Below are 72,089 nucleotides of genomic sequence, written 5' to 3'. Positions count from 1 at the left end.
AATACCTTAAATGGCTACAGGCTTTATATGATTCTTAGCTATGCGGGGCTAACTTCGCTTAGCTTTCCAATTTCTCTTGGAACACGGCAAGGGTGTCCACTTTCACCCTTGCTTTTCGCGCTATCTTTGGAACCCTTTCTAATAGCTTTACAAGCTCACCCCAAAATTATTCCTTTTACATATGGCCAGACTATGCTAAAAATTACGGCATATGCCGATGATATAGCGGTTTATTCCTCTAATGCATCTGAAGCTTTATTGGGCATTATCGATGAGGCTAATAAATTCTGGTCTGTGTCCGGCTATAAACTTAACACGCATAAGACACAGGTTATCTTGAACTACAAACCGCCTACTCCGATCTTAGGTACTTCTCAAATAGCTACTTATCTTGGCATTAAAATCTCTTCTAATATTAATGATATAGTTACTTTGAATTATGATGATCTTCTTAAAGAAACAGCTATAACACTAAAAAGATGGCATAAGGTACCTCTTAATATCATAGGTCGAATTAACTTAATTAAAAATAACATACTACCCAAATTTCTATATTTATTTAGGTCCATACCTCTTTATGTAAATAATTCCTATTTTGAGCGATTGGATGGGATTCTTAGCAGATACATTTGGGGATATAAAAGGGCTCGTAGGTCAATTAACCTACTTAAATTACCCTGTGACAAAGGCGGTCTCAATTGCCCTGATTTTAGATTATACTTTTTCTCAGCTTTTCTTAGTCGTCTTCGTAGCCTGTTTATTCGCAATAAGAATACATATTTTTGTTATCAACTATCGTTAGGTGAGGATTCTAATATGTTCTTAGCCAAAATGAACGATCCAAACTACTTTAAACGAGTTAAATTTAAGACTTCTAAAGACAGTTACAAAATTTGGCAACTGATTTTGACTAAATGCAACACGACGATATATCATCCTCAATTATCTTTATGGGTAAACCCAGGTCTCCCAGGAATATTCCACGATGGGTCATTTAAAATCTGGGAAAAAGCTGGAATTAGAACACTTGGTGACTTATATGGCAATGATGGTCTTTTGACTTTCGAGACTCTTAGCAAACTTTACAAACTGCCTGAAACATCACGCTTTAAATATATACAGATTCATGACTTTCTTATTCGCAAAAAGAAGCTTTTGAATATCTCTGATTCTGATATCTGGGAATGTCTCTATTCCAGCAAGGATAGGTCATGTATTAGCGTTGGATACGGTGTCTTAATCCTATATAAACCTGATGATTGTGGGAAAATAGCAGCGAAATGGAGCTCTCGACTAGGCTTAAATATCACAGCTAATCAAATCTCTACATCTATCTGTAACACAAACCGTATAATTCACTCTTCCAGCTTGAGGTTACAGTATTATAGAACTATCTGTCAGCTATATTATACTCCTGAAAGACTTTTTAAGTGGTATAGTAATAGTACTGACATCCAGCGGACTAGCTGCCCTAAGTGTGACCTTTCTGCTGCAAGTTTAGAACATATGCTGTTCACTTGTCCTAGACTTGTGGAATTCTGGACTAAGGTTAAACAAGGAATGGCTTCGATTTTGTCTAGACCAGTAATACTTAACTTAACTAATGTACTGCTTGGTATCCAGAATTACAATAATACACCAGTAGATCCACATTCAGATCTCTTCAATATCCTAATTGGTTGTGCTCGACTGACTCTAGCTCGAACTTGGACCGTAAGTAACTCACCAAAAGTGATGGACTGGTGGATTTTGGTTAAAGAAATATATATCATGGAATCCTCTCTAGCTAAAATCAGAGGAGCAAAATCCTTACAGAAGCTAGAAATTATCTGGGGCTCCTCATTTATCTGAACTCCTCTGAAAGGTGTATATATATACATATATCTATATTATTTTTGGGCTTTACTTTCTGCTGCTGTCTGCTGTACCTGCTATCTGAATTAAAATGAACTAAAATGATCTTTCCATTTTTGAAATCTACTTTGATACTTATACTTATGTCCTGCAAGTCACATTGTATGAATATGTATAACAATTTATTATTTATTTATTTATTTTTTTCTCTGTTGTGTTCTTTTTTTTGTACTTCTAAATGTATTGTTGATTTGACCTCTTATCCTGATCTCAATAAAAAATTTAAAAAAAAAAAAAAAGAAACCCATGGTTTTTTCAGTGAATTTGTATGGTTTTTTAAATGCTAATTCTTACCTATAACATATGTGATTCCCATAGTTTTTTTATTGATTTTGTATGATTTTTTTATTATAAATTCTTATATTAAATGTGTTTTTTAGAAAAAAAAAAACAAGTTTTTTTTTATCTTTCTATTCTCTTAAAATACTATGTTTTTTAAAAAACAAATCTGCAATATATCAATTTTTCTCTTTTTTTTTTTTACCAAACAGGTAAAATATATTAGTATAACATAGAAAATATATATTTTTTTTTTTTTTTTTTTTTTAGTGCGCGTACGGTAAGCGTACGGTAAGCGTACGGTTTACGCAATGTTCGTAATTTATCTACTCTGTTTGCGTATAGTTACGCAATTTGCGTAGCCGTGCGTACTGCGTGTGGGGCGCGTAGGCGTGTACGCTACACGCGCACGTTACGCGGAAGTGTTGTAGAGTGACTGTTTTGCGCATGCGCGCGAGCGCGTGTCTTTTTTACGCGCATGCGTACTTTTACCGTAAGCGCACCGTAAGCGTAACGTACGCGCACGGTGGGTCATGTGATCATGAAACACAACTTTTGATTGGTTGAAACTGCTTTCAGTTCTAGAACTCTCCTACACCACACCCATTCCCCTCATTTCTGCTTGTGATCCCTTAGGAGAAGGAGCTGACTTGTCTTTGTGATACGATGGCAGAACAGCACTCTTCTACTGAGAGTGAGGCTAGCAGCACCACCATCAGGCAGAGAAGGAGGAAACAGAAGAGCTCTTTCATATGGGAGTATTTCAGTTTTCCAGAGGGTGAGAAAAAAGTCAATGCTGCCTTGGTGACTTGCAAGCTGTGCCAGCGTGTACTTTCGCGAGGTAATCCCAACAAGAAGTATTCCTTCGGGAATCACACTATGTTGAGACACCTTCACGATGTACACCCTAGGACACATGCTAGACATACTAGGGGCAACCCTTCAGCAAGTCAACCAAGCACATCCACAGCAGCTCAGCCGAGTTCTTCTTCGGAAACTCCGCAGAGCCCTTCATCTGTGGGGGCAGATTCACCTTTTTCTGTTCCTCTGGAAACGAACCCTCGGTTTGGTAGGGTTACTATGTGGTGTTCATTTTGCCATGGTCTAATTATTCATAGGGAGACCAGTCTTCCCCTCATTAACAACAAAATAGACCAGCACATATGTCCAACCAGCTAATGTTCCCATACTTCCTTTCCTCTGTCCCTGCATGAACACAACGGCTCTTTTAAGAGCCAACCTTACCTCTCAACTTTTTTTTTATTTTTTCATTAAATCTTTTTTTTTTTTATACCGTACGCGTACGGTAAGCGTATTTTTTTTTTTTTTTTTAAAACACTAAAAATCAATTACCACATCTCAAGATCCTTGAGGAATTAATAACTAAATACTAAAAATCTTTTTGAGTTAAACTGGAAGAAAGGGACCATCTAATTTCTCACTTACCTGACCCACCCAACAATTTAATTTTTAATTAAAATGTAATTGAAATTACTTGAAAAAATGGTTGTTTTTTTTTGAAAATTTTCTTTCACAATCTGAAAAAAAAGAAAAAAGTATTAATATTTAATAAATCAATATATAACACAGTACACGTATTTACATATTTTTCCCAAAAAATGTTTTGCCTTTTTTTTGCTGTTTTCAGAATATATTGCATTTCACTATAAACTGTGAAAGCAATTGCATTCATCATTTAACAGCGGGCAAAAAAAAAATAACAATCTCAAAGATTGTTTTAAAAAAGCCCACAATCTCTTTTTACTTAAACATAACATTATAGAAATGCATAATATTCTAAAAAAATATCATCTAATATCAATAATTATTTCTTTAAAATACCGTCTGACAATTTTGTTTCAGAAGTATAATCACAAAAATATTATATCTCAAATAACTCCACAATACATCTGGTTCCATTTCCTTTAGGCCAAATAGTAATTTTAACGTTCTTTTTTGATTAAATTTCCAATGGTAATCCAATAAAATTCTAAAGTTTAAATTGTACAGATCTTACCGATTCTCTCTAACATTTTGGTTTCCGAAAGATTAATTAATAATTAAATAAGTCCACAATACAATTGTTTACCTTTCCTCATGGCCAAATAGTAATTTTAAAAATCTTTTTTGAATAAATTTCCAATGGCAATCCAATAACATTCCAAAATTTAAATTGTGCAGATGTTACCAATTTTGTCTAAATTTTTGGTTTTCGAAAGTTTCATTAAAAATTTAAAAAGTCCACATTACAATTGGTTACCTTTCCATTAGGCCAAATGATAATTTGAAAAATCATTTTTTTTGAAAATTCCAATGATAATCCAATAAAATGGAAAAATTGTTTTGTACAGATCTTGCCAAGTCTCTCTAAAATTTTGGTTTCAGGAAGATTAGATAGGAATTTGCTAAATCAAAAGGCAAACGTTGCTTGAAAATCAATTGGGAATCATTACACACTGTCCAGCCTTTTTCACATTTAAGATAAACTGTGTAATGTCCAGAAGTAACAGTAGGTCCTTCATGGAAAATTATTGCAACTGTTACAAAAGTTTTTCCTGAAATTGATAATTGCTGTCCTGTAAACTTCTTTATTAAAGTATCCAATTTTGAACCATCAGCTCTACATCGTTGCATCATTAAAATTACATACTGTCCGTATTCCTTTAAAATTAACGTTGAAAACATTTCAGATTGACACTCACCGCATTCCATGTTATGATTAGCATCTTTAACTAATTTAGCAAAAGTGACTGTTTTACTTTCTGGCAATGTTAAATAAATAAACCTTTCAGAATCAACATTAGAGCCACATGTATTGTAACAGTTTTCACAACTATGTTCCCATTTATAAGAGACACCAAACATATTTTCAATGGGAACCCCTTCTTCTTCCAGTACCTGAAGAAAAAACATCAAGAATTCCTGTGCGTCTTGCTGTACATTTTGAGAAAACTGTGTTCGTCCTGAACATACATCTAAAAGTTTTCTAATTTCAGTAGCACTTTCTATTTGAGTTTTATCATTACTCAGCTTTTGAAAAAGGAGACTCAACTCAGAACAGAATCTTTTTCTCTGATTTACTATTATCTGCTCTTGCACACTTTCAAGATAAAATACAACATTCAGCACTACATTAGCGTAGCAGTTGACACCAGAGCTATTTTCAAAATGACATCCTACAACCTCTTCTTCATTTTCCTTTTTCTTTTTGCTTGCAATTACATCACTCCTCTTTTTTTTCCTCCTCTCTACATCTTCATTACAGATATTCTCATTTCTCCTTTTACGAGAAACTGCACGTTTTCTCTAACACAGGATACTGACCTAAATGAGGAGCATAGGTTCTTCTTAATCTATTGTACTCCTTTACACAATTTGTATCAGCACTAACTTTTGAGTCATCAAAGTCTATCATGAATAAACCAGATAATGTTTTCACTCGTGACAAAGCTACATAAGCCATACCTTCTTTGAACACAGTTGAACCAATGTTTACAAATGCACAATCTACAGTCAATCCTTGAGACTTGTGAATAGTTACAGCATATGCTAGAGAAAACGGAAACTGCTTCCTACGTACATATAAGTCTTTCACAAGCATGAAACGAACTGAACAACGACAAATGTCTTTAACTTCTTCTATCTGATCAAATTTTATTTTTAAACATTCAATTCCATCTTTTTTTCGATAATTAATAAAACCCACAACTCTTCCCATAGCTCCATTAACTAAACCTTTTTCAACATCCAAATTTCTCATTAAAAATACTCTACAGTTCATGCAAACATATAGATTTTTTTCTAATCCAGCTGTTTTGGAAATGTTCTTCTCTAGTGAATCCAATTTATTTTTCAGTGTGCCTGTTAATGTGATAGTAATTCTTCCATCCTCAATTTTGTCCACTGCTTCCAATTTCCTGATATCTTCCTTTTCCAATTTTAAAAGCTCCTCATTGAATATTGAGCATTCACGTAGAGTTGGCATTAAGCAGATGACACTTTTCTTTTCTGCAATGTTCTTGTATATCTTCTCTGCAACTATTTCTTCCTTTGGAAATAAATTATGTAGCAGCCGACTCTGTAATGCTTTTTTGCCAACTTCTGTGAGTAGTCCAATTCTGATATCTTTCAGAATACTTCCATATTCTTCATCGTTTGTTTGCCTCATATTAGTAGTAAGTTCCTTGTACTCAAAGAAGGACCAAATATTTGCATTACCAATGCTTCCCAATGACTTCTTTGTGTATTCATGTGTCACAGTATTAAACACTGGTTGTCCTTTAACTGGAGTAAGCTGTAGAAGATCCCCAAAAACTATGACATGTTTTCCACCAAATAACACGTCATAGTCTGTCTTTAGAATTTGCTGCATTCTTAAATGCACAAAGGCAAGCATTAAGTTTGATACCATGCTCACCTCATCAATAATGAGAACTTGCATCTTCTTCAATACTCTTGAAACTTCCAAGCATGCTTCTCCAGTTAGCTTGTTGTATTGTATTTTGTTCTCATGCTCCACTGGTAACATTAGCAAACGATGTAAGGTGATTCCTTTTATGTTATATGCTGCTAACCCAGTTGGAGCAGTAACCACACAAGACAAAGTAGAATCCGTTTTTTGCTGTAGGTAGCTTCTGATGACTTTTATTAGGAAACTTTTTCCAGTTCCAGCTTGTCCGCTTACATACATCCTGATTGGATGAAATGATGTGCATGAGCACTCTTTTTTTCATGTAGAAATCCGTGATCAATTTTGTTTCTGATCTCTTCATAAATTTGTTGCTGCTCTTCATTCAGTTGTCTTTCCAAATTTTGTAAGTCTATAAATTCTTCTTGAGCTTGATTCATAGCCGTTTCCACTTCATTCATGGCTATTGATGCTTCATTTTCAACGATTGGTTGTCCTAGGGGATCCTGACTGAGTGTTCCTGATCTTTGGCTGTCTTGAGAACTGTCTCTAGCTACTTCAGCTGCAATTGTAGTTTCCTGTTCAATTTCTTCATTTAACATTTGCAGATAAGTTGAGAATGTACTGCATTGTATGCTGTCTTTGCAAGCATTAAAAGAATCTTCATAGCTTTGAAATTCTCCCAGTAGTTCATCCTCTGTACGCCATGGTTTAAACAGCTGTAAAAGAGCCAAGTAGTAAAATTCCTTTTTGTCAGTAGTGTCGCAACTCAGCTTCCTGTGATTTATCAAACTTCCTTTTGTTTGCTTCACCAAACATCCTTCCTCACCAATGACTTTATATTTTCCATTGTTGATGTCTTCTGCGGCTTTCCGTGAATAAATGTAGTTCTGCAGCACTTCATAGAGACACATGTTCTCCAGATGATGACTTCTTTTGGGTTAATATGTGTCCAACATGTTTGATTTCAAAATATCTGTACTTTCTGGGTCATTCTCGGCCAAATATTCAATTTCTCCAACAGATTTCAGTACCCGATTTCTCATTGCTGCAAGGCCTAAACTTGCCCAAATTATTCTTCTTGATTTCGAGTAGAGACTTGCAGAAGATAACCTATCTGAACATTCGTAGGATCCAATTTCTCGATGCGATAACATCTTTAAACTGAAACTGTACAGCTTCTTACTGACAATCTTCTCGTGAGAAATCTCTTCCCACATTTCTTTCAATTCAGTTTTTTCAGATTTAGTAATGTAAGACGTTACATATCGAGCAACAGCAATGGAATTGTCAGCTACATACTGTATATCCATGTTAGCATTCCACATGGATAAAATGACTGGGTTGTAGTCATTTATATTTTTTGATTCTTCTTTTCTTTTTAGGTTGTAGGTATTCTTAGGTGATTTTCTTGTGATAGTATGTCTCACAGATGACATAAAACTGTTTACTCTTCCATTTGAAAGAACAGGTCTAGGAAATCCAAATCGACATTTAGTGTAGTATTTATCTTTGCTCTTGTATTTCCGTCGACAGTATTTTCCACACCGATGACTTTGGAAACGTAAAACTTGCTCCTTTAACTTTTTCTCTTCTGTGCTTTTTGGTATAGCACATGTTGCATATTCTTCAATGTAAGATAACACTGCTTCATCAGCATCTGTTCCAAACTTTGGGGCATCCTTGATCCACAACAGCATATGAATATGAGGAGCACCTCTTGCCTGGTACTCTTTCCTCCAAAAGAAATCCACTACTTCTCCAAGAGGTGGATTTTTTTTTATTGCAGATGAAGGACATCATAGCCTCAAATCTATGATTGAAATATCTGCAAACATTAACCGGATCCAATGAGCACAGTTCTCCTGCTGTCTTGTATTCGATGTTTTTAATGTTTGAATTTGCCTCTCGTAGAAAATCCAGTAAATCATCCCAAGCGTACTCAGCACAGCTTAGGGTAAGGAACCATGTTGGTGTTCCTAAATTTCGTAACATGCATTTTAATTCACCATGGCGTCGGTACCAATATTCATTTGTCCCACGCTGACAAGCCATCAGATTGATCAGTTGTGTTTCCAAATGATCATCTCGGTGCTGCACTTTCTCCATAAAATCCTTAGCAGACACATTTTGTAAATGTACTCCACTTTTTAAAATGTGATTTACTGCATAAGATAGTGCAGACAAGTTGCTTTCAAATAAAAGATGGAACAAATAAGGAATACTTTGTCGAAATCTGGGATCTTCTGCATATAGTCTTGTAGTCCGATACTCAGAAGCTGGAATCTGTTCTGGACGTTCATCGTATCGTCCTCCTTTTCCTTTAGGAAACAGCTGGGGAAAACATCGAGCTTCCAAGCTCTCTTCCCATACACTCACGGGAGTTCCTTTTGCTTTCTTCATCTGAAAGAGATCAATATTGTCTCCCATAACTTCTTTTGAATGAAGAGGATGTATGCTAAAATGTTCATAAATTTCTTCTTCCTTTGACTTGTCCACTTTTTCAATTTGTCCAGTTGGTGTTTCTGTGTCTTCTTGTAAATCTTCTTCTTCTTCTTCTATATAAATTGATTCATACCATTTGTTATTCCTTTTCAAATACAAATTTGCTCTTTGTACTTTCCGTACATCTACCAGCTCCTGCCAAATCTTCTTATTCTTTGTAGGTACACCATTAACCAGAATAACTAATGGTTCAGTTTCCAAAGTATCTGCATCAATAGTTTCCATATTTTTTTTCAAATCCAAGGGCAAATACACCACTCTACCTTTTAAACCTCTCAGTAAATCTGAAGGAGGTAATTTACCAGTTTTGGGCTCCATACGTACTATGGTCTGGAACGGATGAACACATTGAATAAGTATAGACTCATATGTATTTAATTCAGAAAGTTCGGCAGGAATAACATCCAATTCTAAATTATTATGTACAGCTCTGGTTGGCATTCTATTTTCCTCTAACTTGTTGTAACAGTATTTACAAATACGCTGATCTTCACCCAATTCAAAACAATTTTCAAGAAATATATATGTGGCAAAATCCTTCCACTTATAATTATCTTCATTTTCACTCTTTCTGTAGAGATCAACATTCCTAGTTTGTTTTTTATAATGAGTTCTGCGGCAACAAATACAAGTTATATTTGGTCTTTCATTAGAGATTATTGCAAATTTTGTTATGTGATCATTAAATGTTTTACTTACAGAGGGTTCTACATTCTCTTCCACTTCTTCCTCATTTACTGTGTCCTTTTCTGCACTGTCTTGTTCAGGACCAAAGTAACAAAACTGAATTTCATCAATAACCTTCTCTACATCTGATACCGATCCACGGAACAGAGCCCTATTCAATTCATCTAACTTTATTGCTGGACTTTTAGCAAAATACAACCGTCTCACAAACTTTCTCATTTCAGTATGATGAACAGCCAGCATCCTAAAATGATGAAAAACACTATTACACACTTTTCTAGATAGAACAAACCAGTATTCTCTCTCACTCTGCATGGATATAGACTTTGAAGCACCTTAATCTTCTGTTTTACACTTTTTTTACTATATTCTCTTAGAAACTCACGAAATTTATCAATAGATTCCTGGCGCACAGTGCAAATACTACTACAATTCCAAGTGTACACTGGGGCTTTAGGACGTCTCCCCATAGCCTCATCCGCCATCACTTGTACCTCATCTCTTGGAACCATTATCTCCTTCTCCATTATGCAACCATTTTTCACTTCATAAGCACGACCTCTGGTGTCAACTGCATGCAGCAAACTATTACTTTGAAAATAACTCTCTTCATTAAAAAAAGGTTCACTACTTGAACTATGCATCCATTCTCCTAAAAACACTTTACAAAAGTTTGTTCTTTTCACTACTCTTTTCCTTTTGCTTTGTGATTTCAGTACATTAACCATTTTATCTAATGTACGCATCCTATTCAAAATTAAAATGAATAGTTTCCTTTTTAATTCTAATGCCTTTGCTGCAATGGCTTCAATTTCTTTTTTTCTCTTATAATATTTTGCCTTTTTCTTATATTTCTTCACATCCTTTATCAAATTGGACTTCACTCTTCTCTGAAACATTTTTCTACGTATCTCTTTAAACGCTGTTTTTCTGTTTAAGTTAATCTTTATTGTTGCAGAAGGTATATTTGCATTAACTAAATTCTCAATTTTTTCCTGTTCTTTTCTATTGAAAACATTCTTTCCAGTACAGACATTTTGTACATTTTTCCTTTTTTTGAAGATGTTCTTTAAAAAATCTTTTGTCTGCTTACCAGAAGACTTTCTCTTTTTCCCAACATGAGCATCTCCAACTAACTTAGGTCCTCCAGTTGTTTTCAAATATAGTTTTTTTTTGTGGTTTTTCCTTAGTCTGGATTTTGTAGGCATCTTAAATTTTGTTCACTGCTCTTCAGCAATACCTGAAAAAAACTAAAAAAAAATTCCTTTTTTATATTTAAATATATTACTACATTTTTTATGATCTTTTCAAATCTTAAAATACTAAGTACCCCTTTCCTAGAAGTGAAAACCACAATAACACCTTCACAAATTAAATATCTAAAACAATTCCTGTGTGCACACAGAGTCATGCTTTGAAATTAGGCAGAAAACGAAATTTCTTTGCCAATTGGAAAGCACACTTTCTACTACTTTTTTGGCAAGTGATAAGTACTTTTACAGTCTGACACATTTTGAATCCACTTTTCAGATTCTGATAAAAGCACATGTCCAAACTGCTTTTTGAGACCAGCACCATGTGTAACCTGGGTGACTGACTACACTCCAGCAAGGGCAACCAGCCTTAGTGATGCTGAATGTATTTGCATTACTAAGTGCAACCTCAAACCCAACTCGGTTGTGAATACTGTGCATGATTCCACAGGATAAGCAGCTGGGTGTGTGCTAAGAGTCTGCTTCTGCATAAAAAAATAGCTCCCCCTTTCCATCTAATGCAAATGTAAAATCACCAGAGCAATACCAAACAGCTTTCTGAGACCAGCAACATCTGTAACCTGGGTGACTGACTACACTCCAGCAAGGGCAACCAGCCTTACTGATGCTCAATGTATTTGCATTACTGACTGCAACCTCAAACCCTAAAAGTATTCCTCATTTATACCACTACACCTTAATTTATGGTGAAAACATAGTCCATATTATTTTACATGTTTGTATTTGCATTACTAAGTGCAACCTCAAACCCCACTCGGTTGTGAATACTGTGCATAATTCCACATGATAAGCTGTTGGGTGTGTGCTAAGAGTCTGCTTCTGCATAAAAAAATAGCTCCCCCTTTCCTACTAATGCAACTGTAAAATTACCAGAGTAGTACGCAATAAATCTCTGCCTGTAATTCCTCTTTGCACACAGAGTCATGTTTTCATATTAGTCTGAAAACGAAATTTCTATGCCAATTTGAAACCACACTTACTACTCTTTTTTTTGGCAAGTGATAAACACTTTTACAGTCTGACACATTTTAAATCCACTTTTCAGATTCTTAAAAAAGCACATGTCCAAACTGCTTTTTCAGACCAGCAACATGTGTAACCTGGGTGACTGAGTACACTCCAGCAAGGGCAACCAGCCTTAGTGATGCTGAATGTATTTGCATTACTGACTGCAACCTCAAACCCCACTCGGTTGTGAATACTGTGCATGTTTCCACAGGATAAACAGCTGGTGTGTGCTAAGAGTCTGCTTCTGCACAAAAAAAATAGCTCCCCCTTTCTATCTAATGCAAATGTAAAATCACCAGAGCAATACGCAATAAATCTCTGCCTGTAATTCCTCTTTGCACACAGAGTCATGTTTACATATTAGTCATAAAACGAAATTTCTTTGCCAATTTGAAAGCACACTTACTACTCTTTTTTTTGGCAAGTGATAAGTACTTTTACAGTCTGACACATTATGAATCCACTTTTTAGATTCTTAAAAAAGCACATGTCCAAACAACATTTTCAGACCAGCAACATGTGTAACCTGGGTGACTGAGTACACTCCAGCAAGGGCAACCAGCCTTATTGATGCTGAATGTATTTGCATTACTGACTGAAACCTCAAACCCCACTCGGTTGTGAATACTGTGCATGATTCCACAGGATAAGCAGCTGGTTGTGTGCTAAGAGTCTGCTTCTGCATAAAAAAATAACACCCCCTTTCCATCTAATGCAAATGTAAAATCACCAGAGCAATACCAAACAGCTTTCTGAGACCAGCAACATGTGTAACCTGGGTGACTGACTACACTCCAGCAAGGGCAACCAGCCTTAGTGATACTGAATGTATTTGCATTACTAAGTGCAACCTCAAACCCCACTCGGTTGTGAATACTGTGCATGATTCCACAGGATAAGCAGCTGGGTGTGTGCTAAGAGTCTGCTTCTGCATAAAAAAATACCTCCCCCTTTCCATCTAATGCAAATGTAAAATCACCAGAGCAATACCAAACAGCTTTCTGAGACCAGCAACATGTGTAACCTGGGTGACTGACTACACTCCAGCAAGGGCAACCAGCCTTACTGATGCTCAATGTATTTGCATTACTGACTGCAACCTCAAACCCTAAAAGTATTCCTCATTTATACCACTACACCTTAATTTATGGTGAAAACATAGTCCATATTATTTTACATGTTTGTATTTGCATTACTAAGTGCAACCTCAAACCCCACTCGGTTGTGAATACTGTGCATAATTCCACAGGATAAGCAGCTGGGTGTGTGCTAAGAGTCTGCTTCTGCAGAAAAAAATAGCTCCCTCTTTCCTACTAATGCAACTGTAAAATTACCAGAGTAGTACGCAATAAATCTCTGCCTGTAATTCCTCTTTGCACACAGAGTCATGTTTTCATATTAGTCTGAAAACGTACTTTCTTTGCCAATTTGAAACCACACTTACTACTCTTTTTTTTGGCAAGTGATAAATACTTTTACAGTCTGACACATTTTAAAACCACTTTTCAGATTCTTAAAAAAGCACATGTCCAAACAAATTTTTCAGACCAGCAACATGTGTAACCTGGGTGACTGACTACACTCCAGCAAGGGCAACCAGCCTTAGTGATGCTGAATGTATTTGCATTACTAAGTGCAACCTCAAACCCAACTCGGTTGTGAATACTGTGCATGATTCCACAGGATAAGCAGCTGGGTGTGTGCTAAGAGTCTGCTTCTGCATAAAAAAATAGCTCCCCCTTTCCATCTAATGCAAATGTAAAATCACCAGAGCAATACCAAACAGCTTTCTGAGACCAGCAACATCTGTAACCTGGGTGACTGACTACACTCCAGCAAGGGCAACCAGCCTTACTGATGCTCAATGTATTTGCATTACTGACTGCAACCTCAAACCCTAAAAGTATTCCTCATTTATACCACTACACCTTAATTTATGGTGAAAACATAGTCCATATTATTTTACATGTTTGTATTTGCATTACTAAGTGCAACCTCAAACCCCACTCGGTTGTGAATACTGTGCATAATTCCACAGGATAAGCTGTTGGGTGTGTGCTAAGAGTCTGCTTCTGCATAAAAAAATAGCTCCCCCTTTCCTACTAATGCAACTGTAAAATTACCAGAGTAGTACGCAATAAATCTCTGCCTGTAATTCCTCTTTGCACACAGAGTCATGTTTTCATATTAGTCTGAAAACGAAATTTCTATGCCAATTTGAAACCACACTTACTACTCTTTTTTTTGGCAAGTGATAAACACTTTTACAGTCTGACACATTTTAAATCCACTTTTCAGATTCTTAAAAAAGCACATGTCCAAACTGCTTTTTCAGACCAGCAACATGTGTAACCTGGGTGACTGAGTACACTCCAGCAAGGGCAACCAGCCTTAGTGATGCTGAATGTATTTGCATTACTGACTGCAACCTCAAACCCCACTCGGTTGTGAATACTGTGCATGTTTCCACAGGATAAACAGCTGGTGTGTGCTAAGAGTCTGCTTCTGCACAAAAAAAATAGCTCCCCCTTTCTATCTAATGCAAATGTAAAATCACCAGAGCAATACGCAATAAATCTCTGCCTGTAATTCCTCTTTGCACACAGAGTCATGTTTACATATTAGTCATAAAACGAAATTTCTTTGCCAATTTGAAAGCACACTTACTACTCTTTTTTTTGGCAAGTGATAAGTACTTTTACAGTCTGACACATTATGAATCCACTTTTTAGATTCTTAAAAAAGCACATGTCCAAACAACATTTTCAGACCAGCAACATGTGTAACCTGGGTGACTGAGTACACTCCAGCAAGGGCAACCAGCCTTATTGATGCTGAATGTATTTGCATTACTGACTGAAACCTCAAACCCCACTCGGTTGTGAATACTGTGCATGATTCCACAGGATAAGCAGCTGGTTGTGTGCTAAGAGTCTGCTTCTGCATAAAAAAATAACACCCCCTTTCCATCTAATGCAAATGTAAAATCACCAGAGCAATACCAAACAGCTTTCTGAGACCAGCAACATGTGTAACCTGGGTGACTGACTACACTCCAGCAAGGGCAACCAGCCTTAGTGATACTGAATGTATTTGCATTACTAAGTGCAACCTCAAACCCCACTCGGTTGTGAATACTGTGCATGATTCCACAGGATAAGCAGCTGGGTGTGTGCTAAGAGTCTGCTTCTGCATAAAAAAATACCTCCCCCTTTCCATCTAATGCAAATGTAAAATCACCAGAGCAATACCAAACAGCTTTCTGAGACCAGCAACATGTGTAACCTGGGTGACTGACTACACTCCAGCAAGGGCAACCAGCCTTACTGATGCTCAATGTATTTGCATTACTGACTGCAACCTCAAACCCTAAAAGTATTCCTCATTTATACCACTACACCTTAATTTATGGTGAAAACATAGTCCATATTATTTTACATGTTTGTATTTGCATTACTAAGTGCAACCTCAAACCCCACTCGGTTGTGAATACTGTGCATAATTCCACAGGATAAGCAGCTGGGTGTGTGCTAAGAGTCTGCTTCTGCAGAAAAAAATAGCTCCCTCTTTCCTACTAATGCAACTGTAAAATTACCAGAGTAGTACGCAATAAATCTCTGCCTGTAATTCCTCTTTGCACACAGAGTCATGTTTTCATATTAGTCTGAAAACGTACTTTCTTTGCCAATTTGAAACCACACTTACTACTCTTTTTTTTGGCAAGTGATAAATACTTTTACAGTCTGACACATTTTAAAACCACTTTTCAGATTCTTAAAAAAGCACATGTCCAAACAAATTTTTCAGACCAGCAACATGTGTAACCTGGGTGACTGACTACACTCCAGCAAGGGCAACCAGCCTTAGTGATGCTGAATGTATTTGCATTACTAAGTGCAACCTCAAACCCAACTCGGTTGTGAATACTGTGCATGATTCCACAGGATAAGCAGCTGGGTGTGTGCTAAGAGTCTGCTTCTGCATAAAAAAATAGCTCCCCCTTTCCATCTAATGCAAATGTAAAATCACCAGAGCAATACCAAACAGCTTTCTGAGACCAGCAACATCTGTAACCTGGGTGACTGACTACACTCCAGCAAGGGCAACCAGCCTTACTGATGCTCAATGTATTTGCATTACTGACTGCAACCTCAAACCCTAAAAGTATTCCTCATTTATACCACTACACCTTAATTTATGGTGAAAACATAGTCCATATTATTTTACATGTTTGTATTTGCATTACTAAGTGCAACCTCAAACCCCACTCGGTTGTGAATACTGTGCATAATTCCACAGGATAAGCTGTTGGGTGTGTGCTAAGAGTCTGCTTCTGCATAAAAAAATAGCTCCCCCTTTCCTACTAATGCAACTGTAAAATTACCAGAGTAGTACGCAATAAATCTCTGCCTGTAATTCCTCTTTGCACACAGAGTCATGTTTTCATATTAGTCTGAAAACGAAATTTCTATGCCAATTTGAAACCACACTTACTACTCTTTTTTTTGGCAAGTGATAAACACTTTTACAGTCTGACACATTTTAAATCCACTTTTCAGATTCTTAAAAAAGCACATGTCCAAACTGCTTTTTCAGACCAGCAACATGTGTAACCTGGGTGACTGAGTACACTCCAGCAAGGGCAACCAGCCTTAGTGATGCTGAATGTATTTGCATTACTGACTGCAACCTCAAACCCCACTCGGTTGTGAATACTGTGCATGTTTCCACAGGATAAACAGCTGGCTGTGTGCTAAGAGTCTGCTTCTGCACAAAAAAATACCTCCCCCTTTCCATCTAATGCAAATGTAAAATCACCAGAGCAATACGCAATAAATCTCTGCCTGTAATTCCTATTTGCACACAGAGTCATGTTTTCATATTAGTCAGAAAACGAAATTTCTTTGCCAATTTGAAAGCACACTTACTACTCTTTTTTTTGGCAAGTGATAAGTACTTTTACAGACTGACACATTAGGAATCCACTTTTCAGATTCTGATAAAAGCACATGTCCAAACTGCTTTTTGAGACCAGCACCATGTGTAACCTGGGTGACTGACTACACTCCAGCAAGGGCAACCAGCCTTATTGATGCTGAATGTATTTGCATTACTGACTGAAACCTCAAACCCCACTCGGTTGTGAATACTATGCATGATTCCACAGGATAAGCAGCTGGCTGTGTGCTAAGAGTCTGCTTCTGCATAAAAAAATACCTCCCCCTTTCCATCTAATGCAAATGTAAAATCACCAGAGCAATAACAAACAGCTTTCTGAGACCAGCAACATGTGTAACCTGGGTGACTGACTACACTCCAGCAAGGGCAACCAGCCTTACTGATGCTGAATGTATTTGCATTACTGAGTGCAACCTCAAACCCTTAAAGTATTCCTTATTTTTACCAGTACACCTTAATTTATCGTGAAAACATAGTCCATATTATTTTACATGTTCCTCACATTTAAATTTCTCCCAAAACAGAAAATGATAAACACAACTTCAACAAAAGGAATTCCAATTCTATTATTCATTTCTTAATTTACCATATACATCCCCTCTCAAACTCTAAACTCACCTTTAAAATTAGTTAGTTGTGAAAGAAATGTGGCACTCAAACAGCAGATTATCAGAGCCAGGATGTCTGTTCTGTACACCTCTCTCCTCTCAGCAGAACCAGATAATGGCAATGTTTCCCTCTTTTTTTCCACACATATACATGTTAATTTCAAATCTCAGTGCTTCCCCCTTTTTTTCAAATGTAATCACACATTTCTATTGGTTGAAAACCAACCCTTTTCCAAAAGTACCCTTCCCCCAACTTGACTTCAGCCTAGTACCCTTCCCCCAACTTGACTTCTGCCTGCTACCATAGCAACAGCTCTTGAAACACTGCTGTGTAGAGTTAGGTCAGAAGTTCACCACACAATGTTTCATTTCCAAAGAGCAGGAGTGCTTGACTTTTCAAACCTAACAGCAAATCCATAGTACTGTTCTTTGGTAACACATTTTTCTGTACCAATAAAAAACATGCTTCTATAAATTTACACATACAGCCTAGTTTTTATTGTAGAATGGTATGAAACAGCCAATCAGTTCTTTTTTTTATAAAAAAAATATGTTTGCCTCCATTTCCAAACTGTCTTTCATTTCTTTTTACCATTCTACTGAATTACACCTCCTGAGTGCATCCAGTTCTCCTTTGAAGATGTTCACAGTGTGGATTGTAGGGCACAGCTATGTCTTCTGGAGTGAAAACTATGCAGAGAAAACAGGTATGGTGAGAGACCTTGCTTTGCCAAATGTAGACATTAAATGGATTGGTCAGAGAGGGTTAAAGTGGCACCAATTGATGCCATTGGTGAAATCCTTCATGCAAATCCAACACCCTGACCTCATAATAGTGCACTGTGGTGGCAATGACCTAGGCACTTTGACTGGGGTAGGTCTGGAAATGCTTATGAAGGAGACCTTTGCACAACTGTTTTCACTTTTCCCTAAAACTGCCTTTGTGTTTTCTAACATATGCCAAAGGCAAAAATGGAACTGGTCCAATCTTTTTTGTGCCAGATAAAAAGATTGTATTATACAGTTGCATACGAATATACCATGTAGTTTTCACCCATTACTTCACCTTTTTCTTTTTAGTTATGGGTTTTACTCGCTTGGGGGTCATCACACTCTCTCAATGATTAATGGTGGAGAGTGGCTTGTGAATAAAATCTATCAAGCACCTATTTGGGTCCTATCTCGCTTTGTTCCAGCGGAGTGGTATGGAGTTATAGAGTGAGCAGTCTATGATATATATATATATATATATATATATATATATATATATATATATATATATATATATATATATATATATATTATATAGATAGATAGATAGATAGATAGATAGATAGATAGATAGATAGATAGATAGATAGATAGATAGATAGATAGATAGATAGATAGATAGATAGATAGATAGATAGATAGATAGATAGATAGATAGAGAGAGAGGCGGCCTACCCATGTTGAAAATTGAAAAGTGCTGTGCAGATGTTCCACGCCTCGCTCTTGTGAGACGCCAGAACTGTAGTTGAAGTACTTACACAGTGAGTATTCCTTAGGACACTGATGGCCCATCGGGCCCACGTTTTTCAGCCAGTTCTCCCATTGTGGAGGCATTTCATGCGTCTGTATGGCGCTTTTCAATTTTCTGCACAGGTACAGCACCTCTCTCTCTCTATAACTCGCAAAGCAGTATCTGACATTGCTTTCACTAACAGAGGTTTTTGTTTATTTTTATTTATTAAATTTTACCCCACTCATGTATTTACCTGTGAGTATATTTGTTGCTTGGTTTGCTCATTCTGTCGCACTATTAGTTCACATAAGGAGGATACTCAATTCTCTTTTCACTTCTCTTTGAATTCAATTCAGCAGGTTTTAATCTTGCCCTACACACATTCATTCACTTGAGTAGTGCCTCAGTCCTAATTCTTCTTTTCCCTTGTAGGTTCCCTCAGACTACCCTTAGTCCCAATGAGACCCTCATATTCTCTATAGGGTTGTAACGCTATTGACAACACTCACAAACAAACCGTTGCTTACTAACAGCATTACATAATTTGATAACAGTGTTTATTGTGCCAGATAAAAAGATTGTATTATACAGTTGCATACGAATATACCATGTAGTTTTCACCCATTACTTCACCTTTTTCTTTTTAGTTATGGGTTTTACTCGCTTGGGGGTCATCACACTCTCTCAATGATTTACTTTATGATGATGAATGTTTTTTAAGTTGGGACTTACAAGGAGCAATACATTATTTTGCACAACTGAAACTCTACAAGTATATATTTTATTGTATCTGAAACTTACAGTTATTCAATCACTCAATCAATCATTTGTAAAGCGCACTACATACCCGCGAGGGTCTTATGGCGCTGGGGGCGGCTACTGATCGAACAGCCAGGTCTTGAGTATCCTCCTGAAGGTCAGCAGGTCTTGGGACTGTCATTGGCTCAGTGGGAGGGTGTTCCATGTCTTGGCGGCTGCTTTTTCCACCAGTGGCAATTGTTATGACTGCCTGCCGGGCGAGCTGGGCCACTAATATGGTGGTGGTGCCTAGCAAGCACCGTCCGTCATATTAGGATGTGGGTGTTGTAGGGGCCTTTACATGGTGGCGATGCCACCATGGAAAGGCTGGCGGGGATTGGCTTTGGGGGCTCGTTGCGGGCCCCCTCTGTGGGGGCTGTGGGGGGTGCACATTGTGGTGCATGCCACAAGGTGCAGGGAAATGCTGTGCATGCTCTTTTACCATTGCGGACAGTGCTGCAACCAGCAGCACCGTCCTCAATGGTAAAAGGCCAGGATGCATTCTAATTGCACTGGTGGGACCGCCGCATGTCTGGTGGGCGGTCCCTTCACCATTATGATGGCCGGCGGACTGATGTCCGCCTGCCATCATAATGAGCCCCCATGTTCGCATAGACATTTGGGTTGTTCTTTTCTTTCTATCATACAGAGCTGGCATGATAGATTACTCTTAACACATATGGATTATTTTCATTGTATAAGTGTGTATTTTATTATGGCAATTCACCAAATTAAAAGAATTATTCCCAGATACTCAGCAATTGACCATGATTTGTCTATGAGTAGGTCTTCAAATGTCACTTCAAATGCCTTGGATCAAACTACACACTATAGGCTTTTAAGGGGGTTCATTGGACTTCTCATGATGTGGAGAAGATTTTACCTGTAAGAGACAACATATTCACTGCTCCCACTCCTCTGAGTGTGCTAGTAGTTAACAATGCTCCTATACTAATTCGAAGAATAATGCCAGTTTTTTTTTATAATATTGCTCTGGTAGTATAGATGCAGCTCCTGTAAGAAGGGTATGGCTGCTTAAAGGATCTGATGGTTTGGCACAAACAGATGCTCCACTTACAAGGGAACTGCACTAAATTACTCTGGGGCTGCTTGGTCTCAGAGTTTCAAAGCCTTGTTCTTTTCATAGGATCTTACCATGAAGCATCATTTGTTTTAGGCTAAATCCAATTCAATATATTTATTAAGCATTTGGATCTCTAAATCCTGTTTCTGCTTCCGCTCCTAACCATCAAACAGAGGAAAGGCAAGAACGTGAGGAGCAGGCATTTTAAGCAAATAAAATCCTCTTTACTACAACAAAGATAAACAAAGGCCGAGAGAGCACTCTTCAAAGGTACCCACTCTAAATGTGATTCTTCTGGATACAACATACCCAGATTTACCACATAAAGAGATGCTTGTAATACCTTGCTGTGGGCACTTTATCTAAAAGTAGTTTACCTTAACCAAGCTTCCCCCATCCCCACTAACATTAGACACCACTAACTGTACTTTAATTCATGCAAACACATTTGATAGACTTAAAATGAAGTGAGTTGTGTAGGTATTGGAGTCCTGTGAAGAACTAGAGAGGTGGGCGGTAGATAGAAGAGAAGATGAAAGAGCTGGGAAAAAAACTAGGGTGCCGATTACGATCCTGTAAAAAAATTCCCCGTACGACTCGTATCCGGTCTTTTTACCGTACGAATCGTACAAGTGCCGTACAAACTGCCAAGTACGATTCGCATGGGAAAAAGTCCATACAAATCGCATTGGGAACTATTCCCCACACGTCCTCGGGTCGGAAAATGTGTCCGACACATCCTCGGATGATTTACCGTACAAATGTGAAAAGTGAAGTCCGACCGCGCAAGTACGATCCATCCCGTGCGTCCGATGTTACAACCGGATGGAAAAAACACCGCCCGCACCGAACTCCCATAGCAACCATGGAGACATGTGCCCGCATACGCGCCCAACACTCCCCCCAGCCCTCCCATGTACGAGTCGAATCCCCACCCGTGTATGTACACCCGTGTACGTACGAGTCGAACCCCCACCCGTGTATGTACACCCGTGTATGTATGAGACTACCCCCACCCGTGAATGTACACCCGTGTATGTACACCCGTGTATGCACACCCGTGTATGTACGAGACGTACCCCCACCCCAACCGTGTATGTACGGCCCGTACCCCCACCCCCGTATGTATCGAGCATACCCCCCATCCCAACAGTGTACGTAAAGACCGTACCCCCACCCCCGTATGCATGGAGCGCACCCCCCATCCCACCAGTGTACGTACGGACCGTACCCCCACCCCGTATGCATGGAGCGTACCCCCATCCCAACAGTGTACGTACAAACCGTACCCCCACCCCGTATGCATGGAGCGTACCCCCACCCCAACCGTGTATGTACGACCCGTACCCTCACCCGCATATGTATGGAGCGTACCCCCACTGTGTATGTACGATCCGTACCCTCACCCACGTATGTATGGAGCGTACCCCCACCCCAACCGTGTATGTACGACCCGTACCCTCACCCCGCGTATATATGGGAGCGTACCCCCACCCCAACCGTGTATGTACGACCCGTACCCTCACCCACGTATGTATGGAGCGTACCCCCACCCCAACCGTGTATGTACGACCCGTACTCTCACCCCGCGTATGTATGGAGCGTACCCCCACCCCAACCATGTATGTACAACCCGTACCCTCACCCGCATATGTATGGAGCGTACCCCCACCCCAACAGTGTATGTACGGCCCGTACCCCCACCCCAACCGTGCATGTCCGGCCCGTACCCTCACCCGCGTATGTATGGAGTGTACCCCCACCCCAACAGTGTATGTATGGACCATACCCCCAGCCGCATATGTATGGAGCGTACCCCCACCCCAACAGTGTATGTACGGCCCGTACCCCCACCCCAACCGTGCATGTCCGGCCCGTACCCTCACTCGCGTATGTATGGAGCGTACCCCCACCCCAACCGTGTATGTACGACCCGTACCCTCACCCGCGTATGTATGGAGCGTACCCCCACCCCAACCGTGCATGTCCGGCCCGTACCCTCACCTGCATATGTATGGAGCGTACCCCCACCCCAACCGTGTATGTACGGACCGTACCCCCACCCGTGTATGTACGGAGCGAACACACACCCCACCAGTCTAAGTACGGAGCGCACCCCAGGCCCCAACACCAGCACCTTCACCCAACATCGCGCATGTACGAGTCGTACCAAGCCAGAGACAAGGACAGCACTGTACAACAAAATGGCCCATGTACACACCGTACCCACGCTAAAAACACACGTACACAACCAGGACAAAGCAAAACAACACAAGAAGACTCTATTCGAATCGCACAAAGCCACAAAACATGTCCAACAAGCACAAATACAACACATTCACAGACCTGCAACTGCCAAACTCCCAAACAGAGGCCCAAAACACAACCACTCCTTATAACACACCCACCCAAAGTTCAAACACAGCCACACCCACCAATGGACCAATAAAAAGGGCCCACAGACACAAACCATGAGCCTTTGCAACAGACTCACTGCTGCCAGACCCCACAGACAACCCACAGCACCATACTTGAACCTTTACTACACCTTACACTTGCTCACCTTCACACAACCACCTTCACAAACACCCCCTCATCACATTCACACACACACCTGCACACCCACACCCACACACCCACAACCATCCACACCCACACCCCCCACAACCATCCACACCCACACCCCTCACCATGCCCACTAATAAGAATCCAAAGTTTACTAGCCAAGAGTTGGAGGTCCTTGTCGACGAAATTCTCAGAGTCGAGCCACACCTCTTTGGAACATTGGTCAGACAGACCAGCATTTCCGAAAAAACAGCCATGTGGCAGACGATTGTCGATGCTGTGAATGCTGTTGCGGACACCAGAAGGACCAGGCATGAATGCCAAGCCAGGTTGTACGATCTGCGGAGGAGGGTCCGAGCCAAAATGACCGACGAACACAACCATGCCAACGTCACTGGAGGAGGGCCGCCACGCAGACCCGTACAATACCATTCCTGGGAGGAGAGGGTGATGGCCATACTGCCGGTTGTGGCAGTGGACGGAGTAGAAGGACTCCGAGAGCTGGGTGAGTACACAAACAACTCACCTCACATGGGGGGAACGTCATCCACAACCAAACTCACAATCATGCACGCAACCACCCCAAGCTATCGCATGACTCAACCACACTCCATAAACACGCACATGCCACTAGCACCACCATGCCCCATGCACCCAGCTGGACAATGCCAAGTCACAGGCCACAGAAAACACCAACACAAGACACGGTAACCCGGATGGCGGGAGTGTGGGCCTCAAAAAGCACATAGTGCAACTCAGAAGCAGACAACAATGCCCTCTGCCCATATGGCCTAGGTCACAGCCAGACAAACAGTGTGTCCCCACACAGGAAAGACTTGCCAGCAAATGGCGGACGCCTTGCATTAAGACATGGGGGTGAAGGCACTTTTTGCACATGACCGCAGCTAATAAACAGCCAACACTGTGAAAGAGTGGCAGCACACACCACCACAGCAGCAGCGCAGACACAGACACTACTCCCAATGGGTGCCTGGAGATCAGAAACAAACTCACATGAACAAGCCAAGGGCCATTCAAAGATCTGCAAAAAGTGTGTGCCTAGGAAGCTGGGCTGATGTGACAGAGATTGACACACAGAGGGAGGGAGAGGGGGAGAGAGAGGGAGGGAGACACAGGGAGACGGACAGAGGGAGGAGGCTGACACAGGGAGGGAGGGAGAGGGGGACAGAGAGGGAGTGAGAAAGGGAGACACAGGGAGACCAATTCAGCCTTGGGTGGTGTGGGAATGTCTGCTCGTCAGCAGGTGGACTGCATGCATGTAGACAAGGGTGGCCAGTGCCTGAATCCCCCTCTCTTCACCATGGCAAAACACTGGGCCATGTCTCAACCTGTGCACAAGCACAACGACAGCTACCTGCATTATATAAGTGTGTGGAACAACTCCATGTGCCCACGTACAGTGCAACACGGAAGGCGCCAATGCATGGCTCACCACACCAGCTCACTCCACTGCTGACTGCAGTCGCAATTGACGCAGCAAGTAAGACTGTGTCACACATAGGTAAAATCTCAAAAGCTGTGGCCAAGGGACATACCCATGCACAAGTGCACTGTGAGTGGAATGCAAGACATATCCAAATACCCAGAGGAAATGTGCCAACTTTGAAACGAATGAAACATGGATATTGCATTGCACAAAAACATATTGTCTCTCTCACACACAGGTCAACGTCGTGGATCACCCCCCAACACTGGGGGGGAAGACTCACAGGACCCGGCTCTGCGGGAGGACGATCCCACCGGCAGCGACGACTCTCACCACTCTGTGGACGACCCCGACCAACCTGGCCCCTCTGGTGTCCAACCACCTGCAGCACCTGTGTCAGGTACAACTGGGCCAACCACCACCCCCACTCCTGCCACATCCCAGGAGACACCCAGGATCCCTGCCCCACCACCACAACGCAGCCAGGCTGACCAGGAGGTACACGTGTACCGGGCACCCAGGAGGAGGCAGGCGACAACGCTAATGCCACCCCTCAGGGGTCCCGGAGACCCGATGTGCCGACAAGGGCAGGCCAGGTGCAAGTGGGCAGGGGTGGTGGGAGTGGAGGACGGCGGAGGCGCGAGCCTGACCAGTTGGCTGCGGAACCGGTATATTCCCATGTCAGAAACATCCTGGACACATACCGGCAGGACACCACGGGCATGGGCCAGGTTGTGTCCACCCTCAATGAGATGAAGGGGACCCTCGAGGAGATCAAGACCCAGCAGGCCCAGCAACATGCGGAGCAATATGCCTGTCTACTGCGACACCAAGGGCGGATGGAGGACAGACAGGCTGAGCTCGTGACGGTGTTCACGGGAATTCACCGTACACTCTGTCGGATGGCCGACAACGTGGGCAACCCTCCCTGTGCCACCAGGCCAAGAACATCACCACCCACAGGGAGGGATCAGGAGGAGGAGGAGACATCCGACGGAGCATCCCAAACATCGTCACGGCCTGCTTCTGAGGGTTCCCGCAGGAGGGCGGGTCGTCCACGGAAAAGACCGTGAGGGTCGGCGCAACAGCACCATCTCCCAGGACACCTGGCCTGGCACCTGGCCCACTGGACCAACAGCAGCACATCAGCAAAAGACATTCTCTGCCACATGGACTTGCTGGTCACTGTCTGACCAATGTTGACAAAGACTGTGGCATGGACTCTGATGATTTCCAATGACAAGGACACCAACTCCCCCAGTGAACTTTGGATTCCACACACCCAGAAAGCCCCTCTTGTCATACCCCCCCTTCACGTACCCCAACACAAATAAAAAGTTACACGATCAAGAGAGGGGAACAACCTTTACAACGCAACTTTTACAACGCACTGCCATTACAACGAAACTGTTACAACGCAAATGCATTGACAACGCTTGCCATTACAACGCAAGTCTTTACATCGACTTGCACTAGATGGCGTGCTAACATTAAAAATAGTGTAGTTTACTATCCAAACACCTTCCCTACTGTTACGTGGACTGGAGTTAGAATAGTAAATTACACTTTTTTAATGTTAGCACGCCATCTAGTGCAAGTCGATGTAAAGACTTGCGTTGTAAAGACTTGCGTTTTCACTGCATTTGCGTTGTAAAAATTTCGTTGTAACAGCATGCGTTGTAAAAGCATGCGTTGTAACATCATACATCCATCAAGAGATGATGCCTACATTTTGCATTATTACCTTACATGTGTCTTGTAAAGTCTAACCATGCCTGAGTTCTCATATGACTTCAACCATCCATACCCTGGGGCCTGAGTCTGGCACAGGACACACATGGGTCACAATGTATTAGGCTAGACAGACATGGAGCACCATACACACCCGTGAGGGGCCCAACCAGCTGAGGGTTTGGCCGCACAACCGTGCCGACAGACATATTGAATACAGCGACAGTCATGCGCAGAGGTCAGGGATCATGTGGAGTGTCCTGGGGGCACCCAGGTATGTGTAGACAGGTGGCAGAACCATGTCCTGCAAGCTTGAGTCAGGTGGATGCAGAGAATGGTGGCCTGGCAAACGTTGGATGCATGGGGATGGCACATGTCACAATACCCACACAGTCATGGACATCATGCACAATACAGAGTCTAATCCCACACAAACAGCTTGCATCTTGCTACTCTACACATAGACACATAGCCACTATCACGGAAAAACATGCCAGACATGCCGTATGCCCCATGGCAACACACCAGCATTGACTGAGAAGAGGCACCTTGGAGGCATAGGGACACCTTTATTAGTCATGTATTCGGGAATGCAGAGGCAACTCGGAGTACACATACACAGGTCATGTGGAGTAACATGTGGGTCCAACACTGGAACCCCCCTTCTGCAGCACAAATGCGTGATAGCCATGGAACTGGCACACAAGTGTCGGGTAACAGCTAAACACCCCCTGCTGCTCACGGAGAGGCTGCCATACACCATTGATCCTCTGATGTGGAAGTCCCACACCATGTCAAGCCAATGCAAACCGTATGTGTCCGAGGGCAGTGTTACACACATTGATGCCATCATCACAATCCACTATCCCATCACAGATGACTGTCAACAAGTCTGACCATCTATTGAGGTGTACCCAGCTACATGTAATGTGTCCCATGGTGATGCGACATGTCTGCAGAGGAACCAAACATCGACAGGGGCAGTGTGCACACATCGTAAACAACTGCCACACCCAATACACCCCTGATGCATCCCTTACCCTAAGGAGACTTCCATACTTGTCCGTGCGTGTAACGCTGAGTCAGCACACGATGACATGTCCATGAGGAATAGCAGTGCCACAACAATGCAACCAGCAGACGGCATGCGCAAGTACCTGGGGATGAGAGACACACAAGAAGTCAGCCACAAAAAGCACAGCCACTTGCATGTGCATGTACTCGACACATGTAAGGATGACAACATGCTAGGTCACAATTATGACTGGGGAAATACACTCATCACTGGCACCATCACTCGAGTGACACATCCACACACACCTCTGACTCACGTGGCATACATGCATATGGACACACACATCGCAGCACATGCCACACGGGGACCAATGCGTGCACACTCAGACATTGGTACTCACCACTAAGCAAAGAAGTCACGTATGAGCCGACTACGAATGTCCTCTTGTGGAACCACATCCTCCACATCACTAGCCCCATTGCCATGCCCTTCGTCCTCCACGGGTGGATGGTCCTGATCATCTTGATCCAGGATGAGTGGCACAGCTTTCTCAACTGCCATGTTGTGCAGCATGCAGCAGACCATGAAGATTTTGCAGACCTTCGCCGGGGCATATGGGAGGGCGCCGCCGGTCTTGTGGAGGCATCTGAATTGGCTCTTCAGGAGGCCAAATGTCCTCTCTATCACTCGCCTTGTCCGGCCATGGGCGGTGTTGTAGCGGAGCTGGGCCGGCGTGCTGGGGTTGCGGAGAGGTGTGATCAGCCATGGCATGTTGGGATAGCCAGCGTCCCCTACATGGAAACCACATGGACATAAGTAGTACAGGAGAAGCGGTCGTGCTGGAAGTCTACGCAAAATACAGGACAGACAGAATGTACCCACCAACAACACATGCTCGTTCATTGCGCAGCTGTGTCATCATTTCAGGCACCCTGCTACGCCTCATGATGTAGGCATCGTGTGCTGATCCTGGAAAACGAGCACAGACATGTGAAATGACCATGTTGGACAGACACACCACACGGGCATTGATGGAGTGGTAGTGTTTGCGATTCCTGTACGCTACCTCCTGTGCCTGTGGTGGTACCAAAGCCACATGTGTCCCATCTATGGACCCAATGACATTGATCATCCCTCCCAGGGTATAGAATCCACGCTTGACCCCAGTCAACTGTTCAGGATTTGGGAAATGGATGAACTCATCCAGGTGAAGCAACATGGCCTCTAAGAAATCATGCAGCACATGGCTGAACATGCTCTGGGACATGCCACCAACATAAGCTATGGTATATTGAAAGGTACCCGTGGCAAGAAAATGTAGGGCTGCCATTACCTTCAGCTTGGGTGTCAGTGCCGTAGGATACCTGTGCAGTGGTTGCAGGTGTGGTGCCAGCCTTGCCATCAACTCCTCAATCAACGGTTGGGGGAAGCGGTAGCAGCGGATACAGTCATTCTCCCGCATGTCAGCCAAGTCCGGAATTGGTCGGGGAAGAGGCGGCGCTCTGCAGTAATTTGGAAGTGACAAGGAAGAGTGAGTGCACTACAACAACAATTTATATGTACTGAGCACATGTTAATCTGTCAATACACATATGCTACATACGGAGTCATGTATGTGCTACATGCCCTGGACACGTATGGCTGCCAGGTGACACTCCTACCAAGACCCAGCTACACACGGAGATTGTGAACCTCCACGTGCCATGGCATGGGACTAGCTGTGTCCCAGTGTGAGTGAACAGCCAGACGCAACACAGGAGTTACATACATCAACACATCAGCAGAAGTAGGATGTCGATTGCAGAGACAGGTAGCGGAACACTAGAGCCACAGGTCACATGACATTACACTAGGACAGCCCACACACCTTGCCATTAAGGTGTACATGTCATGACTCACCACACATACATTGAGAGGATGCAGACAGGTCCTTGTTACGCTACTCCGTGTCCCATGCATACATACACACCTCACATCCGATAACAAATGTGGCCTGGTGTGCGTAACAGTGTGCCATGTCCATCTACACACAGACACATGTTGGGTGCTGCAACAGCTGATGCTTTTGAGGGAACACCAACATCAAGCTAATGGGAACACACCACACATACATGACATAGACACATCGTGCACCGTGGATAGTCACATGTCTGGTGTGGTAACCCCTGTAGCGGGCATCAGGGGACACTTGCGTGTGTTGTTGACTGTGCCATGCCAGTGACGCTCATCCCAAGTGTGCAGTACGACATGCACACATGTCAAAGGACTGAAGGGCATGCCAGGCACATATTGCACCGTCACACATAACATCTGTACACATCTCATCATACATCTATTGCCTTCTCGACTCAGGAGTAATGTGCCACATCACAGCCTTTCACACCTGTGCCCCACACATGTAGTACTGCCCAGACAATGCCTTGATGTCCATCCATGGACAAGTATGTCAGCTCTATTCCTTCCTGTGTGCTGCCTGTCACCACTGTGATGTGTGAAAGGCACCGTACATTCTCTCTGAGGGCCTGTGTACGTTCCCTATCACTATGGGAGTGCTGCCGTAGGCCTACCCATAGTGATAGTGAGCGTACGCGTGTGTGTGCGGTCCGTATCACTATGGGTACGCATACGCGAGCACACCCATAGTGATAGTGGGCGTATAGGCGCGTGTACGGTCCGTATCACTATGGGTACGCATACGCGAGCACACCCATAGGGATAGTGAGCGTACAGGTGCGTGTACGGTCCGTATCACTATGGGTACGCATACGCGAGCACACCCATAGTGATAGTGAGCGTACAGGCACGTGTACGGTCCGTATCACTATGGGTACGCATACGCGAGCACACCCATAGTGATAGTGAGCTTACAGGCGCATGTACGGTCTGTATCACTATGGGTACGCATACGCGAGCACACCCATAGTGATAGTGAGCGTACAGGCGCGTGTACGGTCCGTATCAGTATGGGTACGCATACGCCAGCACACCCATAGTGATAGTGAGCGTACAGGCGCGTGTACGGTCTGTATCAGTATGGGTACGCATACGCGAGCACACCCATAGTGATAGTGGGCGTACAGGCGCGTGTACGGTCCGTATCACTATGGGTACGCATACGCCAGCACACCCATAGTGATAGTGAGTGTACAGGCGCGTGTACGGTCCGTATCACTATGGGTACACATACGCGAGCACACCCATAGTGATACGGACCGTACACACGCGCGTACGCTCACTATCACTATGGGTGTGCCCGCGTATGCGTACCCATAGTGATACGGACTGTACACACGCCTGTACGGGCCATTGCTATGCATTTGGGGTGCCCTAGGGCCCTGGAACGCACCGTACCTATGTGTCAATCTCCAAATTACATAGGGGACACATGAGGGACAAGTATAAAGGCCTACATGCATGCTGGTTGTCATGGAGACCAAGTTTAAAGTATGAATTTTTTTCTGCAGGTGCACTGCAAAAGTCAGTTTGAATGAATCTACTTTGTTTCAATGTGGTTCTGGAGTTGACATCATGCTCAAGAAAAAAAAAAATGAAAACCCACTGACTGTGCTAGGTTTGAAGGGATTGGAGGAAACATAGGATGCAAATGTGAGTGACCAATCACTCTGTACTCCTGTGCATGAAACAGGCCAGCAAGGCAGATATAAGGCAGCCAGGTCCCATGAAAGAGCACTTGCCTGCACATCTTTGGATTCTACGACCCAGCTGCTGCTCCTGATTCCCTGGAACCATGTCAAGGTCTGTGGAGAGGGCACAGCCTTTCACCCTGGAGGAGAACCTGGCATTGCTGGATGTGATCCTCCCACAGTACCCCCTGCTGTATGGGCGACCAGGGTATCAGGTGAGTGCAGAGTCCACTAGCACAGACTGTGTCCCTTTTTTGTGACTGTGACTTCTGCCATTGTGTCCAGGTGTGACACACATGCAATGTACTGTAGGGGGGGTGCCAGGGGGGAATGCCTGATGTCTCCCAGCCAGAGCATGCTGTGGTGCAAGTCTGCCGTCCTCCCTTGCATTGTGTTTACTGTGACAATCACTGCATGGTGCATGCCACATTCTGCCTGTCTTATCCTCCTGGGAATGTAGCCTCTACAGTCCTCATGTGATTATGTGGTCAGCCCAGTGTGACAGGTGACTGTGCCCACAGATGTGTGTTAGTTCTGTGTACCTGTGCTGAGAGTGTCCACATGATGTGTTTGTACCCTGGACATCGGTGTGTGTGTAAGTCCCCTGTCATGTGGGTGGGTGCATATGTGGAGTGTAGCACCCAAGCTGCATGAGGGATGGATATACCCTGCCCATGTGATGTGAGCAGGGAGCAGTGCTGTGTGTCTGACGTGCAGTGCCAGCCCCACACCTGTGAGCCCCCCCCCTCTAGTGGCACATGTGCAGAGTGAGGTTTGTAGCTGCATTTGGCAATGGCAGGTGAATATCCTGTGCCTGTGTGTGTCTGTGTACTCTGCTGAGGTAGTCAGTGGCCTGTGGCATGTGACTGCTTTGAGGTGCTGCACATGATCCTGGTGTAGCTTGTGATGCACAGTGTGAGCCTGGATCATTGATTGTGTCGTTGCCCTCATTCCACCTGTGTACTTTCAATGGCACGTACTGCTTTTGCCCTTCCCCAGAGGATCATGTCCCTATGACAAAGGTGCAATGCGTTGGATGCATACTATGCCTTGTTCTAAACAGCTAATTTGTTCTAATATGTGTCTCTGTGACATGTGCCAGGTGTATTGATGTAGTGTCACTTGTTCATCCTCACAGGTAGGCGCCTCTGCCAAGAAGCGGATCTGGATGAACGCCGTCAGTGCCGTGAGGAGGACGGACGGTCGCAAGCGGCGCCTGGCCCAGGTGAGAAAACGCTGGCAGGATATCCGGTGCTGGACGCGGAGGATCGCACGGGTCCTGCTGGGGGACTCACCTGAGACCCATAAGAACCGCGGGCGCCGCCGTATGACCCACATCCACAAGCGTGTGCTGGTGGTGGTCTTTCCAGACTTGGACAGGCGCTTACAGGAGAAGCAGCAGCAGGAAGGGGGTAGGTACATGTGTGTTTGTTGTGTGTCACCAGCATTTGTAAGTGCGCAGTTGCATGGATACACTGCCAGGGTTTAAAGGTGCTGTGCAGATCCTGTTACCCACAGTATAGCTGTGCTCTCCTGCCTCCCTTCCCCTCCTTGCAATGTGTTCCCTGGTCTGTGTGTAGTCACTCCTTCACAAGGTTATCTAGGCTGGCACTTTATCCATGTGAACAATGCCTGTAGCATCATGTGTGGGGGTGGTGTGTAGCAGGTTTTGGGACCTTGCCTGTGCCCTGTCCTGTTCAGTACTTGTGGGTTCCATGTCAGTTGGCACTGATGCTGAGTCCAGACATGTGAGTTAGTCTCTCAAGTGTCATGCCTTACAGCACGCATGTCCTATGTTGTGGCCTGTGACATGATGTGCATGAGTGTGCGATACGCATAGTGCAGGGATGGTGGCGTGTGTTGCAGTCATTCCCATTCAGGATCATGGAGTTGTGTGGCCACTACTGTCCCCTGGGGCATATTTTCCTAGGTGTCATGTGTGTCATCACAAAATGTGGACACTCTCAGTGTCTACAGCATAGGTTGTGCTCTGTGCCATTGTCCCCTGGCACCATGTATATTGACGTAAAATGTAGTACAAGTGTCCACTGTACAGCCTGACCTGATTTTCCTTGTTCATACTCACGGTGGCCAGTGCCTGTGTGTCTTGTTACAATCATCTGATGATGACCATTTGTACATGATTATTTGGACAGGCGCACCTTGGGTATTTTGTGTCCAATCTTGCATTTAATCAGCCCATGTGTATTTCACCCAGACTAAGAGATGTAAGTGCTTCCTGTGTCTCAACAAATTGTCTCATGTAGGGGGTGGTTGGTGCGGGCAAAGCCTACATGTCAAAACCTGATATCTCCTTGCTAGGTCTGGCCAGTGTGTGATGTTTGTCTGGACATACACTCAAGGTGCAGTGAGCCAGTCATGGTGGGCATGTTTTCAGTCTTACCTATGCAGCATGTGCCTAAAGTTCATGGATATGGTCACTGCTCATCCCTGTTCGGCAACGCTGTGTGGTGCAGATGCAGTGCTGGATTGTCCCCAGAGCCTGGCTCCTCTGTCAAAATCCATTTCATGTCATTTGCTGTTGTGTCATGCTCTCCATAGTTTTTCAGTGGCATGGTGGGTCAACCAACTGTGTGTTGCAGGGCCTACATATGTACCTTGTTTTGTAGATGTTACTCATCTTTCTTTTCAGGCTATGCACTGTAACCTATGTAGATTGGACTCATGTGACATATGTATACAGGTGTATGATTAATTGCTGTCATTTCACCTTGCCCACAGCATCGTCGGGGGACACGGAGGGAGACATCAGCACAGACGGAGCGGAGGGACCGAGCACCAGTGCCAGCGGTGACATCTTGGCTGGCACATTGAGTGGAACTGAGGCGGAGGGGAGTGAGGCCGAGGACCTGTCCACTGCCACCACAGAATATGAAGCGGACGGGTCCGAGGATGAGCTCTCCGAGTGGGCGGAGGCTGCACCAGCAGCTGACAGCGGCACAACATCTCTCCCCGCCCCCTCCATTGCCATCAGCCGCCTCCCACTTGCTCGTGTCCCTTCCCAGCGTGCCCAGTCACCACATGTCTCTTTCCTGCCAGGCACTGCACCGCACCCCCTGCCCCTGTCTCCACTGCTGCCGCCAATGCCGAGTCTGTGGACATCCAGCGGCAGTTGCAGGTTGGTCAGGCTGCGATGCTTAATGTCCTCCATGGCCACAGCCAAGTGCTGAACAACATGGAGGCATACTTGGAGGGCATTTTCTCATCGCAGGCTAACCAACGCAACTTGCTGAGGTCCATTGACTCGACACTGACTGCAGCAGTGGGTCTCCTGCAGCGCTTCGTCCAACCCCCTACCCCTGACCCATCCACACGTCCCACTCACATGCCTGTCCCACGTACACCCAGACGTCAGCATGCACCCACCACAACAGACACAGGCACCACACCAGCAGGGAAGGTCAAACGCACACCTCCTGGCACGCACACACAGGGTGAAGTAGGCACACCCACTGGGTCGGGGGGCAAACGTAAGACACGCAGCCAGAGTGGGAGTCCGCATTCCACAAAATCCACTCCCTCCAAATCCCCTCCCCTCAGCTCTCCTGGCCACAAATCCAGCAAAGACTCCTTCATGGCCGCTCTGTCCCTGAGCCCCACAGTGACACCACCCCGCAAGCGGTCAAAGGAGTCCCCGGTCAGGGTGGTTGAGTCCCCCCCTGTCCACACCCTCCCCCAGTGGCGCTGCGACCCATCCCTCCGACCCCCCCTCCTTGGGGCCTGTGGTTCCTTCGGGTGCAGGGGAGTCGCTGGAGGACCTTGCTAAGGTGTGCAGCGCCATCCTGACCTCCGCCTTTGGCGCTGCCCCACCCCCTGTGGTGGAGCCTCCGTCCCTGCACCCACGACACCTACCCTTCGCCCTCATGTCCCTGCGGTGCCTGGTCCTTCCCCCCACATGATGTTCCCCCCCTCTGGAAGACAAAGGAGTCTGACTGTGCAGGCAAGCTAGGGGACACGCGTCCCACTGTGTCCCCCACCTGGATTTGAACTTTGGATTGCCCTATGGGCATTGACATTTTGAACTTTCAAGGGACAAACAGATTTTTGGATGCTGAATAAAGCAATTTCTTTTTCCTTAGTACACTACTGTCTGTCTGGTATTGCTGTTGGTGGACCTGCTCCGGTATTTTGGGTGGTGATAATGTGTTGGGTGTGTGGGAATTGTAGTCTCTGTGCTGGTCATAGGGTGGACCCTGGTATCTGTGTGCCATCACAAGCTGTTGGCTACATAACTTTGTTCATGTAAGCAGTTACTGCATGGTGACATCGTCCCAAGATGTGTTCCTTCCTCTGTGTGACCTGACATCTTCCCTGCAGGGTCATTCCAATATGTGGGGCTGAGCTGTGTCTACATTGGCTAGGTGTGTGACGGACTCGTTAGACTTGGGCCATGCATGCTGAGCAATGTCTCCACCTGCATCATTCGTGGCGTCCTTGGTGGTAACTGTACTTGTGTATGTAGACTGTTGTCATGACTTCATGTGGACATGTTTTCTTTTTGGTGCTATGCATGTGTATACTCCCAGCCTCGCACACATGTGGTACATGTACTGCAGGATCTTTTTGCACCTGACTGACATTTGTGGGCATTGGATCTGTGGGTACTCCAACCTTTTCTTTGCAGGGGCACTGCTGTGAGTGTTAGGCACCCACCCCTCCTGTGTCTGGGCACTGCTGGGAGGACTCTGCACACACCCCTCTCATGTCTGGGCACTGCTGGGAGTGTTAGGCACCCACCCCTCCTGTGTCTGGGCACTGCTGGGAGGACTCTGCACACACCCCTCTTATGTCTGGGCACTGCTGGGAGGACTCTGCACACATCCCTCTTATGTCTGGGCACTGCTGGGAGGACTCTGCACACACCCCTCTCATGTCTGGGCACTGCTGGGAGTGTTAGGCACCCACCCCTCCTGTGTCTGGGCACTGCTGGGAGGACTCTGCACACACCCCTCCTGTGTCTGGGCACTGCTGGGAGTGTTAGGCACCCACCCCTCCTGTGTCTGGGCACTGCTGGGAGGACTCTGCACACACCCCTCCTGTGTCTGGGCACTGCTGGGAGGGCTCTGCACACACCCCTCTTATGACTGGGCACTGCTGGGAGGACTCTGCACCCAACCCTCCTATTTCAGGATATGTATGCTTAGAACATACACGGGTGTGGGTTCGCTCCATGCATACGCGGGTGGGGGTGCGGTCCGTACGTACACTGTTGGGGTGGGGGTACGCACCAAACATACGTGGGTGAGGGTACGGGTCGTACATACACGGTTGGGGTGGGGGTATGCTCCATACGTACGCGGGTGAGGGTACGGGTCGTACATACATGGTTGGGGTGGGGGTACGCTCCATGCATACGCGGGTGAGGGTACGGGTCGTACATACACGGTTGGGGTGGGGGTACGCTCCATACGTACGCGGTTGAGGGTACGGGTCGTACATACACGGTTGGGGTGGGGGTACGCTCCATACGTACGCGGGTGAGGGTACGGGTCGTACATACACGGTTGGGGTGGGGGTACGCTCCATACGTACGCGGGTGAGGGTACGGGTCGTACATACACGGTTGGGGTGGGGGTACGCTCCATGCATACGGGGTGGGGGTGCGGCTCGTACGTACACTGTTGGGATGGGGGTACGCTCCATGCATACGGGGGTGGGGGTACGGTCCGTACGTGCACTGTTGGGATGGGGGGTACGCTCCATGCATACGGGGGTGGGGGTACGGTCCGTACGTACACTGTTGGGGTGGGGGTACGCTCCATGCATACGCGGGTGGGGGTACGGTCCGTACATACACTGTTGGGATGGGGGGTACGCTCCATGCATACGGGGGTGGGGGTACGGTCCGTACGTTCACTGTTGGGATGGGGGTTACGCTCCATGCATACGGGGTGGGGGTACGGTCCGTACGTACACTGTTGGGGTGGGGGTACGCTCCATGCATACGCGAGTGGGGGTACGGTCCGTACGTACACTGTTGGGATGGGGGTACGCTCCATGCATACGGGGGTGGGGGTACGGTCCGTACGTACACTGTTGGGATGGGGGTACGCTCCATGCATACGGGGGTGGGGGTACGGTCCGTACGTACACTGTTGGGGTGGGGGTACGCTCCATGCATACGCGGGTGGGGGTACGGTCCGTACGTACACTGTTGGGATGGGGGTACGCTCCATGCATACGGGGTTGGCGGTACGGTCCGTACGTACACTGTTGGGATGGGGGGTACGCTCCATGCATAAGGGGGTGGGGGTACGGTCCGTACATATCCGTACCCACGCTGTTGAATGCTTGTGCGGGCCGTACCCAGGCCTTTGCCACGTGGGTACAGCCGTGCCGCCATTGTTGGGGTGACGTAGGTGTGGGCGTGGTACGACTCGTACCCACGCTCTTAAGGCATGGGTACGGGACGTACCTGTATTGTTGTGTTACCGGTTCGCGTCGTCAACCACTTCCGTTGTGGCGGACGCTGGCTTTGCTGGACACGCCCCCACCCCCTCATAGTGACCAGGGCCTGGGGGTCAGGTATGTCCAGGGCATGTGTGCTGTGTGACTTGGGTGGGGGTTTTGTGGCCTGCCCCTGCTCCTGCCCCCCCCTTCCCCCCCTCCCTTTGTTGTTCTGACCTTCTGCGGCGTCTGCGTCGGAACCTGTAGAACCTGTAAGAGGGCTGGGATGACACGTAGGTTCGGGTCCATGTCTGTCCGTCGCGTGCAGGTACTCCTTGTTCGCGTCGTCCTGATTTCCCGGCAGTTTTTGGCTGCCGGAAAATATTCTCCGTGCGGGATGACGTCGGTGCGAATCGTACTTCCTGGTTCGTGAATGGCAGGCTGCGTGCGTCCCGACGTCACGTCGGCGCTTTCCCGGTTCACATTTGTATGTATATTTTCGTCGGTCGGTGTTTTGTACGATTCGTACGGAAATAGTATTTCCGTGCGAATCGTACTTCCATGTTTGTATCTTGTTCCGACCGGGTACGCGTCGGACGGAGAATATGCTCCGTCCGACGGTTCGTACCCGGTTTTTACAGGATCGTAATCGGCACCTAGGTGTGTGAGAAATTTGAGTTTCTGTTATTATGCAAAATGTTGGTAAAATTATGTGAAATTACGGATATTTATGCACAATGCACACATGCGCTTTTAGTGCTATATTTCAGAGTGAAATGCATTCTCATGCCTAGTTTGGATGTGAGGATGCATCTCGCTTGAAGACAAATGTGCCAAAAAGCAAGTACCCCAAGCGACAGCCACTCATATTCTTGTCATTTTTGTTGCTCCCATTCTCCCTCGTAATAATTTTTTCTTCAAAGTGGCGTAATTGCACAGCATGGCATAATGGTGTAATTTCTAGAATTTCACATACTAAGCATAATGTGACAGTCCTTAAATGACATCCATTTAAATTTTGCCCAGGCCTAGAAACACCCCCAAAAGCTGTCTGAGATTTTACGTCTGAAATCTTCAGTAAACTTGAGCAAAACAGAGATTCCTACTGGATACGAGCTGCAGAGGGATCAAGGAAAGAAGAGTTTCAAGAAGGAGGGGGGCGGACCCACTTTTACCAAAAAAAACTACAGTAGCAGCTTGAAGAACCTCTCCAAGACCTTGTTTAATTACAGCCCCATAAAGCATTTCCATCAAATATTCAAGGATATTATGTTCGCTACTGCCAATTATTCTGTGTATTCTGCTACCTACCAGAAGATCCCAAAACCCATGGAAAAACAAATGCTGATTAATATAAGCCTCAAAATATGGTAATTCCCCTTATCCTCAACTAGCCAACTGCCTGAGGAGTACAGCAGAGATACTCAAGACTGTTTTACAGGAAATGCCAACATAATCATGTCATTGAAGCTAACAAAAGCTGATGGACATTAATGGAACCCCGGCAAGAGACAAAAAAAGTTTACAAGAGGAACTGAGGAAAATTATGGATACCAGATGTCTGCTTATAAGCAAAAAATATCAGTTAAGGGATGTATTCGGACTTTTATATCACAATCAGCAGCTTGGAAGAATTAATCAATCAATCAATCACTCAATCATAGTATTTATAAAGCGCACTACATACCCGTGAGGGTCTCAAGGCGCTAAGGGGGGGGAGGCTGCTACTGTTCGAAGAGCCAGGTCTTGAGTAGTCTCCTGAAGGTTAGGAGGTCTTCGGTCTGCCGCAGGTGGATGGGGAGGGTGTTCGATGTCTTGGCGGCGAGGTGGGAGAATGATCTGCCACTGGCGGTCGCTCTTCGGATGTGGGGGAGGGTGGCGAGGGCGTGGTCTGTGGAGCTGGCGGGTGGGGGTGTAGAGGCTGAGTCGGCTGTTGAGGTACACTGGTCTGGTGTTGTGGAGTGCCTTGTGTGCGTGGGTGAGGAGCTTGAAGGTTATCCTCTTGTTGATGGGGAGCCAGTGCAGGTCTCTCAAGTGGGGTGTGATGTGGCTGCGGCGAGGGATGTTGAGGATCAGGCGTGTGGAGGCGTTCTGGATGGGTTGGAGCTGTTTCAGGAGTTTGGCCGGGTCTCCTGCGTAGAGTGCGTTTCCGTAGTCCTGTCTACTGCTGACAAGGGCCTGGGTGACAGTCCTTCTAGTTTTGGTGGGGATCCACTTGAAGATCCTGCGAAGCATGCGGAGGGTGTTGAAGCAGGAGGAGGAGACGGTGCTGACCTGCTTCGTCATGGAAAGGGTGGAGTCAAGGATGACCCCTAGGTTGCGTGCGTGGTTGATGAGTGTAGGGGGTACTCCTAGTGCAGTCGGCCACCAGGAGTTGTCCCAGGCTGAGGGGGTGGATCCGAGAATGAGGACCTCCGTCTTGTCCGAATTCAGCTTCAGTCTGCTGTTTCTCATCCAAAGAAGATTGCTAATAGCGATGGGTACAATGAGTACATACTCATGTCCTAAAACCCTACTTTGGACTCTGCCACAGAATCAACTACTAACCAATTCATGAATCTTGTATTGGTCAAGTGAAACCTGTTCCAGAAGAGCTAATAAATGGACTGATTAATGCAAGCCTTCCACTGATCACTCTTAGTGCTGTCCAAGTGAGTCTTCCTATTGGGGGGAGGGGGTGCAAGATGGCTGAGGGACACTTTGTGTGCTACATGAGTCTTATGTCAGAGGGTTATATCAGATGACTGATACACTTTTTGTACTAAGTGAGTCTTCCTATGTTACAGGGTTATGACAGATGGCTGAGGCCCTTTTTGTGCTACATGAGTCTTCCTATGTCTGATGAGTGAGCCAGATGATTTAGAGACGCTTTTTTTATTCTACTTTAGTCTTCATAAGTCTGAGGGCTGTGCCAGATGAATGAGAGGAACATTTTGTGCTAAGTGAGTCTCCCTGAGTCTGAGGGGTGTTCCAGAGGACCAAGAGACACGTTTTGTGCCAAATGAGTCTTCCTATGTCAGAGGGGTGTGCCAGATTAATGAGAAACGCTTTTTCTGCTAAGTGAGTGAGTCTTCCTGAGTCGGAGGGGTGTGCCAGATGACCGAGAGACACTTTTTGTGCTAAGTGAGTATTTCTATGTCAGGACAGAGGTGGTCACTGAGCAGTATGAACATGCAAAGTATCTGCATCCCCAGATGAGTGGAAGAAAATGAATACCTTGCCATTCCAGGGTTCCTATCAACACCATTTTGATAGTGAAAGATTCGCCCAAGATCCTGCACTCTTGCTTATTTATATTTTTTGTAATGGTTGAAATATTTTCATTCTGTCTTTAATCACCCAAGGTGCATGTGCGCCATGGGTGGTGCTGCTTCTCCTTTTGTTTTCATTCACGTACCCTTTATGGGGGTTGTACTATAATGTGCCAAATGGCAAAGGGTCGAATTGACTTTAATAAAAATCGAAATCAAGCATTTCCCAAAAGACAATGAATGGTAGTATACTATTGACATTTAGGCGCTTTCCTCTGCATACACGCGGGACATGAATGAATTTAGGACAAAGAAAGGGCAGTTCTTATTTAATCTCATGGTTGTCTTTGAATGTCGTACTTAAACATTGTGCTACTTAAATACCACTCACTTCTGAGAAATGTTTCCCACTGAATTACATGGGCATAACGCGTGTGATTTTTCATTTTTGATGAATTCACTGCTTGGAATTGTGTTTATATGTTATTTCTTGGTTTACAGGCCGTGTGGCTAGAGATGAACCGGAATCGCAGAGCTTTCCCTTACGTGGTGACGATGATCTAATGTGTTGTGGGGCAGATGGGGCGAGTTTACTTTGGAATGAAGCCGGAAGCCTACGCTTTTAAGGAGCTGCAGCTGTGGGAAGACAGAGCCGCGTGAGATAATGCTGACTCACCAGAAACTGTTCCCAGTCGCTCATGGGCGCTGTGCTTTCAGTCTGAATGTCATTATTTAGAACTGTCTGAGAGTAATTATTTGCATCTGTGGGATAAGAACACTTCTCCAGGCTAACAAACATCTTGCACATTTTCATAGGTAATGTATGAGACCAAATTCGCAGACAGCAACAGTTTAATAAATTGAACTGGATGTAGGACGCATTGGCCACATCTATACACACGTGCAGTTCGGAAAGCAGAAAGTTACAAAGCTACGCATCAAGGGTACCAACGGCGGATGACAGGCATGGGGAGAGGATGTCTCTCGCGGCTAGACAGCCGACCTTGGTGCTGGGAAACCAAGGTTCGAGCCTCGGGGTCGAATCCACAACATGTGCTTTTGGGCAAATCACCAACAGGCACATGCATCAAACCTTTTTGCGATCGCAAAGGGTGCGAATCGCAAAAATAGGCCGTTTGCGATCGCAAAAGTCAGTGTTGAAATGCATCAACTGTATATTTGCGAAAATCCATTTTTTCGCAAATATAAGGAATCGCAAAACATTCTGCGAATCAAATAGCGAATCGGTATTAGCGTGTCCCAATTACCGAATCGCAAACAACGAATCGCAAAATGTATGCATGACAAATCGCAAATAGCGATTTCCATGAAAATCGCAAATTAGCGATCGCTAAATAAGAAGGATCACAACCAGGTGGTAATCATGAGTGCAAATCACAGACAGGTGAAAACCAACTGAAACCCATTTAAACACACCCAGAATGAGCCAGCACTGTTCACAATGGCAGGGATTTACCTGATGGCGAGGAGGATGAGGCTGCAGGCTGCCGCACAGAGACGGAGGCGAATGAATGAGCGCATCTTCAGAGTCCGCATAACTTTGCTAGGCCAGCAAGAGGATGAGATATACGACAAGTATAGGCTCAATGCAGCAATGATCCATGACCTAATCAATGAATTGGACCCCATAATGCAACGACAGACACGTAGGACCAATGCCATCCCAACGCATGTGCAGGTCCTATGTTGCCTACACCTTCTGGCGTCAGGCAGTTTTCAGGGGGTCATTGCTGTTGCGGGAGGTGTGTCACAAAGCGCACTTTCAAGAATATTGAAAGCATTCCTTGATGCCATGATGGCCGTGATCGGGTCTCATATCAAGTTCCCTACCACCGCGCTTGACCTTGCAAAAACCAAACAGGAGTTCTACCAGATAGCTCGTTTCCCACATGTTTTGGGTTGTATTGATTGCACCCACGTTGCAATATGTCCCCCTGCAACACAGGAATATATATATAGAAATAGGAAATCTTACCATTCCCTCAATATTCAGGTTGTTTGCAATGCCAAAAACATTATCACTGACATTGTTGCGCAATTTCCAGGGAGTGCACATGACTCTTATATCTTCAGGCAAAGTGGCATACACACCCGTCTTGTCAGGGGAGAATTTGGAGAGGGACATCTGCTTGGTAAATATGTGTTATAGTTTATCACTGTCATTGTACGTATGTCAATGTGAAGCTGCCACTGACTCTTTGCTCCATTACATGTAGGTGACAGCGCATACGCCTTGCGTAATTACCTAATGACGCCTTACCTCAATCCCACAACTGCCAATCAACAGAGGTACAATGCAGCACATATTTCGACAAGGAACATCATAGAGCGCACATTTGGGCTGTTGAAGAGCCGATTCAGATGTCTACATAAGACCGGTGGAGCACTGAAGTACAACCCTGAACAATGCTGCAAGATAGTAGCGGCATGTGCCATGCTGCACAACATAGCGACAAGGGGAGGAATGGACATCGAGGTGTCTGACAGCGATTCGGAGGATGGGAACCAGCAAGTGCCACAACACCATGCAGCACAAGGGGCAGGCGCAGCAGAAGGGCGTAGGAGAAGATTTGACATCACACAAAATTATTTCTGAGGTGAGTAATGATGACACAGAAACTGACTATTGCTATCAGAGTATTCTTTAATTAAATAAAATTGCCATGAGTGTTCAAGCACACTTGTAATCTGACCAGTGCAATGGACATAAGTGGTTTGCAAATGTCAATTCACTTGTCACTCTGTGAAAAGTCAAATCCAAATAAATGGTTACGTCACCATAGTGGAATGCACTTGTACATGCCAGTCTAGCGCTTTTTCCCACGAACACCCAGACGCCTGTCAGACCCAGCATTGTCATCCGTTATGTTGGAAGCGGCGGGGGTACTGCTGCGTGTGTTGCGTCTTCCTGCAGTGCGGACTGGAACTGCCACACTACTTAGGCTTGAGCCACCCTCACTACCCTCTTCGGGCGTGGAATTGTTGGCCGCAATTGTGGAAGCATTTAGCAAATCAACTGCATTTGTGACCTGGTCCAGTGCTTTAGCCACATCGCCGCTCCAATGGCACATTTCAGTTTGCATGGTCACAGACCTACGTGCCAGCAGTGCAGTTGTCGTGGCCAATCTATTGTTTGATTTAGCAAACATTTTCAATTGCAGCATTAGTTGACGATGCTGTCTCTTCTGGGATACATTTCCCTCATGCATCACCTTGCTCAGTTGCTGCACACTTTCTGACAGTACTGCTATGTTGCTAGCCATCTTGCCAACTTGCAATTGTACTAATCGTGTGTTTTTTGTCTGCAGGCGCTGCATACGGAGCATCTGTCCCTCAAGACCACCCCAGACATCACTTGGTTGCTCCTCCTGCTGTGTCCTGAGTGCTCTTCCTCTCCTACGCCGGGCTCTGTGATTAGTTCTGGGGACCTGTGGTTGTGTTTGTGTGATGGAAGTTGTCTGGCCATGGCTGCCACCTGGTGTTGCATCAGCCTCATCATCTTCACACTCCATGGTGACTAGGGATGGAACAGTAGCCCTGCGTGACTTTGTTGGACGTGAGGGATTTATTTGCACCACAGGTGTGTCCATCTGTTCACCTGCGCTGGTGTCCTGCATGTCTGGGGAATCGCTATCCACATCTTCTACACGTTGTGCATCTGTGAGGTGAAACAGTGCAACACTGTATTATTTCATGTCTGTGATATTAATTGCACAGTAATAAATTTCTGCCTTTGTAAATGATTTTATACTCTATTCAGCTTTTTTGGGTTGTTACTCTGAGATTTGACATTTTAACTGCTTGACCTGACTACATCTCCCATAATGCCCCTCACCTACTGAATGCATTGTGTACTGGATGTTCAGGGTCTGCACTTGGGCTGTGCTATGGTCGAGTTCTACCTTTACATTTTGTAACACTAAGAAAACATACATTCATCTTACCTTCAGATGTGTTTGCTGCTCCGGACGTGTCCAGCTGGGTCACACCAACAACAGCTTCTGGCTGGATGGTGGATTCAATCAAGTCCTCCATGGGAGTGTTCCCAGTGTCTGTTGGTGTTCCCCCTCCTGTCTTCTTTGCCTCCTTCAGGCGGTCAGCTATGCGCACCTTAGCCCGACTGCGCAAGTCGTACCATCGTTTTTTGAGTTCTTCAATGGTGCGGTGTGTCACCCCAATGGCATTGACCCTGTTTTGGATCCGGAGCCAGATTTTCCTTTTCTCCTGCTCTGCCACTTTCAATGATGCCTTTCCAAACAGCTTGTCATGGCTGTGGACTACTCCCTCAATGAGGGTGTCAATTTCTTTTTCTGCAAATTTAATTTTGCGTTTCCTGCCTGTTTGGCTCTCCTCTGCTGTTTGTGAGGCTTCCATTTGATATCACAAGTTTTTCTTCTGTCTCTGTCACACTCCTGTTCTGCTCCCAGAGCCAGCTCCCTCCTCTCCCTGACACTGTGCACTGGAAATGAGGCTGGTGCTGCTCACTTCCTGGTTGTGATGTCATCAGGATGCATCAAAAAGCGACTTCGGTATTAGCGATTTCGCTAATTGCGAAATCGCTAATAGCGAGTTCGCAAATGCCGAAATCGCAATTTATTTAGCGATTTTTAGCGATTCGCAATATTCTCGCAATGTTTTTGTTGCATCGTGTTTTGCGAGTCTTTATTTGCGATTCCTTAAAATTCGCAAATAAGGACTCGCAAACTCTCTTTTTGATGCATGTGCCTGCAAATCTCCCGTGCCTACCAAAAAAATGAAAATGAATGTGTCCTTGTGCAACTTAACTGGTGCTCATGTAAAGCGCTCCAATACCTTCGGGTCGAGTTCGCTATAGAAATATACCCAAAAATAAATCTAGGCCACACACCGACACTATGAGGATGCAGGAAACTGATAGTGTGTCACCCTTCCCTTGGACAGTAGGGAAGCTGACCATCGGATGGCCATCAAAACCACACCCGTTTCCAATTGGCTAGTGAGGGAATACAGGCTTGGACCACACGAGTGAAAGGGCAACTTATGCCCCCAAATCATTGCAGCCTACAAGTTCGGGATATGAAAATTGTCCTTTTACTAATCAAATCATCCAGGACGAATACACCCATTACACAGACGTCTTGATACAGTCCAACCAGACAATTGCCCCTCCAGCTAATGTCAAAGAGGCAGATGTTTAATCAACTCTTGTTTAAAGGAAAACATATCTGCCAGTGTATGAAAGATGCACCCTTGGGATGGAAGAGGCTAAGAACCAAAAACTTATGTCACACTTCACTTTTGACATACTTTCATGGTCGGACATCCATAAACCTCAATAGAAAATATTAGACAAATTCTCCTAACATATGCCCAACTCGGCCCAGATCTGACCTGCAGGGGGAATGGTTGGAACAATGCGGGCAGAGCCGTGCATATCCCTACAACGCAGGCACTACCAGGCTTGCCTTAACCACGCAGATGCCTCAACCATGCATATCAGTGGTTAAGGCAGTGCGCAGTCTAGCTTCTTGAATTGGCGGAAGCAGGAAGGATCGGGAGAGGATGCAGTAAGGTAAGTGGGGCTGCAGCCAGGTTTTGGAGGGGTGGGGTAGTTTTTAAGGGTTGGGGGTACTTTTCAGGGCTGGGGGCTAGGTTATTTTCAGGGCTGGGGGGTCGGGAAGTTTTTAGGACTCAGAGGGGGTCGGATAGTTTTTAGGGCTTAGGGGAGGGTGGAGTTGTTTTTAGGGCTTGGGCGACGAAGTTTTTAGGGCTTGGGGTGGTTTTCAGGAGAGAGGGGTAGTTTTAGGTCTCTGGGTGAGGGCTTGGGATCCGTTTTAGGGCTTAAGAGGGCAGGGTAGTTTTTAAAGCTTGGGTTGGGGGTCGGGGTCGTTTTTAGGGGTTAGGGGAGGGCGGAATAGTTTTTAGAGCTTGGGGCAGGGAAGTTTTTAGGGCTTGGGGGAAGGCGTTGGTTTTCAGGAGGGAGGGGTAGTTTTAGGTCTCGGGGCAAGGGTCGGGGGTAACACTTACCTTGTATTTCTTAACCATGCATATGTCCTTGCCATACATGCCTTAACAACACATATTTTGTTGTAAAAGCATGCGTGGTAAAGACACATGCGTGGTTAAGACTTGCGTGGTTAAGACCGCGTGGAACTGGCATGCGTGGTAAACAAATGCGTGGTTCCATCACAAAACTGACCTGAGGTAACAGCACCTCTCACCAAGAAACATGAAACACAGATATATTACAAGACAATCAAACTATCTCACACATATGCATTACAAGCACATATGAACTAGTTGGATCACCTCATCAGTGAAAGGGATTTTAACATACTATAATAATTATTCAATGTTTTGTCTACCAAAATGACTGCACAATGATTAAAGTATCTGTGATTTTTAGCCTGCTTAATTTATACTGTTGGCTTTTCTCACACAGGACAGCCCAATACATATGTGGATATGCATAATTGTATTTCTGTATTCAGGAAACATTAACCGCTTCGGTGCTCATGACGAGCCCAGCTCATCATGAGGCACAGTGGAGCTGTGCTCATGACGAGCTGGGCTCGTCATAACCGTCGCTGCCCGCCCACGCGTGGTTGATTCCCCGCCTGTGCGGGAGAATCAATCAGTGGGCGGGGTCGTGACGAGCTCAGCTCGTCATGAGCACAGCTCCTCTGTGCCTCATGACGAGCTGGGCTCGTCACGAGCACAGTGCCACCGCTGCAGCCCCCCCCGAGTCGCGGGAGAATTACCTGCGCGTGCAAGGGGTTAAAGAGACCATACACATTTCTACACACAACATGGCAGTACAGCTGTGACCTGAATATCAAACCATTCCAACTCAGCGTCACATCCCTCTCACTATAAAGCCACATACATCTTAGAACGATACAGAACATTTTAGCTCAAACACACAACACTGCCTAGAAGCTATATCTTTTTTTGGCTAGCGATATCGGTCACAGGTAAGAGTGTTGGGGTGGTGAGGCTGTGCGGGGGCAGGGCGGGGTGGCGGGAAGTCAACCGAAGACTAGTTATTTAAAAAGAAATAAAGAAATTATAAAACCACTTACCTTGCGCTCACCGCATCGCTGTGTCGGCAATAAAAATGGTTTTATTTAATTTTAACTAACCTGTCATCTGTCACATGAGTGTGAATAGTTATTAAATTATACCAAGGACAAAGCCCTGCTTACTAAGAAAAGGCAACCATGGATAAAGAACCACAACTGGTCAATGAAAATCCCAGCCCTATTTGGAAAGGGAAACCAGAAAGTTCAGAAAATGATTTATTAGCACAAGAAGATCGTGTCGCTGCAAAGCAGTCAGCCTGCCAAATTCCGCAATCAGGGCTAAGTTGGGGTGCCCACCTCACTGCAGGTCTAAAGTCAGGAACACTTCATCTACTAATTAATGATTCTGATGTGTTAGTCTAATTAGTTCAATGGATGCAAAACAAAACTATACTGTTGGACCCGGCCTCGTAGAATGGCCCTCCGTGCCCCCGCACCACCGAAACCTGGTACCTACAGCCCAAGCCCACGGCCCAGCCGAACCTCCCCACCAGGACACACGCACCGACCCGGACATCCCCGTCCCTGGCCTCTCTCCTTTCGGCCACCCCGGGCCCGCGTGCCCACTTCATGCACCAAGATGGCCGCCCGGCCCCAGCGCGACCCGGGCCTAGAGGCGCCACTCCGGCTGGGGTACATCACGTTTCCAGGGGATGAGAGAGGGAGGAGCCGTTTCTATCGCACCTCTGAACTCCCCCGGGACGATGGGTTTCGATCGGCCCTCCGGCCTCCCTGAGGGCTGGCTCCATGCCTGCTGGGTGTCTGGGACTCCTCCCGACCCGGCCCTGAAAGGATCAAAAGACTATAGCAGGAAATCCCGACAAGCGACCCCCAGGTGACAAGACCCCTGCCTGCACAGACTCCGGACATCAAAGAGGGGTCGACCTATAACAAGGGGTGCTCTGGGTCTGTCCGGCAGATTCGACGCTGGAACAACGAGAGCCTGCCGACGTGGTCGCGGCTCCTGGAACTTGAACCCACCTGAGCCCTGCTGAGTGACTCGCGGCTCCCTGAAGATCGTAAGACCTCCGAACTTGTACCTGAGCCCTGCTGAGTGACTCGCGGCTCCCTGAAGATCGTAAGACCTCCGAACTTGTACCTGAGCCCTGCTGAGTGACTCGCGGCTCCCTGAAGATCGTAAGACCTCCGAACTTGTACCTGAGCCCTGCTGAGTGACTCGCGGCTCCCTGAAGATCGTAAGACCTCCGAACTTGTACCTGAGCCCGCTGAGTGACTCGCGGCTCCAACCGACTCTCACGGTCCCGCCGGACCCCGACTACAACATCGTATCCCCCAGCTCGAGGATTGTGAGCTGTGCGCCGGATACGTCCCTGCTTGAACCTTTACCAGAGACTGTCCCGCTACCCCCGACCCCTTCCGAGACTCTTGAGCCCGTGCTCACCTTGTACATATTTGCAGTGATAACCTACTTGATAAAGATTGTTTTCTCAGAATACCCGGTGTGGTCACTCTGTGTCGTGTGGTGCCAGAAGTACGATCCTAGATACGAGATTCCTCCCCCTGGGGAGTCTCCCGCCAGTGCCCGGCTACGATACCTTGAGGGTGGGACTCAGGGTAGTCAGGACCCCTTCCAGGCTCCTCTGAGGTCGCCGTCTAACATTGGTGGCAAGCGACGGGATTCGGGCCCATCACCTAGAGATCGTACCGTGAACAACGGAAGCACTACCGACAAAAATGGCAGAAGGGAGCGCCGTGAGCCCTGCAGAAACCAGCGCCAACAGGGTGTTCCAGGTGGAGCAGCTAGAAGAATACACACACAAGGAGCTAAAGCAATTCTGCAAATAACTTAAAATCGCTACCACTGGTCTCAACACTAAAGAGGATTTGCAGAAAGCACTGAAAACTTGGGTGGAGACCGGGGCCTCCCGCCCGGAAGGCACGGGGGAGCGCCCCGATGAAGCCGAACCCCCCCAAAGTGGAAGCAATAGCAATCAGGTGCGAGGCATCGTACCGGACGGGGGCCTATCCCCAGAAGAGCTCGCGGACAGAGAGAGAAGCCGCAATCATGAACTCGAGTTAGCCAAACTCAAAATCGAGGGCGAATGGAAGTTAGCGGAAAAAAAGCTAGCAGTAGAGCAAATGCGTGTACAAGGCGAACTAGAAGAAAAGAAGCTCCAACAGGAGCACGAAGGAAGGAAGCTCCAACTAGAGCACGAACGCAGCTTGAAAGAAATCGAGCTCAAGGCCAGAAGCGAGGAAGGAAGGCCCCCGGGAAACCGAGAGACGGCCTCCCCAGCGGAACAGAAGGTCCACATCCCCAAGGATGTGGTCAAGGAATATTATAAAAACGATGACATTCAGCAATGGTTCAGGGCCTACGAGGTCGCCATGACCTCCCATCGGATCCCGCAGAAGGATTGGGGGGCGGGGTTGTGGGGGCGGTTTCTGAGCGAAGGAAGGGACACCCTGCTCGACCTACCCCTCTCCCTGCAGACCTCCTACAGCCACATGAAAGAGGCTCTACTCACAAGATACGGCCTCACCCCAGAAATGTACCGTCAGCGATTCCGGGACTGCCGGAAGATCCCGGGCACCACCTGGGTGGAGTATGTAAACTTTTTCAGTCGGGCCTTCGATGGGTGGATCAAGGGCAGCAAAGTCACCACCCTTGCCGAACTCACTGACCTCATGTTGTGGGAACATCTGGCTGCGAACTGCTTCATAGAACTACGTCAGCATCTGCTTGACAGCAAGCTCACAGATCCCCGGAAGCTGGCTGTGGAGGCCGACCGCTGGACCAACACCCGGGTCTCCCGGGGCATGGTAGGAGAGTACCCCCGAGCCGGTCAGGGACCACCCCGCCAGAGAGGGGGAGGGAACCAGGGAGGGCCGAGAGAGTCCCAGCCTAGCCCCCCGAAGACACAACCTCCACCTTTCCCGGCGCCCCCCCCACCGGTGACAGGGCCCCCTGGGAGACGGGGACACCGGGTGACCGTCACATGTTTCCGTTGCCAGAAACCCGGGCACTACGCCAATGACCCAGAGTGCCCCATGGCCACCCAAGTCTCCCCTACCACCCCTGCGAGACAGATAGCCAACGTAGCTCTGGGGAAGGAGGTTGAGGAAGCCGAGGAGTGGGAACCCGCAGCAATGGCCCTAGTATCCCTGGGAGATAGAGAGATGATCCCTGGTAGCCTCCTACCCTCCAACACACAGAAGTACGGGCAGCTCGTCAAAATCAATGGCCACCAGGTAGAGGCCCTGCGGGACACCGGGGCCAGTATCACCGGTGTCCTCAGGCACCTAGTCCCCGAGGAGCAGATCCTCCCCAACGTCTTTTGCCCCGTAATCTCCGCAGACAATAGAGAAAGTATGTGTCAGGTAGCCCTGGTGCCGTTTGAGTGGGGAGGGGTGATAGGTAAACTCAAGGTGGCCGTAAGAACCTCCCAGCCGGTCGACTGCCTCTTAGGGAACGACCTAGAGAGTTCTCCCTGGAAGCACGTCGAGCGCAAGGCCCACCTAGGAATGATGGGACTCCCCGAGTGGGTGTGCGCCACCACCCGATCTATGTCAGCCCGGCTCACTCCCCGGAGAGAAGTCGAGAACACCCCGATCGAAGAGACCAGTACAGTCCCCGCCGAGGGTCCTCCCGTCCCCCCAGCAGAAGGGTCCGTCGCCCGCGACGAACCCGCACCATCCGACCCCGCCCCGGTCCCCGAGTTGGGAGATCTACCCGAGTTGGCACATTGGCGCCACGAGGGCGGGCCCACTCGGGAAGAGTTTTGCCGGGAGCAAGCCACTTGTCCTTCCCTGGTCGGACTGCGGTGCCAGGCCGAGGGCCAAGCCGCAGGTGACCAGACCGGGACACACCGAATCTATTGGGAAAATAGCATCTTGTACAGTGAGCAGAAGTCGGTGGAGTTGGGATCCGGACGGGTACTGGTGGTACCCCTCCGCTTCCGAGATTTCCTCCTGGGCTTAGCCCACGACGTCCCCCTCGCCGGCCACCTGGGTCAGGACAAGACCTACAGCCGACTCGTGACCCATTTTTACTGGCCTAGAATGAGAGCAGCGGTAGAGGCCCACTGCAAGTCCTGCCCCACGTGCCAGGCTAGTGGGAAGAGTGGGGGGAAGTGCAAGGCTCCCCTCCAACCCTTCCCGGTCGTCAGTACCCCTTTTGAACGAGTCGGAATCGACATCGTGGGACCACTGGACCCCCCCACCTCCCAAGGCCACCGTTTCATCTTGGTCCTCGTGGACCACGCCACCCGCTATCCTGAGGCTATTCCCCTACGCACCATTACGGCCCCCGTGGTGGGCCGGGCCCTGATGGGAATCTTTTCCAGGGTGGGTTTTCCCCGCGAGGTCGTGAGCGATCGCGGCACTAATTTTATCTCGAAGTATATGACGTCCCTGTGGCAACAATGTGGGGTGTCCTATAAGTTCACCACCCCGTACCATCCCCAAGGGAACGGCCTAGTAGGAAGGTTTAATAGGACTTTGAAAGGGATGATCGCTGGCCTAGAAGAGCCCCTCCGGCGTAAGTGGGACGTCCTGCTCCCCGGCCTCTTGTTCGCTTACCGGGAGGTCCCCCAGAAATCCTTAGGGTTCAGCCCGTTTGAATTACTCTATGGACACCCCGTCCGAGGTCCCCTCAGTTTGGTTAAGGAAGGGTGGGAGGCAGCACCCCAGACCACCCCCCGAGATGTGTTCCAATACGTCCTGGCCCTCCGAAACCAGACCAGGAAGTTCCGAGAACTGGCCGAGGCCAACCTGGAGGCAAGTCAAGAGGAGATGAAGCGCTGGTACGACCAGAATGCCACTCTGGTCGAGTTCCAGCCGGGCCAGCAGGTGTGGGTCATGGCCCCCGTGAAGCCTGGCGCCCTCCATGACCGATGGACTGGGCCCTACAAGTTGGTTGAGCGGAAGAGCGAAGTCACATACTTGGTGGACGTCCAGTCACCTCGGGATCCCCTCCGGGTCCTGCACGTGAACCGCCTCAAGCCTCACTTCCAGCGGACAGAACTGAGCCTCCTGCTGGCCACCGATGACGGGGCCGAAGATGAGTCGGATCCCCTCCCGGACCTCCTGTGTGTCAAGGAGCAGGATGGCTCCGTGGAAGGAGTGAACCTCTCCCCAGCCCTCACTGCCCAGCAACAAGCGGACTGCCGCCAGCTCCTGAGACAATTTTCCGACCTCTTCTCCCTGACCCCCCGGGTCACCAACTGGTGTGTTCATGACGTGGACACCGGGGACAGCCCGCCGGTGAGACACCGAGCCTACCGGGTTCCTGACCGGGTCCGGTCCTGCATTCAAGCGGAAGTCTCGAAGATGTTGACCCTGGGGGTGATCGAGCCCTCTGACAGTCCCTGGGCCAGCCCCGTGGTCCTGGTCCCGAAGGCAGCGTCCCCCGGTGTCGCCCCCGAGCTCCGATTCTGCGTGGACTACCGGGGGCTCAATGACGTTACCCGAGCCGATGCCCACCCCATTCCACGAGCCGACGAACTCATTGACCGACTAGGGGCAGCCCGGTTCCTCAGCACATTCGACCTCACCTGCGGATACTGGCAGATTGCGCTCACCGAAGGGGCTAAGGAGCGGTCCGCTTTCTCCACCCCCGATGGGCACTACCGCTTCCGCGTAATGCCCTTCGGGATGAAAAATGCCCCGGCCACTTTCCAGCGACTGGTGAATAGGGTCCTGGCCGGGCTAGAACAGTTCAGCGCGGCATATCTGGACGACATCGTTGTCTTCAGTTCAGAGTGGAGTGAGCACCTCCAGCACCTCCGGAGGGTGCTAACCGCCCTGCGCCAGGCAGGCCTCACAGTAAAAGCCAGCAAGTGCCAGATCGGGCAAGGATCCGTGGTCTACTTGGGGCACCAGGTCGGGAGTGGCCAGGTCGCCCCTCTACAGCCAAAGATCGACGCCATCCTGGCCTGGGAACCACCCATCACCCAGACGGAGGTCCGAGCCTTTCTGGGACTCACGGGCTACTACCGAAGATTCATTCGGGGGTATGGCAGCCTTGTCGGCCCTCTCACAGAACTCACGTCTAAAAGACAGCCAAAGAAAGTGCAGTGGACGGCTGCCTGCCAGGAAGCTTTCGATGCCCTAAAAAAGGCCATGTGTACTGCCCCCGTCCTCCAGGCTCCCGACTACGCCAAGGAGTTCATAGTCCAGACCGATGCCTCCGAGCATGGCATTGGGGCCGTCCTGTCCCAAGTAAATGACCAAGGCCTAGACCAGCCCGTCGCCTTCCTCAGTCGGCGGCTGTTGCCCCGAGAACAGAGATGGAGCACCATAGAGCGCGAAGCCTTTGCCGTGGTCTGGGCACTCAAAAAGCTACGACCCTACCTGTTTGGCACCCATTTCAGAGTCCAAACTGACCATCGGCCCTTGCGATGGCTCATGCAGATGCGAGGAGAAAACCCCAAGCTACTGCGGTGGTCAATCTCCCTCCAGGGGATGGATTTCACCGTGGAACACCGCCCTGGTACGGACCACGCCAATGCTGACGGCCTCTCCCGGTTCTTCCGCCTCAGCGAAGAGAACCCCCCAAGCTGATGGGCAGTTCTCTCCGGCTTTCAGCTGGGGGGGACGCGTGTTGGACCCGGCCTCGTAGAATGGCCCTCCGTGCCCCCGCACCACCGAAACCTGGTACCTACAGCCCAAGCCCACGGCCCAGCCGAACCTCCCCACCAGGACGCACGCACCGACCCGGACATCCCCGTCCCTGGCCTCTCTCCTTTCGGCCACCCCGGGCCCGCGTGCCCACTTCATGCACCAAGATGGCCGCCCGGCCCCAGCGCGACCCGGGCCTAGAGGCGCCACTCCGGCTGGAGGACATCACGCTTCCAGGGGATGAGAGAGGGAGGAGCCGTTTCTATCGCACCTCTGAACTCCCCCGGGACGATGGGTTTCGATCGGCCCTCCGGCCTCCCTGAGGGCTGGCTCCATGCCTGCTGGGTGTCTGGGACTCCTCCCGACCCGGCCCTGAAAGGATCAAAAGACTATAGCAGGAAATCCCGACAAGCGACCCCCAGGTGACAAGACCCCTGCCTGCACAGACTCCGGACATCAAAGAGGGGTCGACCTATAACAAGGGGTGCTCTGGGTCTGTCCGGCAGATTCGACGCTGGAACAACGAGAGCCTGCCGACGTGGTCGCGGCTCCTGGAACTTGAACCCACCTGAGCCCTGCTGAGTGACTCGCGGCTCCCTGAAGATCGTAAGACCTCCGAACTTGTACCTGAGCCCTGCTGAGTGACTCGCGGCTCCCTGAAGATCGTAAGACCTCCGAACTTGTACCTGAGCCCTGCTGAGTGACTCGCGGCTCCCTGAAGATCGTAAGACCTCCGAACTTGTACCTGAGCCCTGCTGAGTGACTCGCGGCTCCCTGAAGATCGTAAGACCTCCGAACTTGTACCTGAGCCCGCTGAGTGACTCGCGGCTCCAACCGACTCTCACGGTCCCGCCGGACCCCGACTACAACATCGTATCCCCCAGCTCGAGGATTGTGAGCTGTGCGCCGGATACCTCCCTGCTTGAACCTTTACCAGAGACTGTCCCGCTACCCCCTACCCCTTCCGAGACTCTTGAGCCCGTGCTCACCTTGTACATATTTGCAGTGATAACCTACTTGATAAAGATTGTTTTCTCAGAATACCCGGTGTGGTCACTCTGTGTCGTGTGGTGCCAGAAGTACGATCCTAGATACGAGATTCCTCCCCCTGGGGAGTCTCCCGCCAGTGCCCGGCTACGATACCTTGAGGGTGGGACTCAGGGTAGTCAGGACCCCTTCCAGGCTCCTCTGAGGTCGCCGTCTAACATATACCATCCAGAATGCACTCTGCTACCACTCAAATGTCCAAAGCTGGAATAGAGTTAATTGTGACCTGGAGGGTGGCGTTCACCCTAGGCTATGTTGAACTCCGTACATCCACTGAGGGGATTCTGTTAAATCGTAAAGGAAATGCATAACAATCCAGAGGCGGGTATAAGCTGAGCAGCATAGACCCATCAGAACAACTAGTCTCATATGTGACAGCTTTATTGCAGTATCTCTGATCCAAAAAGAGATCTGCTGATTGTACAACTACTGCCAAAAGCCCGTTTTCCTGCCAAGTCACCTATGAGCGAGACACAAAGCTGTCATGAGGATTGCAACTGCAAAAAAGACTAAGGGCCTGATCTACATCTTGGCGGACGGGTCACTCCGTCGCAACAGTAACGGATATTCTGTCCGCTAAAATATGAATCCCATCCGCCAAGACATAAATCAGGCCCTAAATGTGGTTCCAATATCAAAAACGAAATCCATTGTAAGCATATGGCCTGACCTACCTCTTAAAGAAACCCAGCTGCCACAGACCCTCCTTTTTTATCTTTGTGGGTGTCAGACCCTAGTCCTAAGCTGACGTGGCAGATGCTAAAAGGAACAAGTCAGCTGAAGAACAAATCACATCATGTAAGGGAACATTTCCTAGCATGAATGAGAAAACCTTTGAAAACTGATAGCTGATGAAGGGCAAGCCAAGAGCATGCACAAGGAGTTTTAGATGACTTGGATGTAGTATACTGCAGCCAGACCTTGACAAAATAACAACGTGCCAGTGCCTCAAAATCTGGAAACAACTCCCAAGTAGCCGCTTGATGCATTCTGGATGGTGAAATTCACATAATCACACTCACTTGAACTAACCAATCCAACACTCTGTATGTTCAACAGTGCGAATAACATTTGAAAATGGTCTGAAACATGTCGGCAATGAGTTCCTAAAACTAGTTTCCTTCAAGTTGCGAAGAAACAATTATTGGCAGCGCATAGCCAAGAATAAGGCTTCCAGTGTTGCCGCACACCGAAGGCCTCATAGCTGGGGCTGCACAACAAAAGATCTCCAAGCCCTGCAGAACGTTACGAACGAAAACTTAGCTATTCTTTGTTGCGTCCTCCCCAGCCCGGGAGCATGCACAAGAACATGTCACACACGGAACTTCATTTTTTATCAGCGTACAATATGTAAACTGAAACTTTCATCATCTCATAACCCTTCATAACCACACTTTAATACCTTCCAAATGATTACTTAATTCTTTCATGGATTCTTCCCAGGGTCTTGGGATCCTAGTGCTCACAGTCATAAAACAGCACATCTCTACGGGAAACATCCATTACAACGCAGGCATTACAACGCAAAGCCTTTACAACACAGCCAATACAAAGCAAGTTTCATTACAATGTATTCTATTACAATACATGCCATTACAACGCATATGCCTCACTGACCAGCACCTTCCCTGAGGTAAGAACCCAGCAGTGTTAGAACAGTAAATTATGTTGTAATGGTGCATGCGTTGTAATGGCTTGCATTGTAATAGCAAGCGTTGAAATGGAAGTTGCGTTGTGAAAACCATGTTGTCAAAGTATGCGTTGTAATAGTTTGAGTTGTAACGTCATACATCCCATCTCCACCCTTGTTAAAAAAAGGTATAAACAAATAGCAGCATCATAATTCTTCGATAAGTCGTTAAGGTGCTCGTTCAGCCAGACTGCGTGGTATGAGGTAGTTGAACTGTACCTAAGGGTACAGGAGCTAGTGTCTGATCTGGACCTTCAAGTGGGGGCAGACTCATCTGGGGTTGCAGAGACTGATTATTTTTGAGACAGATGTCTGAAATATGATGAGTCCCATGTGATGGTTTTGCCGGGATGTTGCGCAATTACTATGTGTCCCTTGCGCATTGCAACTTTCACAGGTTCAACAGCAAACGGAGGATCTGTTTTTCACTTCCGTTTTTGCTTAACAAGAGCCCAGTCGCCTTTATCTAAGACGATTTCCTGGGTTCACCGACTCAGCTAGATTCCCTCCATCGATGTACATTGGATCACTAATTTTAGGGTTCCCATAAAATGTTTCACTACACCTTTAGCCTGAGACTGTGCTTTTTCATGCTTGGCATCGAGTCTGGTCAGAAACTCCTTAAACTCCTTGCTATTGAGCGTTAGACCATTGTCAGAAGTTAGAATGTCTGTATGCCCCACATTGCAAATATATCGTCCAATCACTTAATTACTTTGTCGTGGGTTGTTGATTTCATTTCCTCCACCAAAGGAAAATGGGAATACTCGTCAATAATCACCATCAGGTGATGGCCATTTTCTAACGGCCCAAAGAAGTCTATTGCCACTCTTTCCGACACATGTGCAGGAAGATCAGACATGGTTATTGCATGCTGGGTCTCTTTAGGAGAAAGGCAATTGCATAAGGGACACGCTTTTAGTTCACTCTCAACTCCCTTGTCCACGCGAGGAAACCCCACTCGATCTCTCAGGGCTCTTTTGGTGGCAACAATGCAATTATGTCCTTCATGAGCAAGTTCAATGACTTGCTGTCTCAGACTCTCGGGTATGACAATCGTAGAGCCTCTTAGCACAACGCCTTCATTAGAGAGAGACAGGTCATCTTGCACATTCTGCTACTTTTGAAATTCAACATCGTCACTCTGAGGTCGAATACTTTGTTTCCATGACCGCGCTGAAATAATGCCTTACGGGCAAGCATGTCTTCATCTGCATTTATAGCTGCATCTGCATTTATAGCTGCAAGATTCTGTTCGATGGATAAAGCCACTGGCATGCTGGACCTCACAATGAAGTTGATGTATTCCTCAGCAGTTTTTGATGTTGAGTTGTGCTGCTCTAATGGTACTCGTGATAAATAATCTGTTGGGTTTTATTTCTTGCCTTGATTGTGTAGTCATACTCTTGTGCCTGCAACCCCCATGTCTCAATGTGAGGGGGCATCTTGTCCTATGGATTTCCGAATATGTTGAGCAGCACTCGGTGGTCTGTGACAATCATGAAATGCTTCCTGTAAAGAAACACATGAATATATTCACAGGCCCACACCACAGTCAGACTCTCTTTTTCTGGCTGGGAATAGGCACGCTCAATGTCAGACTGATGTCAGCTGGCATATATCACAATGTGTCTCTGAGCATTTGGATGTCCATTATCCTGAGCAATGATTGCTCCTGGACCCACTGGGCTTGCATCAACAGTTGTCTCAGTGTATAGTTTAGGATCAAATTAGTCCATCTCAGTCACATTTTCAATTGCATGCTTTATTCTTTTGAAACTTTGGTCACATTCAGGGGACCATCGGAACTGGACATTTTGTTTTGTCAGGTCTCGTAATGGGGCACTAACTGTTGTAAAGTCATGAATGTACCTTGAACAATAGCTGGCCATGCTCAAGGATTGTGACATGGTAACATCTTTTTGGTGACTGGTGGCTGACTGTGCTTGTACTTTATTTTGATCAGAAGTCATCTCCCCCATCAGAAAATAGGTGTCCAAAGAACTTGAGTTTGGTTTTCTAAAATTCACACTTGTCTGCATTTTATGCGAGACATGCATTAGTAAGTAACTGGTAAAATTGTTTGAGAGCCATATCATGCTCTTTCCTTGTTGTTCCAAATACCAGAATATCATAACTGTAAATCAAAACATGCGTAACAGGTTGAATTATTCTACGTATAACGTCTTGGAATATTTCCGTAGCAGATAACACTCCAAAACATAACCTTTTATATCCAAACAAACCAAAATGATTTGAAAACATGGTAATGTACCTACAGTTTTCTTCTAATTCGAGTTTATGGTATCCCTTGTTACTGTCAAGATGAGAGAAGGTTTTGGCTCCATTCTGCTGCATGATCATGTCTGCAATGTGTACACAAATGCACACTGCCCTCCACCGTCCTTTTTTGGCACTTCCACTGTGGACGACACCATGGTGTAGAATCAGTAGAGCACTCGATGATGTTGTGTTTCAAAAGTGATTCTAGTTCTTTTTCAACCGCTTCTTGTAGAGTAAATGTTATTCTGCGGTGCTGCTCTACAACAGGCCAGATGTCTACGTTAATGTGAAGTTGCACCTTCATTGTTTTGAACTTTCCTAGGCCTTTAAATAGTGAAGGGAACTGACTCACAAATTCAGATTGCGTATTTAGGCTGTAATTGATAGATATTAGTCCCATGTCAGCAGCAGTTGCAAAACTAAGTAGACATGCATTGGCCAAAGTACCTTGAAGAACATGGAGTCTTTTTATGCTGCAAGGTCACTGTGAACGATCCTTGACACTACAATGGTTTGGACACAGCCCATGTGCACACCTTCATGTTTGACACTTTGAGCTGTGGTAAGGCGACAAACTGGTAAATTGTTCGATTGGCATGATGTTAATGGATGCACTTCTGTTGATTACAAAGTTTATGGGGCAACCGTTGAATTTCAATTTGATCTTGGGGCAATGTCCATGTGAATTCTTTTGTTTCGTTGACCCACTTGTTTTTGTTATTCCTTTGTCTTCTTTGCAAGCAGCAAGGCCTATGTGTGCATGTCGCTCTTTTTTAGATACAATCATTGCACATTCACCCTCTTCCCTGTCCTTTGAGGAACTCTTGCAGGATGAACTTGATGACAAACTACTTCTTTTAGTTTCTACCTGTCACAGTTGAAGTTGCTTTTTGTCTTTATGGGCATGGCGAGAATGCTTCTGGAACCTTCTGGTGCCAATTTTCTCATCCTGTCATGATGCAATTGGTTTCTCTTTTACTTTGCAAACCGTTATGAAGTGGTTTTCCTTTCCACAACCTTTGCACATTTGTCCGAAAGCTGGATATTACCTTTTATGTGGCAATGAAAATCCACATCGGAAACACAGTCTTTCTTTCCTTGAGGATGTCCACTTATGTGCATCTCCCTTGTGCTTCTGTTAGCTCTTCATGATTAAGGCTAATTCACCTTTTGCTGTTCCAACTTTCATGTCGGCAACCATTAGTACTTTTTCTAAACTGAATACCTCTCTCAAAATGCATCTTCTGAACAGTCCAAAAGACAACCATCAATGACTCTGATAAGCACATCATGTCTCTCAACAAACTTATCCATCGTTTCACCAACTTGTTGTCTGGCTTGATTGAAAATTTACCTTTCAAAGTCATTGTTTGTCATCAGATTAAACTTGGCTCCTAAAACCTCTTTAATCTGACGGTATGATATTGTCTCAGTCTGTGAGATTTTCTTTACCACTGCTTTTACACCATCACCAGCAAGATTCTTTAAGTATTTAATGATTTTCTCAACATTTGCTTCTTCCAGAGCATCAATGAAATCATCCAAAGGCTCGATCCATGTAGTCCATCTGGTGCTAATATTCTGTTTTTTGGCAGAATTGAATGGTGGCAGAGGTTTCAAAAATGCATCAGCATCGTATTTTTTTGGCAGCTGCTGAAAATTTTCACAATTCCGAAGGTGTCCTCGGCAGCTTCTACTGGGACCAACAGCCTTGCGTGCACACCCAGAGTCATCTCGCTCAAGTTTGTGGTCATGAGGCTGGTGAGTACATTTCCCTGCCTTTTGGCATTGCATTGTATTTGGTTGTCACTGCCTTTTTTTTGTACCTGGTTGTCGCTGCCTTCATCGTTCTCTTTGAATGAATGATGGCTTGGTGTTGTTGAAAGGGTAAAAATGCCGACAAGGGATTTTGTTTGTAACAAAGTAATTATTTGGTTGTATTTCTCAACAAATTATTTGGTAGGTGTATTTAAACAAATTTTACACCAACAGTAAATTTATCAACAAGAACAATCATCAAATATAAAGAGTACACACATGGGAATTCTTTTTTTGTGAAATGAACACAAGTCTTTTTATGTATAAATCAGAATAAAAAGGAGTACATAAGAACCATTGGTTTGAGCAAGAAGTCATGAAAAGCGGGTTACATCAGATCCACATTTCATCAAGAGACATCTATTTCGGTACAGTTTTAACAGAGACCAATCTCATTATTGAGAAAATAATCAACTGTATATATCGAATATTACGAAAATAGATGATGGAGTCGACGTTTCGGTCTTGGATGGCAGAAGTCCGTCAGACCATCTTCAGGACAGTTAATTATTGCATAAAAAGACCCCTATGTGAACATAATACAGACAGTTACAACAATGGCAACATGATTGCGTAAACTGTATTCAATACAAATATATTATAGACAACCCGTGTGTGAAGAGTAGTCTTATCGGTATTTTATCAAACATATCTTAGTACTGTGTTGCAGAAATTATCTACTAAACAGTTATCGTTTTTATTTTCAAAGTTGAGAGTGTGAGCCCATGTATAGAGATCCATTCTGGCGGTGAAAAAAATTTCTTCGTGAATTACGAAGATCTAGCGATACTCATTTTATATCATCCTATATACTTTATGAAACTTAGGACAATCACATATATTTGAAGAGGTATTATGACGATAAGGTAAACTTGCTTACTTCGTTTACCTTATCGTCATATTACCTCTTCAAATATATGTGTATTGAATACAGTTTACGCAATCATGTTGCCATTGTTGTAACTGTCTGTATTATGTTCACAAATTGCAATTCCATTATGTCCTCTGAAACTTGTAATATAGTGGACAGGACATCCGTCACATTTGTCACGGAGTATACCATCCGCCAAACTCGTAATCAGGCCCTCAGACTTAGCACTAACAACAACGTGGTGCATGAGCCAGCCTCCCAAATTAGGTGACACACGCTGCCCTCCACTCACCAATAGGAATGCTGACTTGAAACCACTCCACTCCACAGATTAGATCAACTCTGTATGATGTCCAACTGTGTACATGCGAAGTTCATCTGGCCACTTCTTCAGTATTCGTAGTCTGTTTATTATAAAACCAATTAAATCTGCATCTGGCTCAGTTCCTACCAGGCGCAGCAGGACTGGCTCAAGAACAGTGACTGCTTGACAGTGCCTTTTTTAATCTGTGTACAGCTAAGTAGACCACTCTCTCAGACTGCAGGCAGGGACTAACGTTTTCCATCGGAGTTCCTGGCCGGACACACAGGTGTAGCAGCGGATCCGGAGACAATGCCAAAGTGCATGAGAGTATCGGATCCCTGCCAGAAACTCATGAAGTTTGTCCCCTGAAGTTAGGAAGTACAAACTGAGAGGAAGACCTCCTCTTACAATTACAGGACCTTAGTGAGTGCTTCACATAGGGTGCTTACAACACGTTAGTCCCTTGTTTCACCCCCTCACACATAGGTCCTGACGAAAGCCAGTTTAAACCAAAGGCCTGGCTGGAATTAGTTGACCACACTGGACGTGGGAGACCATAAGTCTCTCCTACCACGTCCAAAAGCCTTGTTTTTAACTCTGCCTGGGGCCCACCAATAAATTAACCATTTGGGACCTCTAGGACAGAATTTTAACCCCACTCTAAACACCTTCACTGCACACTCACTTAACACATCCTGCTCCGCTGTAATCAAGCGTCGTAGCACACCTGAGGCACATTCGGTGCCTCGGGTGGGGCCCGATGATAAAGCATGCCACCAACTAGGTTGGTGGGTGAGGGCTTTCTTAAAAACTAATAGGTTTTCCCAACCAGACACATACAACACGTATATTATCGAAGTAGCTAGCTCTTTTTCCCTGAAAAATCCCATACTTCTGTTTTTATATTGTCACTAAAATCAGAAGGTAAGTTCTCTATTGCTCTGACAGGATACAGTCCTACAGCTGTTCCTTGTCAGGCCATTTTAAATTCAAAATCTTCATCATGCATTTGAAATTCAAAACCATTCGGTGTGGAGTAGTAAGTGCAATTTAACTTGCACATAAGATCTCCCTAACAGATTTACAGGACTTGAATCACATACCACAAAATAATGGTCTTCTTCAAATGAACCTATTTTTCCGGCACTTCATCTGAAACAGGATTAGTTATTTGTTTATTTGTGACATCTCCAACTTGGACCTTCTTTACTGAGAAGGGTAGGTCTTGGTCTTTCTCTGTTCTAACAGTGGAACAGGTAGCTCCTGTGTCGATTAAGCCTGGGCAAAGCATTACGCTACGCTCGCGTAGTTTGCAAAGTTTGCGATACTTCGAACTACGCAAATTGCACGTAGCACCGTGCAAACACACGTAGCATAGCGTAGTGTAGTGCAGCGGTCAGTTTTTGCTTGCTCACGGTCCTCAATGTCAAGTTGGTGACCGCGAGCAAGCAAAATGACATCCCGGCGAGACTTTTTCCTCGTTCGCGATCAGCAACATCAAGTTGCCGATCGCGAGCATGGAAAATAAACCTCCCGGTGAGCTTCTCAACGCGGGGAGGTCAGGTTACTCATTGCGAGTGGTCGCGTATGCTCGCGACCGCTCGCGATGAGAAACTAGCAGTCCGCATTGAGAAAGCTGCCGCTCGAGTAGAAATCTACTTGAGCGGCAGAAAACAACCGCTTGCACTGTGCAAGATGCAGTTTGCACTGACTGCACAGTGCAAACAAGCATCCGGCACTGTGCAATCAGTGCGAACAGCATCTTGCACTAAGCAGTTTGTGAAGCTACGCGTAGTGCGAAGTGCACTCCGCGTAGCTACGCGTAGCGCTACTTCGCAAACTACGCCCAGGGTTAGTGGAAATAAGAAATGGCACTTGGTGGCCATTAACTTCTCCTTCTACAAATGATCCACTTCGGTATACCTCTGAGACTGTACCAAGTAAGAAATCTCCTTTCCCCCTCAGGCATCGTCATTGGGAAGGAGTTGATTTCTTTAATGTTGCAATGTCTATCCTGAATTTCAATCAACCCGAACACCTCGACTTCTACTCTGTAAATCACCAACTCTGCCCTGCGCAACTTGACTTCTGACCTGAAAACCAACACCTCTCATCCCACCAACATTTCCTCCATTCGATTGATTCTGGAATCCCTTTTGAGCCAGCTTAGTTTGTGATAGTATACGCTTCTCTTTAAGTCTCTTCTGCTTCATTTCTTGCTCATCACTTCAGTATTTTCCATACCTCATGATCATAACTAAAGGCTTTGTCTGACAAAAAATCACATTCTGCTGTATGTGCACACTGATCTCTGTTCACAATCCAAGAACGAACTGTGACACAAAACTCCCCATATCTCCCTTCTCAAGATTTTCTTGGCCGGTCTGCTGCTTGAACACCTGTGACAGTCATTCATAATAAGCATACATTGAATCTTTAGCTTCTTGGGTAGCTCTACTGATCTCTATTCTCTAGCCAATCAATGTCTCTCTCTGGAACTTTTCCCTTTAAAAAAGTAATCACCTCATTATACTTGGTCACTACTAAAAGTGAAGGTGCATGAGTACGTGCATCTCTTGGAGGCTCATTATGTGGCCATTGCACAGCTATCTTGCATTCAGCCCACAAATCACTTGGTACCACAATATCAAAGAAAGTATTCAAGTCTGTCCACAAAACCTTTGAAATCTTTACAAATCTGTCAACTTGTGTATACGACTGAGTGGGATTCTCTCAGTTTTGGAAAGTTGTTTGTAATTGTTGCGAGATCACCTCTACCACATGGTACATGCACATACCCTCCACCTGGTACTTCCCTCATAGGAAAAGTTAAAGTCTCATCTTTATCTGGGGGCACTGGTGGTGGCATACCATTAGCTTTCCATGTTTCTTTGCCCACTTGCTCTCTAATCTGGCTCCATTTGCAGATGCACTTTACCAATTCCGCAATGTGTTATCTCATCCCTGAAGACCTCCTTGTTACAATAGCTTCATCAGCTAGCTGTGCCCTGAAGCGTTTCTATGAAGAAACACTCTTAACGAGGTCCACCTCATATTTTCCTGCCAATTCAGTTAATTTGTCATGTGTGGCAGCTGCATGTTTTGGAAATTCTTTACTCAGAAATACCAATTATTTTGCTGGTTAAATTCAAATGTGAAATGTCTAAGATTCCTCCAATAATCTCCTCTAATTCCACCTTCAATTTAGGGATATCAAAGGCTCTTCCTGGCTAGTAGATGGTGTCTCTATGTCTCCCACCCTTTTTTGTGGGGTTTCTTCAAACCAAGGGGGGGGAAATCACATTGTCAAATGGTGATGTCTCTAACTGTGCAACTGGTGTCGTAAAGACATTTTTTTTCCTTCTCTCAATAATTAGGCATTTTGTGGTGGGGTTCAGGCAGCAATTTGTGAGTTTCGCGATGCCGGGACGAACCCTGTCGCAGCTGCTCCTCCAATAGCACCTTAAACTACAGCATTAGGAACAATATATATTGGTGCAATTGCAACAGGCAATGCCTGAGCTGCCACAATTTGTGACATTTGAGCAAGACCAGTCATAATAGAAGTAGTAACATCTGGAGTTATTACTGTAGGGGCTGCTTCAACAGGTGCAGGAGCCATTGGAGGTGCTGGAATAAGTCTCTCAATCTGAGTTGTATTTGGGTCAACAGGGGCCGTAGCCACTGTAGCACTAGTGGTTGGAACACCATTTGCACTAGTTGTATGGAAGTGGACGTGAGAACAGCACAGCATTTAGAATGTCATTCCCTGAATCAGTGTCTGCTAACCGTGCAGCTTCCTCGTCTTTTCCCTGCTTTCGATTCTTTTTTGCCTTTTCAGTACTTATAACCGGGTACATCCTAGCTCCCTCTACTACACATTTCCTCTAGCTTTGCCGCCATTCGTCCCATTGAGCATCAGTGTAATGTCACACTTCTCTCTTTGCTCTGTTCTGGTACTTTATTTTCTCCTCAGCATGAGCTGCTCACTCCCAAACATTTAATGCTTCGTGTTCTGTAGGAGGTGGCTTAATTTCATATAACTTTTAAGTTTTCAATAGTATTTAAATCAAAAGTACCATGTTGGGGTCCTTCATTTTCAGTGATCTTGCACCATTGACAAAGCCACAAACATGTATGAAGTCCTTCATTTGTTGCCATATAATGAGCAGGCATACCTTCCAGCAGAGCCTTTTCACCTTACCGACCTGGGACTCAAACATCACCCCTCATCAAATCTCTAGGAGCTTTAAAACAGTTCATGATAACAAGATTTTAACAACAAATGAACAATAAACAAATTGCAAATGTCAATATTTTTGTTCCATTTACAATTCTGTGTACGTCAGTAATTTCCTCCGATCCTGTCACTATTTTTTCTTTTGCAGACCTATCACAGCTTAATACTTACGCAGCACACTTTGTTGTAATTCTTCTGTCCATGAAGCATTTCACCCTCCTTTACAATTTTGTTGTATATAAAATTCTACAAATCCAAGCAAGCACAATGACCAAATAACTTTATCTGCTCCACTAAGGAGTTTAAAATAGACCATTCATAGAAGAAACAATCGGAAATAAGGTTTTAACACCCTCCGACTTTTCTACACACACAAATGAAAACTTGGCAAGCGGGAAATCACCCTGCCTGATATAGCTTCCCTTTTGCACAACAGTTTACACATTATTTCTGCTCTTTTTCCTGTGACATAAATCATCCTCTTGCTACCACTTGAGGGAGTGGGGTTTTATATATATATCTCAATCTTCATGTTCAATCGTTCAAAAACCCCGCCACTGGTCATATAGACCTTTGCTCATTGGCAAGGAGAAATAAGAAGCAAACGTATATATATAACAAAAAAAGTTACACCAATAAAGAGAATTAGTGTGTGTTAAAGGGTTTGATTTTCAATTCTTTAAGTCTTTCATATGTTTATTCATTAAGTAAGAATCTTTAGATTTCAAAATTAAAAGTTAATATAATCCATCAATCAATATTTGATAAAATCGAACAAAATGTTCATTAGAATCACAGTCAAAATAGTAATAATACAACTAGCCTGTTCCTTAAAGGAAATTCCCTAATCTAAATTCATGGAATAATAAGAGAAAAAGGTGCCAGTTCAGATACCCAATAAAGAGTTCTGATGAGAGAATCAATGCGTAAGCATAAAGCCTTTGCATAATAAATTGGAAAGTATTCTCTGCCCAAAAATTATCCGCAGACAATTCAGCAAAGTATAAGTAAGGTAGCCTCTCATGAACACAAGCTCTGGAAACCCGAAAACGAGTCTCCATTCAGAGACTCAGGGAAGGAATCTGCCTATAGTCTAGGAAAACATGCTGATATAAACACACAATATTCTATGCTGCAACATTTTTTTCTTTCTTCTTCTTCATCCTTCAATAGAATATCAGCAAACTCCTGTGAAAAATCAAACTTTCCCTTTTCTCAAAGGGGCACAATATGCTTTCAGACATTAAGGGGCCGATTCCGATCCTGGAAAAACCGGGTACGAACCGTCGGTCGGAGCGTTTTCTCCGTCCGACTCGTACCCGGGAAAAAAACATTACAAACATGCAAGTACGATTCGCACGGAAACACCATTTCCGTACGAATCGTAAAAAAAACACTGACCGACGAAAAAATACATACCAATGTGATCCGGGACAGTGCCGACGTGACGTCGGGACGCATTCAGGCTGCGTTTCACGAACCAGGAAGTACGATTCGAACCGACAGCAGTCCGGACGGCAAAATTTTTACGGCACCCAAAAAGTGCCGGAAAAGCGAAGTACGCCGCGATGCCAGCGGAATTGGGGGCCCGGTACATGCCGCACCCCTCCCCCCAACCCCCCGTATGTACGCGCCGAACACCCCCCAGCCCCCCGTATGTACATGCCGAACACCCCCCAGCCCCCCGTATGTACGCGCCGAACAACCCCCCAGCCCCCCGTATGTACGCGCTGAACACCCCCCAGCCCCCTGTATGTACACGCCAAACAACCCCCCAGCCCCCGTATGTACGCGCCGAACACCCCCCCCAGGCCGCGGATGGACGCGCCGTACCCCCAGCCCCCCGTGTATGTACGGTGCGGACCCCCACCCCACCCGTGTATGTACGGAGTGTACCCCCACCCCACCCACCGTATGTACAGTGCGGACCCCCACCCCACCCCCGTATGTACGGTGCGGACCCCCACCCCCGTATGTACGGTGCGGACCCCCACGCCACCCCCCGTATGTACGGTGCGGACCCCCACCCCACCCCCCGTATGTACGGTGCGGACCCCCACCCCACCCCCCCGTATGTATGCTGCAGACCCCCACCCCACCCCCCGTATGTACGGTGCGGACCCCCACCCCACCCCCCGTATGTACGGTGCGGACCCCCACCCCACCCGTGTATGTACAGAGCGTACCCCCACCCTACCCCCATATGTACGGTGCGGACGCCCACCCTACCCCCCGTATGTATGGTGCGGACCCCCACCCCACCCGTGTATGTACGGAGCATACCCCCACCCCACCCGTGTATGTACGGTGCGTCCTCTCCTCCCAGTGACGTGCCGTACCCCCAGCCCCCCGTGTATGTACGGTGCGGACCCCCACCCCACCCGTGTATGTACGGAGCGTACCCCCACCCCACCCACCGTATGTACGGTGCGGACCCCCACCCCACCCCCGTATGTACGGTGCGGACCCCCACCCCCCGTATGTACGGTGCGGACCCCCACGCCACCCCCGTATGTACGGTGCGGACCCCCACCCCACCCCCCATATGTACGGTGCGGACCCCCACCCCACCCCCCGTATGTATGCTGCGGACCCCCACCCCACCCCCCGTATGTACGGTGCGGACCCCCACCCCACCCGTGTATGTACGGAGCGTACCCCCACCCCACCCCCGTATGTACGGTGCGGACGCCCACCCTAACCCCCGTATGTATGGTGCGGACCCCCACCCCACCCGTGTATGTATGGAGCGTACCCCCACCCCACCCGTGGGGTCCGCACCGTACATATGGGGGGGTGGGGTGGGGGTCCGCACCGTACATATGGGGGGTGGGGTGGGGGTCCGCACCGTACATACGGGTGGCTGGGGGGGGACGGCGCGTATGCGGGCACATGTCTCCATGGTTGCTATTGAAGTTCGCTCCGTGCGGTCTTTTTTCCATACGGTTGTACAATCGGACGGACGGGATGGATCGTACTTGCACGCTCGGACTTCAGTTTTCCAATTCGTACGTAAAATCGTCCGGGGACGTGTCGGACACTTTTTCCGACCCGAGGACGTGTGGGGGAATTTTCCCAATGCGATTCGTATGTATTTTTTCCCATGCGAATCGTACTTGCCAGGTTGTACGGTACTTGTACGATTCGGACGGAAAAAAATCCGGATACGATTCGTACGGGGAACATTTTTCCAGGATCGGAATCGGCCCCATAACCTTGAAAAGTTACATAGTTGATATTTTGCCGTCCAGGCAGTTCTTCACATGAAACATCCTTTGAGTTACTCCTCTCCTCCCAGTGAGAGCTCGCTATCAGTTGTCTAATACATAAAAAACACATATTCACTAGCTAGAAGAAAGCTTCTGGAAAAATGCAACATTTGTACAAAAAAAATATTGTGCCCAAACAACTATTCAATGTGAAAAACAGGCTTTTCAGTGCTGAAAATATTTGATATTAATTAAAGTCACTATAGTCACATAAATAATACAGAATAATTTTAATCATAGCTTAAAATACAATGCCCATAAGAAGTTAGTATGACCATATATGCAAAATTACTATAAGCAACTTTGGAGTTAAAAATTCATTCAGTGCTCCAAACCAACAGGTAAGTACAACAAATGTAAATCACAAAAGTGCCAATGCATATAAATGAAGAGACATTACTTAGCAGTAGAATGAAAACCAGTGACTTAATAAATTGTACAAATTTGCTGCAGGTCATATAAGTGAATGATTTCATAAATCCAAAGTTCTAAGTCCACTAAATTATAGCCAGACATTAAAAGTGTGCAAGACATTCACAAAACATGTGCAAATGTGCTGAGGTAGATACTGTAGTGATTTTCTCTATTCAACCCTAAAGTAACACAAAAATGCAACTAAAAATGCAGTGACTTAATGGATGTGGAAAATAGTTAATTCAGCTAGTCAGCTATTAACGAGTAAACAGCAATGTCCTCAGTTAGGAAGTAAGTTAAATTTTAAAAAACGTACTGCCTTGGCTATGAAACAAACAGTTCTTTACTCAGCTTTAGCCAAAAATTTGAGAAATTGGCACATGAATGGAATAGAATTGCCAGATAAACATAAAATCAGAGCTTGATGGAATGTTCTGACCATTCCTTCTATGAAAAAGGGTGTCAGGAAAATTTGACTGGAGTTTAATAGATTTGCACAATACACACTATAGGCCACATGTACAAATGGTTTTAGCAGTTGCAAGCGGAGAATCAGGCCGTTTGCGACCGCTAAATAGACTTCTGACATGTACTAACCCTATTTTGCGAGTCTGTAATCTATTACCGAATCACAATATAGGGTTTGCAAGTCAGTATTAGGAAAGGGCATGTTAAGGGCATCCCTTCCTAATAGCTAGTCGCAGAGGGAAGTATGAATGTTTTGCAACTGGAATGCGGTCACAAAACATTCACAGTTTACCACCAACTTCAAGTTGGTGGTAACCCATTCACAAAATGGAAAGGGTCCCCAAAGGAATGTGGGCACAAACATTTTTTGAGAGCTGGCAGTGGTCCCACGGACCACTGCCTATTCTTAAAAAATGGAGAAAAAAAACTTTAGATTTTTGTATTTGAAATGCATCCCATTTTACTTTAAGGAAAACGGGCTGCATTACAAAAAAATTGTTTTTTTGAAATAGCAATCACAGATATGGTGCTCTGCAGGCCACCATCCCAGTGGTTTTGGCCATTCCCAACGAGTCGCACATTGCCACCTGCCTCATGAATATTGATGAGGTAGATTCATTAGCGACCCACTGAGAATCGCAAACAGTGTCAAACACACTGTTGTACATTACATTTTGCTACTTCCTAATTGTGAGTCGCAAAAAGTCACAATTAGGAACTCGCAAAATGTAGCGATCGTACATGTTGCCCTATATTCAGTAGAATTCCCTTTGAGCAACCATCAAGTCTGCATTTACTGTTTGGCCAATCTTGTAACCATAGGGGTGCCCCCTTCTTAGTTGGAGAAATGCCAAGTCTTAGCTTCAGGATAAATCTCGCATGTATGGAGAGAAATGCAAGGTAAGGTATAGCTGGATGCCCAGAGTTTCTTA

At 46.3% G+C, this 72,089-nt stretch overlaps 1 long non-coding RNA gene across 1 annotated transcript; it reads left to right on the top strand.

Moving 5' to 3' along the window:
* The first annotated feature begins 43,324 nt into the window (after positions 1 to 43,324).
* Positions 43,325 to 44,853, top strand: LOC146865893 (uncharacterized). Its single transcript, XR_014970352.1, has 2 exons — positions 43,325 to 43,707; positions 44,419 to 44,853. It is a non-coding gene; the product is annotated as an uncharacterized LOC146865893 (long non-coding RNA).
* Positions 44,854 to 72,089: the final 27,236 nt, after the last annotated feature.

This window comes from Triturus cristatus, chromosome 2_1, assembly GCF_964204655.1.
Source record: "Triturus cristatus chromosome 2_1, aTriCri1.1, whole genome shotgun sequence".
NCBI classification, from domain to species: domain Eukaryota; kingdom Metazoa; phylum Chordata; class Amphibia; order Caudata; family Salamandridae; genus Triturus; species Triturus cristatus.
Note: the sequence above shows the minus strand (reverse complement) of the source record. Positions and strands in the feature narration are given on the sequence as shown.